General features: G+C 36.2%; 4 protein-coding genes across 4 annotated transcripts; 1 reads left to right on the forward strand and 3 right to left on the reverse strand.

Annotated features, from left to right (window-relative positions):
- Nucleotides 1-17,275: 17,275 nt before the first annotated feature.
- Nucleotides 17,276-18,226, forward strand: LOC116900454 (olfactory receptor 4P4-like). Its single transcript, XM_032902194.1, has one exon. It carries the CDS (start codon nucleotides 17,276-17,278, stop codon nucleotides 18,224-18,226), a length of 951 nt encoding a protein of 316 aa, XP_032758085.1.
- A 16,160-nt stretch (nucleotides 18,227-34,386) lies between these two features.
- Nucleotides 34,387-35,304, reverse strand: LOC116900455 (olfactory receptor 4C6-like). Its single transcript, XM_032902195.1, has one exon. The coding sequence runs from the start codon at nucleotides 35,302-35,304 to the stop codon at nucleotides 34,387-34,389; it is 918 nt and encodes a 305-aa protein (XP_032758086.1).
- A 5,568-nt stretch (nucleotides 35,305-40,872) lies between these two features.
- Nucleotides 40,873-41,799, reverse strand: LOC116900456 (olfactory receptor 140-like). The gene has a single exon (XM_032902197.1). The coding sequence runs from the start codon at nucleotides 41,797-41,799 to the stop codon at nucleotides 40,873-40,875; it is 927 nt and encodes a 308-aa protein (XP_032758088.1).
- A 20,980-nt stretch (nucleotides 41,800-62,779) lies between these two features.
- Nucleotides 62,780-63,745, reverse strand: LOC116900457 (olfactory receptor 4C15-like). Its single transcript, XM_032902198.1, has one exon. The coding sequence runs from the start codon at nucleotides 63,713-63,715 to the stop codon at nucleotides 62,780-62,782; it is 936 nt and encodes a 311-aa protein (XP_032758089.1). The 5' UTR covers nucleotides 63,716-63,745.
- Nucleotides 63,746-72,089: the final 8,344 nt, after the last annotated feature.

Consider the following 72,089-nt stretch of genomic DNA (forward strand, 5'->3'; position numbering starts at 1 on the left):
AAAAGTATAATTGAACTGATAGATATAAAAACATTTATTCAGAAGCATCATCCCTTCAATAATCTATAGAATTAAACTGTATTATTTCTTATTCCTCTGTTGGTTAACAGTTAACATTTGTGTTCTTACAAAACAGAGTACTTGGCATGATAACACTGCAAATACAATTTGTATCTCTGTTACAAAGCTTGAAACTCTGCACAAAGAACTGCAGAAAACTAAGGAGTGCTGTGAGTGGAAATAAATAGACTTCCCTGAGAAGAAAATTCTAACCTTTTATTTCATTTATTTAATACAAAATTGCTGTTAAAACATTCACAAGTAATATCTAATTAACAGGGTATATTTAGTAACATATATATACATATATATGTGTGTGTGTATGTATATAAATATACACATGGCTGTATATATCTATGGATATATGTGTGTTTAGGAATATACAATACAAAATACATATACATATATGAACATAACAACAATTAATGATTAAAACATGAATTAGAACAAAAATATGGAGGAGTATATGGGAGAGTTTGGAGCAAGTAAAATCATGGAGGAATAGTGGTAATTATATTATAGTTTCAACAACAAAAAATAGTATAAATAAATAAAAGAAATACTATTTTGTCGAGGTATAGAAAAAAAGACAAATTTTATAGTTGAAATCAGAATAGATAAACTCAGAGAAAGATGGAGCCATATGTAAGGTATAAGAAACTACAGGCGAGGAGAGAGTCGTTTATTATTCTAAACTTTATCCAATACCCACACTTTCCCACTAACTGAACATCTCTCACCATCAATTATGTCATGATAAAATATATAGTAAGTTTCCACAGAGATGTTCTCATTCCTTTGTAATTTATTTTGTTCTGTAGAATTCTTATTACTTAGCCAATGATAAAATTTTGCAAATAAGAGTTTTAAGTTGTGTTTTGCTGTCTAACAGATCTAGTCTTCCATTATTATCTTTACATGTTTTTATTAGTATGGCATTTATGTATATATAGACAGCTATACAAAATTTTAGGACTGGCTTACCAGTTTGTATATGCAAACACTTAGTCATTGTAAAGGCAAAAGAGAGGAGTAAAAAAATTATCTAAACTTTTGTATATAAATCAAGACTTAAGTACTTATGAAGTATTCCTTTGGCAAATGCAAAGTGTCCTCATATTTTTCTTTATACACACACACACACACACACACACACACACACACACACACACACCATTTCTAGGATCCTTTTCTTATTTTCCCCCACAGAACTTATTCCTGTTGCAATGGAACATCTTCTGGTGCTTACATTTATATCATCACTATTGACGATGCTGTATTACAGATGAGGTGTCCCATCTTCATCAGCTTTCAATGACTCCCCCAATATGATTTCTATTCTTTTATATTAAAGTATTTATTTTACAAACAGTAGGAAGAATACAAGCAATATGAACAATATTTCTTCAGTCTTGTCAATTTTATCACTTAGAATTTGATAGTACACTATAGATTACCTATCTTCAGACCACGTCTTCCTTTGAACTTAAACCATAAACACAGCACTCATACATTGAGACATACTCTGACATAGAATAAAATCCTGGCTTCTCCTACCTTGTAACCTACATAGAAGACAGAATGAAAACCTGGTCATTTTAGTCAAACAAATGTGACCTCATCACAGAAACTTAGATCAATGAAGGTGATCACATCATTGCATCCAATGGAAACAAGAAAATATATCTATTCAGCTGGTGGGAAATGGATAAGTCAAAATGTCACAACAATAGACTTGAAAGAACTTAAAGGTGATAACTCCAGACACCATTCAGAACCACCTCATACTTAGTACAGACTACTATCAGATTGTGATAAGCTTTGTAGGCATCATATGGAAGAACACATGATAAAGGAAGCATGACACTACTTACAGCAGGTGTGGTGCTGTAATTTCTGGCACTGCAGTCAAAGAAATAAAAAGTGTAATTTCAGTAGGTCCAACATACATAGTCACTGCCAAAAGCCAGAAGAAAACTTTAAAGATATACTTAAATCAGGAAATTACCACGCTGATGCCTACTGGTCTAGTACAACTTTATAAAGTATCTAATTAAATAAGCAAAATGGAGGCCATTATGTCAAGCTACAGTCCTTAAATATGATTCTGTCTTTAAGAAGTAATATAATTTCCTGTAGGCAGCAACCAAAGGGTGGGGGTACAACCAGTAGACTCTAGGAGTAGATTCATAGATTCATCTATTAGAAGAGATTTATTACATGGACCTCATCCTAATTTTGTTCTCATTGAAAGACTGGAAGCACCTAAAGAAATATTCAACATCCTTAGTCATCAGGGGAATGCAAATCAAAACAACCCTGAGATTCTACCTCATACCAGTCAGAATGGCTCAGGTGAGAGCAGATGCTGGCGAGGATGTGGAGAAAGAGAAACACATCTGCATTGTTGGTGGGATTACAAGCTGGTACAACTGCTCTGAAAATCAGTCTGGCAGTTCCTCAGAAAATTGGACATAATGCTTTCTGAGGACCCAGCTATACCACTCCTGGGCATATACCCAAATGATGCACCAACATGTAACAAGAACACATGTTCCACTATGTTGATAGCAGCCTTATTTATAATAGCCAGAACCCAATCACAAAAGAACATGTATGGTATGCACTCACTGATAGTGGATATTAGCCCAACAGTTTGAATACCCAAGATACAACTTACAGACAACATGAAGCTCAAGAAGGAAGACTAAAGTGTGGCTGCTTAAGTCATTCTTAGAAGGGGGAACAAAATACAGGAGGAAATATGAAAACCAAGTATGGAGCAGAGTCTGAAGGAAAGGTTATCCAGAGACTGTCCCACATGGGTTTCCATTCCATATACTGTCACCTAAACACAGGCATTATTGTGGATGCCAACAAGTACATGCTGACAGGAGCCTGATATAGCTGTCTGCTTAGAGGTTCTGCCAGAGCCTGACAAATACAGAGGTGGATGGTGGCAGCTAACCATCGGACTGAGCATGCAGTACTCAATGGAGGAGCAAGAGAAAGGACTGAAAGAGCAGAAGAGGTTTGCAACCCTATAGGAAGAACAACAATATCAGCCAACGAGACCCTTCAGAATGCCCAGGGACTAAACCAGCAACCAAAGAGTATACATGGAGTAGCCCATGACTCCAGAAGAATCAGAGGATGGCCTGGTCTGACATCTATGGGAGGAGATTCCCTTGTTCCTGTGAAGGCACAATGCCCCAATGTAGAGGAATGTCAGGGATGGGAGGCAGGAAAGAGTGCGTGAGTGAGCTCCCTCAGAGAAGCAGGGGGAGGGAGAATGGATAGACAGTTTCTGGAGAGAAAACCAGGAAAACGGATAACATTTGAAATGTAAATAAGAAAACTATCTAATAAATGAAAGAGAAGAAAGAAAAAAATACCTAGGAGTGATAACTCCAGATACCTATCAATGGGAAAAATTTTGGTGAAATCTTAGTTAGGATTTTTCTGCTGTGAACAGACACTATGGCCAAGTCAACACTTATAAGAACAAACTTTGATTGGGGCCAGTTTACAGGTTCTTAGGCTCATTCTATTATAATCACAGCAGCAGCATGGCAGAGTCCAGGCAGGAATGGCATAGAAGCTGTTGAGAGTTCTATGTCTTCATCTGAATGCCACTAGGAGAAGACTGGCTACCATGTGGTTAGGAGGAAGGTCTCATTGACTACTCTGACAGTGACATACTTCTTCCAAAACAGCCACACTTATTCCAACAAGGCCACAACTACAAATAGTGCCATTCCCTGAGCCAAGCATATTCACACCACAAGATCCTTATAGTAGAACTCAGGAATAATGCTCCAGAAGATACTACCCAGTTCCTCACACTAAAGAACCACTTATAAAATGTCAAGAAGAGTACAACAAGTAGTATAGAGAAACAAGGAAAACAGTTCCTCATACTCGGGTATGAGGACAAACTCTCTGACTTATTGAGTCTTCCTGTCAGTTAAAACACAACAAGTTAACTACAAAGACAGTTTGGAGAATGCCCCAGTATGAAAGTACTATAAGAAGAACACGATTGACCATTAAGAGGACATAAAAGTTACCACATGTATTGAGAAAGACACGGTGGTAATAAAGATTTTTGAGAAAGATTGCCAAATACCCATATGTCACTGTTTGATTAAATGTTAAGATTTTAGCTTTGTACACTGCATGTCAAAGATGTGTGTTGAAATCTGACTTAAAATATTTAAAGAGATATCTGAGTGACCTGCTGAGGTTCAAATGTTAGCTCAGACATCTCAGTAAAACAGAAAGCAAATTTACATAGTCGTGCTATTTAGTTTAATCTTTTCAGGCTACTATTACATAAACAGTCTACTTCCTCTTAAGGTGAAATTCTTAATATACTATCATATAAAGGGCTTTTCTCCTCCTACTCTCACTTTGAGATAATAACATGGAGGTCTGACATTTTTATTAAAAGGCTTCAAGCACCATAGCTGTGCAGATATTCATCCATTCTAACCTTAATCTAACCTAATTATGCTGCCCACAACCAAGTCATTGCCCTGTTACTTGCCATCTTCATCTTGCCCTGACTGTTTCTACTCCACTGGTGTTCTCCTCAACTCTCTCATGGCCACCTGCTCATGGCCAATCCCCATGGTGAATTGCTCATGGTGAATTGCCTTGGCCATTTTAAACCTGAGATCCCCTCACTGAGATCAGATGTTTTCCCTCCTCTCCTGCCCAGGAATTGGCTTATCAGATCTCAGAAACAATATGTTTTATTAAATCTATGGATTAATAGACATTTGAGAACATAAATACAAGTAGCCAATAATATTCAGAGATTTCTAATGTAGTATTAGAATTTAAACAAGTGTTGAAAATGAAATACCAGTTAAAATGACAATATAATATGTATGAGTTAAAATTTTAAGTACAATTAATAAATACATAAAATATAAATCAATAAACAAAATGCATACTGTCTGGAATTAAAAGCATTAACATTCTTAACATTGGGGAATGAAGTAAAACTGCTTGTGCAGTTATGAGTCATATGAAAAATAATCATGAGCATGTTCAATCATAACTTTCAAATGATTATAGTTTATAATTAAAAGATAGCATTTTCAGCAAATGGTGCTGGTTCAACTGGAGGTCAACATGTAGAAGAATGCAGATCGATCCATGCTTATCACCCTGTACAAAGCTTAAGTCCAAGTGGATCAAGGACCTCCACATCAAACCAGACACACTCAAACTAATAGAAGAAAAACTAGGGAAGCATCTGGAACACATGGGCACTGGAAAAATTTCCTGAACAAAACACCAATGGCTTATGCTCTAAGATCAAGAATCGACAAATGGGATCTCATAAAACTGCAAAGCTTCTGTAAGGCAAAGGACACTGTGGTTAGGACAAAACGGCAACCAACAGATTGGGAAAAGATCTTTACCAATCCTACAACAGATAGAGGCCTTATATCCAAAATATACAAAGAACTCAGGAAGTTAGACCGCAGGGAAACAAATAACCCTATTAAAAATGGGGTTCAGAGCTAAACAAAGAATTCACAGCTGAGGAATGCCGAATGGCTGAGAAACACCTAAAGAAATGTTCAACATCTTTAGTCATAAGGGAAATGCAAATCAAAACAACCCTGAGATTTCACCTCACACCAGTGAGAATGGCTAAGATCAAAAACTCAGGTGACAGCAAATGCTGGCGAGGATGCGGAGAAAGAGGAACACTCCTCCATTGTTGGTGGGGTTGCAGACTGGTACAACCATTCTGGAAATCAGTCTGGAGGTTCCTCAGAAAATTGGACATTGAACTGCCTGAGGATCCAGCTATACCTCTCTTGGGCATATACCCAAAAGATGCCCCAACATATAAAAAAAGACATGTGCTCCACTATGTTCATCGCAGCCTTATTTATAATAGCCAGAAGCTGGAAAGAACCCAGATGCCCTTCAGCCGAGGAATGGATACAGAAAATGTGGTACATCTACACAATGGAATATTACTCAGCTATCAAAAACAACGACTTTATGAAATTCGTAGGCAAATGGTTGGAACTGGAAAATATCATCTTGAGTGAGCTAACCCAATCACAGAAAGACATACATGGTATGCACTCATTGATAAGTGGCTATTAGCCCAAATGCTTGAATTACCCTAGATGCCTAGAACAAATGAAACTCAAGACAGATGATCAAAATGTGAATGCTTCACTCCTTCTTTAAAAGGGGAACAAGAATACCCTTGGCAGGGAAGAGAGAGGCAAAGATTAAAACAGAGACTGAAGGGACACCCATTCAGAGCCTGCCCCACATGTGGCCCATATATATACAGCCACCCAATTAGACAAGATGGATGAAGCAAAGAAGTGCAGAAGTGTAGATCGCTCCTGAGAGACACAGCCAGAATACAGCAAATACAGAGGCGAATGCCAGCAGCAAACCACTGAACTGAGAATAGGACCCCTGTTGAAGGAATCAGAGAAAGAACTGGAAGAGCTTGAAGGGGCTCGAGACCCCATATGTACAACAATTCCAAGCAACCAGAGCTTCCAGGGACTAAGCCACTACCTAAAGACTATACATGGACTGACCCTGGACTCTGACCTCATAGGTAGCAATGAATATCCTAGTAAGAGCACCAGTGGAAGGGGAAGCCCTGGGTCCTGCTAAGACTGAACCCCCAGTGAACTAGCCTGTTGGGGGAGGGCGGCAATGGGGGGAGGGTGGGGAGGGGAACACCCATAAGGAAGGGGAGGGGGGAGGGGGATGTTTGCCCGGAAACCGGAAAAGGGAATAACACTCGAAATGTATATAAGAAATATTCAAGTTAATAAAAAAAAAAAAAAGAATATCATGTATACTCACAAATAAATATTGTGATTCAAAAGCTGTGTATTTTTGGAAGACATTACAGGAAACTTGGTAAAATGAAGGCATATTTATTGTACAGAAGACATTCTCTCCAACTGAGATATTGATTCAATACCAACTACAATCAAATTTCCCAGGCATATTATGCAATACAAAAAATATCAGATTGTGTTGAAAACATGATTATCTTAAACAAATAAATATTTTTTGAGAATTCCATACATGAATATTTTTTATAATTTCCTGTCTTCCTTTCTCACCCTTTCAACCTTCATTGCCTCTCCTTGACTCACTGTCAAGCTCATGGCCTCTTCTATAATTAGTATTGTTGCACCATTTAATATTCCTCATATGTTCATGTGCTTATGACTGATCATTTGAAATTGGATCCCTTTCAGGTTGCTTGTTGATATAATGTTGATATAACCCTCTTTCAGCAGCCACTGATTGTTTATAAGGCTTTATTTAGAGGTGAGTTGTAAAAAATTCCTCTGTACAAATGAATTTGCAAATTGCTCATTCTATCTCTATGAAGAACAAAGTTGGAATTTTGATGGGGATTGCATTGAAGGACAGCACAAACTATACTCGATAGTAAAAGAACTTCTGGGAGAATCACTGTCCCTGATTTCAAGCAGTATTACAGAGTAATAGTGATGAAAAGCTGCATGGTATTGGTACAGAGACAGGCGGGTAGATCAGTGGAATAGAATTGAAAATCCAGAAAGAAATCCACACACGTATGGTCAATTGATCTTTGACAAAGGAGCTAAAATCATCCAATGGAAAAATGATAGCATTTTCGACCAATGGTGCTGGTTCAACTGGAGGTCAGCATGTAGAAGAATGCAAATTGATCCATTCTTATCACCCTGTACAAAGTTTATGTCCAAGTGGATCAAGGATCACCACATCAAACCAGATACACTTAAATTAATAGGAGAAAAAATGGAGTAGAGTCTTGAACACATGGGCACTGGGGAAAATTTCCTGAACGAAACACCAATGGCTTGATCTAAGATCAAGAATCGACAAATGGGACCTCATAAAACTGCAAAGCTTCTGCAAGGTAAATGACACTGTAATTAGGACAAAATGCCAACCAACAGATTGGGAAAATATCTTTACCAATCCTACATCTGATAGAAGGTTAATATCCAAAATATACAAAGATCTCAAGAAGTTAGACTCCAGAGAGCCAAATAACCCTATTAAAATGGGGTACAGAACTAAACAAAGGATTCTCACCTGAGGAATATCAAATGGCTGAGAAGCACCTAAAGAAATATTCAACATCCTTAGTCATCAGAGAAATGCAAATCAAAACAATCCTGAGATTCCAACTCACACCAGTTAGAATGGCTAAGATCAAAAACTTGGGCGACAGCAGATGCTGTCGAGGATCTGGAGAAAGAAGAATACTTCTCAATTGTTGCTGGGGTTGCAAACTGGTACAACCACTCTGGAAATCAGTCTGAAGGTTCCTCAGAAAATTGGACATTTTACTACCTGAGGGCCCAGCTATAACTCTCCTGGGTATATACCCAAAAGATTCTCCAACATACAACAAGGACACGTGCTCCACTATGTTCATAGCAGCCTCATTTATAATAGCTCTGCCCTTCAACAGAGGAATGGATACAGAAAATGTAGTACATCAACACAATGGAGTACTACTCAGTTATCAAAAACAATGACTTCATGAAATTCATAGGCAAATGGATTGAATTAGAAAATATCATCCTGAGTGAGGTAACCCAATCACAAAACACACATGGTATGCACTCACTGATAAGTGGATATTAGCCCAAAAGCTCAAATTGTCCAACATGCAATTCATGGACTACATGAAGCTCAAGAAGAAGGATGACCAAATGTGGATGCTTCACTCCTTCTTAATAGGGAAAAAATATCCATAGAAGGAGATATGGAGGCAAAGTTTAGATCAGAGACTGAAGGAACAACCATTCAGAACCTGCCCCACATGTGGCGCGTGCACGTGTGTGCACGCACGCGCACACACACACACACACACACACACACACACACATATACATACATACATACATACACATACAGCCACCAAAACTAGATAATATTGATGAAGCTAAGAAGTGCATGCTGACACAAACCAGATATAGATCTTTCCTGAGATATACAGCCAGAACGTGTCAAATACAGAAGCGAATGCTATGAGTCAACCACTGAACTGAGAGCAGGACCCCTGTTGGAGGAATTAGGGAAAGGATTGAAAGAGCTGAAGGAGCTTGCAATCTCATAAGAACAACAATGCCAACCAATCAGAGCTTACAGGGACTAAATCACTACCCAAAGACTATACAGGGACTTACCCAGGGCTCCAACTGCATATGTAGTAGAGGATGGCCTTATTGGGCACCAATGGAAGGATAAGCCCTTGGCCCTGCCAAGGTTGGACCCCTAGTGTAAGGGAATGGGGGCAGGGGGGTCGTTAAGGGGAGTTTGATGTGGAGGGGAACACCCTTATAGAAGAACGGGAGGGGTAGGGGATAGGGAGTGTATGGACAGGAAACTGGGAAAGGGAATAACATTTGAAATATTAATAAAGAAATATCCAATGGAAAAAAAAGAAAAAGAAATAGGTGGTATGAAAATAGCAAAAAATAAAATAAATAAAAATCCTCTATCCAAATTGTATGTTCACTTGTGGTGAGTATAATAATTCAGCCTTTTCAATAACTGATATTGTTGAGATTTCATAGCATCTCCATCATATATAAAAATCATTGTCTATCCCCAGGAATCCTCATCTTCGAGCTCTTACATTCTTTCCATCTCACTTCTGTTTGTTTTCTGACATTAGCTATCACAGTCCCAAAATACACCATTTGAGCCTCTACCTATGTACCAAAATGTAAAATTAGAGAAGAAACTAAAGATTTTGAATGCAGCAGAAAAAGAATGTAAAGCTCAAAACAGCAGGAGGAGGGAATTTTCATGTACCTCCATTCCCACTCACACCAGGCAGCAAAGCAGGGAAGAAATTATGTAGAAGGAGAAAAGTATATACTAGACCTCAACTGACTCACTAATTCTGTGATTAACACAAGGAAACCCATTATTTGGCATGGTCAAGGCTCCAGAACCCATGCTGCAGAATGACTCTCTCCTGATGCCTTGTGCATACTAGACCAGGTTAAACACTTAACACTTATCCAGTAGATTTGAATTCTAGGCAAGATGAAACTCATTCTCAAACCCATAAATTCTATGTTAAGTTTTTTGCCAGAGCCTGCAAAAGGTTTCAGAGTATGTGACCATGTAGCTATCCTCAGTCTTCAGGCCAACAGCATTCCTACCTGAGAATACCACCATCAATATTGAACAGATTCACTAATTATCTGATGTTTTAAGCTAGCATCTGCAACATGGCAGAGGCTCCTTCAGACCAAGGGTTCAGGTTCTCCCCGTTAAGCCTAGTTTGGAACTTGTTCACAGATCATCTGGCTCCTGAATCTCTTCTAGAAAAAAAAAAAAACAGGCCTGATTGCTAAGTCAGAAAACATGTTAGATTTGAAGAAATGCAATACAAACATTCCTCCTACCCTTTAAAAAATGTTTTTGGTTTTTAACAAATCAAACTCACAGAAATTGCTCTTATTTCCTCATATCAAAATTTTTTAGGTCATGTCATTAGACACTCAGAAGGCTTTAGCATCTCTTTGGAGTTTAGTCAACATAGAGCACAGAATTTGAAGTTTACTAGTTTGAAGGGTAGGTCTGAGAGGAGTTAAGTCATTAGAGTCGCACATGTGCCCACTGTTCTTTGGGGAGATGCCTCATGCCTCAGAAAAAAGGAAGAGGACACCTTGAGATCTAATCTCCCAGGCAATGCACTTTACATATCTTGGAATTTAACCAGAGAATTTATAACTATATTTACCTCCTCGAAAACCACAATGGATATATTTCTTAAAGACAGAAACATGAAAATTATTTCCACAAAACTCAGTGATGGTTTTGTTGTGGGAGAATATGTTTTCTTTCAGAAAGGACCAGGGAAGTCCTAGAGTCAGAGCACATCTAGACTGATGGATTACATGGTATGTAACATAGTCATCCAGATGGAAGTGATAGCTACAAAAAATGAGAGATTGAATTGCCTGCATTGTATAGTATAAATCATGTGTGTGCCTCCCATTTTATAATTCCTATTTTTCACTATTTTGAAAACATTTTAGATATTGCTTCAAATAAGGGTATAAATAAAGGGTATTGAGGGACTTCTGAACTATTAATTTATACAGTATAATGAAGAGATATAAGATAAAGTGAATAAAAATAATGGAATCTGTTAGAACACAAATTCAGTTTTTTTCTTTTCTGTCTTCCTTGTGAGAAAAATACAAAGTGAATGGTGAAAAAACTGAAAAATGTCAAGATTTGAATCAGAGTGAAAGTATTATGAACATCATAAGGATCACACTTGATGGATAAATATCAGAGCAAAAAGGAAGTTAAAAACTAAATGATATTTAAATTAATAGAGACTCAGAATTTTCTGTGGGACAATGATCTAACTTTGGAGTCAACTTATTATTTACCTTTACTCTAAAAATTATTTTTATTAATTCTTTCATATTGTCATACATTGTTTCTTGGACATATTTGCCCCTCAACTCATTTACACACCACTTCTCAACCCTCTCATTTTGTTCCACCCAACTTTGAGATCACTGCTTCTTTGACTGTTTTCCTCTTTCCCCTTCAAGTTCTGTATGTGTTGCTCAACTAGTCTTGGGATTGAAGTCTGCTCTGGTATATGATCAGAATACACGGGGTAAGTAACATTATTAAAACAAATCGTCTGATTCTCCCCCTATTAGAAGACATCAAATGTAAATAGCTTGTCATCTAATGGTTGGATTTTATAACCACTGTGCACTCTCCATGCTGGGATTTTGTATAGTTAGAGCTTGCACATGTCTTGGGCATGTTGCTCCAATCAGTGTGACTTCCTGTGTGCAACTATCAGGTGGTATCTGGAAAACACTGTTTCTTTGACATTATCTACCACCTCTTACAAATTTTCCTGTTTCTTACTGGCAAAGTTCTCTGACTGTAAGAGTGAAGGATGGATGTCTATTGTAAGGCTAAGCACTCTCCTGCACTCAAAAATTACCAGTTGTGGGTCTCTATGCTAATCCCCATCCTCTGTGAGGAAAAGCTTCTCTATTGATGGTTGTGAGATCCTCTGATATAAAACAGGATTAATGACTTTGACTTAATGAGTTTTGATAAACAATTACAAATATATAGGCCAATATAAAATTCAAAATTATGTCATATAAAGCAGATATTTAGGATTCAAAAAGCAAGAACAATTTTAAGGAAGATTATATAAATAGTCGTCTGCCTAGGGCCAGCTCCAACATTAGTCTTCTTTCTTGTTGGTTCTTCTTGAGGCAGCAGAGGAGGGAGAGCATTGGTGGATGGTGAGATTTTTGTCTTACGAGATATTTAGGGTTGCTGTATAGTAATAAGTTTACTTATCTAAGCCTAAGTCACTATGCCACTGTAGCTGATTTACTTATCTATGTCTAAGCTCTACTTAGAAAGCTTTACTACCTTCTGCTACTGTAACTGACCTGCCATCTGTGTTCCTCTGAGTCCAGAAACTGCAGTCTCTGGCATTTAGCACCTCATTCTAAAGCAGCAGGAGATAAAGTAGAGGATTAATTGCTAGAAACTTTTCCCTTTTGTCCCTATGCCTCTTGCTTGTCAGGCTAGAGGGAAGTTTGGAGCAAAAAACTTGTATTAAACCAAGAGAAGTGAATAGCACTTGCAGAAGAAAAAAACTTTTACATACGTAAACATGCATAAACTTAAACTGATTCATGATTGCATATTTATACATTTCCACTCAGACTAGTTGGGCCAAACTTACATGCATTCTCACAATTACATTCTTACACATACACATGCATACATTCTCACAGTTACATACTTACACACACATCCATGCTTACATATGCATATGAAGCAAAAGACCAAGCACTGGTGTTGAACGAACTCACTCATTCTGGATAAAAGATGAGTTCCAATCTTTATTGCATAGACAAAGAAAAAGCTTGTACCCTTTTAATGCTAAATGAATTAAATGCAAGTTTGTAAGAAAAAAAGGCTTGTTCCTTTTAATAAGACTAAGTCTGCCTTGTTATTAGGAAAAGACCTGTTCTGTCGCATGGTAAGGAAAAACCTGCCTGCTCCTTCTGTGCTCCTCAGCTTCTTCATTTTTCCTCTTCCCCTCTGCATTCTGCACATTGCTATCTTAGTATTTAAAGTTACCTATAGTCTCTAAGTTATTCCACTCTGCATTTTCCTTCTGATCTTGCTCTCTCTTCCTGCCCTATATCCCAGTAATGAATGCTCTTAATCTCAATACCTTTTTCTCCCAATGCTATGCCTGTACTTGTAAGTTCCTTTTGAGTTCAGTTCTGTCTAAAAGGTGTTCTATCTAAAAACCTCTCCTCAGCTCAGTTCTTCTCAGCCCAGACCTCCTTCACTCAGTTCCCTTAGCTCAATTCTTCTTAGCCACTTCAACTCAATTCTTCTCAGCACAGTTCTCCTTAGCTCAGTCCTTTTCAGCTCAGTCCTCTCCAGCTCAGCCCTGACTTTTCTCTTTGTCTTCAGCACTTAAACATCTTTCAGAGTACAAGATCACATGTTACAAAGTTCATCACAAGTTCATACAAAAAATCAAATCATAAATTGAAATAAAAGTATACATCAGAGAATGTTTACATGCATATCCATTAGGCATAATTATGTGGCTAAAGATCCATCACCTGTCTCAGCTCTACAGTTTCACTGAAGGTTTAAAACCATAACTAAGTTATTAGTGAAGTTCTTTATAGATAAACCCAGTCAATATTTTATCATCTGTCCTAGTACCTATAATAAATCATTAGTTCCCTTTTTATGGCCTTTGGTTAATTGTTTTACAACCTTTTGGAATGCCCCCTGAGTAGGAGAAAGTCTGGTTACCATATAAGAACAATTAACTGGTGACACTTGAGAGACTGGCAGAGTTCTCACTGCAGTTTTGGCTATGAGAAAAAGAATTAATAACAGTCCCACTATAAAAGAGCTTAATAATCACTGTTATAATTTTAGAAAATCTTATAGGATCATATTAAGACTTAAGAAGTCTTCTTTTTTTCTTTTTCTTTTTCTTTCTTTTTATTAGATTTATTTCTTTACTTACATTTCAAATGTTATTCCCTTTCCCAGTTTCCTATCCATAAGCCCCCATCGCCTCCCTTTCCCCCATACGGGTGTTCCTCCCATCCATCCCCCTAACTGCCCCCCTGACAGTTCCCTGCACTGGGGGTCCAGCCTTGTCAGGACCAAGGGCTTCCCCTTCCACTGGTGCCCAAACAAGTCTATTCTCTGCTACATATGCAGTCGGAGCCCTGGGTTAGTCCATGTATAGTCTTTGGGTAGTGGTTTAGTGCCTGGAAGCTCTGGTTGGTTGGCATTGTTGATCTTATGGGGTTGCAAGCTCCTTCAGCTCTTTCTATCCTTCCTCTAATTCCCCCGAAGAGGGTCTTGTTCTCAGTTCAGTGGTTTTCTACTAGCATTGACCTCTGTATTGGACATGCTTTGTATGTGTCTCTCAGGAAAGATCTATATCTGGTCCCTTTCAGCAGCACTTTTTAGCTTAATCAATCTTATCTAGTTTTGGTTGACTATATATATATATATTATATATTATATATATATATATTATATATATATAATATTATATATAAATGGTACACATGTGGGGCAAGTTCTGAACTTATGGGACACAATGAAAGTGGTACTAAGAGGAAAACTCATAACTCTGAGTGCCTGCAAAAAGAAACAGGAGAGAGCATATGTCATCAGCTTGACAGCACACCTAAAAGCTCTACAAAATATGCCTAAGAGGAGTAGAAGGCAGGAAATAGTCAAACTCAGGGCTGAAACCAACCAAGTAGAAATGAAAAGTACTATACAAAAGATAAACAAAACCAGGAACTGGTTCTTTGAGAAAATCAACAAGATAAATAAATCCTTAGCCAGACTAACCAGAGGTCATAGAGAGTGTATCCAAATTAACGAAAGTAGAAATGAAAAGGGAGACATAAAACAGAATCTGAGGACATTTAAAAAAAATCATCAGATCCTACTACAAAAGCCTATATTCAACAAAACTGGAAAATCTAGAGGAAATGGACAATTTTCTAGACAGATACCAGGTACCAAAGTTAAATCAGGAACAAATAAACCACTTAAGTCTTCTATTTGTCTATATAGCATCACTATGAGACAGTACATCTTTGTAGATCCAATACAAAGGGGTGTTCTATTACTTAATTATTGTTGTATATAATTAATAATAACAATAGGAATCACATTTTAATAGAAGGAATCTTTCCTAAAGTGAATCCCTTACAACCTTGCTTAATAAAGGCTAACCACTTGCAGATTATAATATAGTCCAAGTCTGGCCATCTCAGAATGATCACCTGCTAGTTATTAGCATGTCCTGTTATGGCTCCTGACAGTCTTCAGTATGTGTGTATCTACATTATAAAGAATAACTGTTTCTAGTTTGAAAAGTAGAGAGAAGAATCTTCGGCTCTTCTAATACCAACAATATATTTGATATAGAACACTTGGAGGTTGTATTCTGGATAAAAGGTAAAAAGTAATCACATACTAGTTATTATTGTCGTTCCTCTTGTTGCCATGAGAGATACGTAAATAATATTTTTATCAAACAGGTGATCTTTAGATTAAAATATTTATATACCATTGGTAATCTTTTTTTAAATATCTAGTGTGTAATCACTATATATTTGTATCTGGAAAGACAAAATCATCTACTAGCGCTTGTTACCAATTGAAGTCTAGCCAATTTCACTTTGTGGTCATGGAAGATTGAAAGTGGGCATACTTGTACTAAAAAACAGTGGGTAAGCATGACAGGGGTTAATTTCATTGTCTATTAAACTATGGCAAGAACTTCTGTCTCAGTATTTAAGTCATGCACTGAAATAAATTTACCAAGGTAGCAAAACATGATAGGAAGAATAAAAGACACAGCAGTTGCTTGTCTGAATAACTGCCTTGAAGATACACAGAAGAGCTAATGACAGTACTTGTGGAATCATGCAGGAATCAGAGGAGATGCAGACTTGGACAATAATACAAAGGTTAGGGAAGTTTCCTAGGGGTGGAAGAATACTGAGCAGGCCTGGGTTAATTGACTCAGGTCTAGAGATGAAGCCACATGGAGATAAATTGTTCATCATGCAGGAGAGTCTGAGTTCAGTACATAGTATGTTTGAGTCAATGAAAAGAACTAGGTTTTTAATGTTTAAAAAAAATAGACATAGAGACTAAAAACTTTTTACATGATGTATAAAAATTCAGGCTGATGCTTATTTTATGTAGTTATTTCTACAAAATCAGAACTTTCTTAATTCTAAATATGCACATAAACATGACTAAACTTTTGGCTTTTGTTTGTACTATTCATGGCTTTGAACACTGTTTACCAGTGTTCAAAAATAATGTGACAACATTTCTTTCTCTCTTCAGTGTCTAAGGATTACTATTTTTAATCTATGAAATTAAAATAGTACAACTACTTAACCTTCACATAATATGATGTTCTTGGTCCTGCTTCATATGACACTCACAAGTATATGATATTATTCAAGCCATGATCTGGATTGTATTTGGCACCTGTAAGCCTTTCCATGACCACACACACTTTAATAACCAAATGTTTCACTATCAAAAGTAAAAATTTCACACCAGATATCAATTCTACAACAATATTATCTTATATTTTTATATTATATTATTTGTGCTTCGTCATTCACTTTAAGTCTCACAATTCTAAGCTACCAAAAGGGCAAATCACACAGTGATAAGGAGATCATGCCCCCAAAAAATCACTTGTATAAAGTATTGGAACATCTCTGATTATGCTTTCTTCTAGTATGATTTTTAATTTTATGCACTTTTACTAAAACATGATTGAAATCATGATGAAATATGATTGAAATATGATGAAAATTTTGTGTAGAATATAATTAGAAATAGACACACAAATGCACATATACTCTCTCTCACTCTCTCTACACACACACACACACACACACACACACACACACACACGATGTGAACATGCTTTGGTAAATGAGTATATTATACTAGTTATTATATTTACTATGATTCACACCATGATTAATAAATAATCCTAATCCTTCTCTGTCATTTCCTTTCAGCTAATGATGCCCTTGACTGGTAATTTCTTTGGAATATGGAAAGTACCAATAACATCACTGAATTTATACTGTTAGGACTTTCCCAGAACAAGAAAATTAAAACTCTATGTTTTCTGTTGTTCTTGTTTTGTTATATAGCTATTTTGGGAGGAAACATGATCATTTTGATTTCTATCACATATAGCCAGCTAGTTCAGCAACCGATGTATTTTTTTCTTAATTACCTTGCTTTGTCAGACCTGTGCTATACATCCACAGTGACACCCAAGTTTCTCAGTGATCTCATCATAGAAAGGAACATAATTTCTTATCCCAGTTGCATGCTTCAGCTTTTTACCATGCACTTTTTTGGAGGGATTGAGATCCTCATACTCACGGTGATGGCCTATGACCGCTATGTGGCCATCTGCAAGCCACTGCACTACACCATCATCATGAGCAGAGGGAGGTGTCATGCCATGGTCACTGCTTGCTGTGCTGGTGCTTTTGTACATTCCTTCTTCCAGAACCTCCTTGCTATCAACCTCCCCTTTTGTGGCCACAATGAGATGGATCACTATTTCTGTGATATTTACCCTTTGCTGACTCTTGCCTACACCAATACAAGCAGAGTTGGACTTCTGGTAGTTGCCAATACAGGCATGATGGTACTGGTCACATTTTTAGTCTTGATGTGGTCTTACTCTTTCATATTATACACTATTAGGGCTTACCCTGCAGAGAGCCGCAGAAAAGCTCTTTCCACATGCAGTTCTCATGTCACTGTTGTAATCTTATTCTTTGTGCCTGTACTATTTATTTACATCCGACCAGCAACCACTTATCCAGAAGATAAAGTGTTTGCTCTTTTCTACACCATCTTAGCTCCCATGTTCAACCCTCTGATCTACACACTGAGAAACACAGAGATGAAGAATGCCTTGAGAAAAGTTTGGTGCCACAAGCTATTTTTATTTAAAAGAGAATCTTATGATATCCACTGCTAAAGAAGCATGAGAAAGCTGAAATGGGATGTTTGTCTTCCTAAATCTCAAAGCATTTGATGATATAAAATTTCATGTTTAATCAATAATAATAAAAAATAGTTAATCTCCTAGACTAATAGTAAATATTATCTCTTTGATTAAAGATTACTATCACATTTAATATTAATATTCATTACTTGTGACTACTACTAATAAATTTTAATAAGATTCAACAGTACATGTTATAGTGTTACTTGCGTGTTATATTTTGAGCTTTCATATATATAAATATACATATATATATATATATTTGTGTATGTAGGTATGTATGTAGTTATGTATGTATGCATGCAACATGTGGACATTATGAAAAGAATACTACATCAGGGCTTTCCATTACCTGTGCTCCCAAAATACTATATTGATCATTAACCACTTACACACATGCGAGGGTCTGGCAACTTAGTCTAACACAGAAAGAAGCAGCTCAATGAAGGAGGTGAGGTATTGGGTTGGCATATTCACATCCCTGTATTAGGTTTTCCCCAAAGTAGGTAGAAGAAAATCTCTGTGTGGGATGGCAAGGAAGTGTGAACTTAACCTTGTCTGAGCCTCTAACTTTGCAAATGCCATAATAAACCCCTTTATTTTGCAAGTACCAAGACTCAGACTCCACCACATTAAAAAGTATCCAGAAGGAGCTACTTCTGGCCTGCCATATGCTATGTCAGTTCCTGTTTACACAAGTCAAACCTTACGCAGTAGAATTGAGCTGCAGTCCATACACAGTGACAGGACAGCCCTATATGCATAGATTTTAGCAGAAATCCACATGTCAAGTACCATGACAAGCTTTATGGGTTGTATGATCCTCTCAAGGGGCAATCTAGCTCCCAAAGCAATGGTTCCATGTTGTGTTCTTCTTATTATTTTTGTTTTTATTCTTTAATCATTTTTTACAGTCTGGACTTCATCCCCCTCCCGGTGTATCCCCCGACTGCTCCCCTTCCCATATGTCACTCTGTCTCTAACAGGACGTTCCTACCACCCAACCCCACCCCATCCCTTGGGCCTCAATTCTCTAGAGGGTTAGGGGCAACATCTATGGCTGAGGCCACACCAGGCAGTTCTCTGCTGTATATGTGTCAGGGCCTCATATCAGCTGGTGTATACCGCCTGGTTCAGTGTCTGAGAGATCTCAGGAATCCAGGTCAGTTGAGATTGCTGATCTTTCCCCAGTCATTGCTTTATTTAAAAAAAATGATTATTTTATTTACTTATGTTCCAAATGTTGTCCTGCATCCTGGTTCACCCAGACAGAATTCTCCAAACCATCTTCCCTCCTGTTTGCCTGTGAAAGGGTGCACGGACCCACCTCCATACCACCTTGGCCTTCCCCCTTTACTTGGGGCATCAAGTCTCTACAGGGTTAGGTGCATCCTGATCCCCTGAGGCTAGACAAGGCACTACTCTGCTACAAATGTGCCAGGGACCATGGACCAGCCCATGTATACACTTTGGTTGGTGGCTTCAATTCTGGGAGTTCCCAAGGGTCTGGGGTAGTGGACATATTTTGGTCATCCCGTGGTGTTGCCATCCCCTTCACCTCCTTCATTTCTGTCCCTGCCCCCAGTCCAAATGTTGGTTATAAGTATGTGTATCTGTCTCAGTCAGGTGCATGGAGACACTATCAGAGGACTTTCATGCTAGACTTCAATCTGGCATCAGTAATAGTGTGAGGATTTGGTGCCTGATTATAAGAAGGATCCCCAGTTGGACCTGTCACTGGATGACCTTTTCTTCAGCTTCTACTCCATTTTTGTACTTGTATTTCTTTTAGACAGGAATAATTCTGGGTCAAAAATTTTGAACATGGATTGGTGACCCCATCTCTGCACTGGGAGTCCTCTCTATCTTCTAGAGTGGCCTCTTCAAGTTCCATCTCCTCACTGTTGGGCGTTTTGGTTAAGCTCACCCAGAGCTTCTTAAATCCCAAGTTGTAAGATTTTTCTGGGAATTTTCTACAGACTGTCTCTGCCCACCACACCCAGCAGCTACATATTTCCTTCCTTTTTTCTTTTCTTTTCTTTTCTTTTTTTGGCACTTTCAGCTTGTTTCCTGGCTCACATCATCCTGATCCTGACCCCCTCTTCTCTCCACATCCACTCTCCCATCCAGGTCCCACTCTCCCTCTGCTTCCAGCGATTATTTTGTTCCCCCTTCTAAGAGGGATTGAAGCATCCTCACTTGGGCCTTGCTTCTTCTAAAACTTCTTATTGACTGTGGGTTATATCATGGATGTTCTATACTTTTCAGCTAATATCCACTTATCAGTGAGTATATACTATGCATGTACTTTTGAGTCTGGATAATCTACTCAGGATGACATTTTCTAGTTCCACATATTTTCCTCCAAAATTTTTGATGTCCTTGTTTTTAGTAGCTGAATAGTATTTTATTGTGTAAATGAACCACATTGTCTGTATCCTTTCTTCAGTTGAGGGACATCTGGTTTGTTTTCAAATTCTGGTGATTAGGAATATGTCTTCCACAAACATAGTAGAGTATATGTTCTTTTGGAGAATCTTTAGAGTATATGCCCACAAGTGATATAGCTGAATCCTCAGGTAGAACTATTTCTAATTTTCTGAGGAACCACCGATTGATTTCCTTATTTCCATATTGAGTGTCATATTTTCAAGTTTCCTACCCCAAGTCATCCTCTCTCCACCTTCTCTCCTACACTCCTGTGGTCCTCTTCTTCTGACCACAAACCTGGGAATCTAAAACATCACCTCATAGTGGTAAATAAAAATGTGATGCGGACACCATGTCATTCTGCCTCCTGCTACTCTCTGGCCCTGTCTGTCTGTCCACCTCCATGGCTAACTGCATCAACAGCTGTCTACCTCATGGCTCTCTGCTGTGGACTCTGCTATCATTCCCAGTATCTGCCCCCAGTGGTTATAGTCACAACTCCCAGTAACCCATTAAAATTGGGGAGGGGGAGGGGAGGGAATGGGGGCTTATGAACAGGAAACTGGGAAAGGAAATAACGTTTGAAATGTAAGTAAAGAAATATATCTAATAAAAAATTAAAAAAAATCAAAACTCTAGAAGCTTTTAACTTATCAATCAGCTTTACATCAGTAAATTCTCACTCCACAAAGCATCCACACAATAACCCAGAACCAATTAATATTGATAGAAACCACTCACCTAGATAAGACAAATTATCTTATAATAATCCATCCCTTATACAATATTCATAGCTACCTGTGGCTAGTTAAAGCCACACAGGGGTGGGTCATCCTTCTCCCCCTCCATCTCTTTGTCCCCTCTTCTTTATCTCTCTCCTTTCAAAAACTCTGTCCCCACCTTTCTTTTTCACTGCCCAATCACAGGCCTTGCCTTATCTTGTGCCTGCCCTTACCTGCCTCTAGACCTCAATCCACATAACCTACTTCTCTTCTGCTCAGTTATAGGCTGTAGGCACCTTTATTCACCAATTAGGGATAACTTGTGGGTGGGCAAGGCTACATAGCTACATTAGTGTATACATGGGGATTCTCTTATACCTAGGAGCAAGCAGGCCTTCAGGAGCAGTATTTAACATTACAATGCATAGCAAAAGACCAAATCTCAACAAAAACCACATGTCCAATTATGTTTATAGCATTATTCTCTCAGTGTGCAAAATACAAATTTGAAAGATATGGGAACTAAACATTTATGATTATCAATACAAAGGGCAGATGCCTAATTTAAAACATTTTAACTTAAGAAATATTTATTTTATTAAATCTGAAGAAACATTGTTTAAAATAGAATGTTTAAAATCCTCATATATTTCTTTATAACAACATGTTTATAAAAGATACAACTCATGGATATTCAGAACATCCAATGTGTGGTCTACTGTTACTTTTCATGTTATTTTTCACACAGATGAGGATTCAAAATACTTTATACTGCTCAAAATTCATTACTCCTATGCTAGGTTCAGAATCATTGATACAAACCTAAAAAGGGAGAGCACCAAATTCTATAGCATTTAGTAGCCACAGATTATAATTTTTGAACCTGAGAAATAGGATAAGGTTTTTTTTTCTATTTGCATTCCTGAAAAAACATGGCTCCAGCTCTCCAGAGTTATATTCATGTAATGTCCTCACTATCTTCTTGTAAGTTATTATACATAAGACATTTCTCATAAAGAAGCAGAAAGTCGTTTCCAAAAAAGGAAGCAGCTTTAGTTTTATTAAGACAAGAACAAACTTGATCAATGAAACAGAAACTTATTAACCTCTAGTTTTGACACTGTTAGCTTTCTGAACTCCATAAACAGTGGCTTCTTTTGCTTTTAAATGGCAACAACAATATAAATACCTATGAAGTTAGTTACAGAAATATAGATGTCATGGCAGAGACACAGTGTTGCTTTTTGTTTGATAAATTTGCATTTGAATGATAAATTTAAATAAACTTGATTTCTCACTTTTGGACATTTTTTTTAGTTCCATAAAAACTTAGTCTTCATGATCTAAATAATGTGAGTGGTACAGGCTTTGAAGCTTTTATTGGTTTTGTTATGACTTTATATTTTTGATATTTCCATAACAAGTATCAAGTACATTTTGATAAGATAATTTTTATCATGTAAAATTGAATGACTATGAATGTACTTATTTTTAAAATCTTTATTTTGTACTTTAATTTTTATTTTGAATATTTCTTGGTTTATTGACATTTTTTAATGTTGCTTCATGATAATGACTCAACATGAGAATGGTGATCACTTTTCACATGTTAAATAGCTGTGTTGATGATTTAAATAAATATATATCTTGAGTAAACATATAATTTAGGACATTTCCTCCAATCATACCAAAAAGAAGAAAAGTTAAAGCAATGGATAAAACACATATATAAATAATCTTTTTAAATATTTTATATTACCTAAATTGAACTTTTTATGAAACATTTGTATTTATTATTAATGTGTTAAAACAATTAATATTACCTAAATTAAACTTATTATTGAACATTGTTAATAGCTATATTTATTCGTTGTGAACAGAGTCACCTTTAAAATATGGTAAATTATTTTTTATGTTTGAGAATGTTGAGAACAATATAGGTTTTTCACTGCAGAATCATCATTCAGTAGACTTCTATACAAGAGATACAGTGATTAACGTATTAGAGTTACTGTACAGCAGAGATGATTAACGTTAATTTTGTATTGCATCAATTCATTTTTCTTATGTTTGTCATTCAGTTTACATAGTTGTTTACTTGCTCAATTTATGGAGATTTTGTTTCTTTAATTTTCAGATGTTTAAATTTTTGCTTCTAAATATAATATGAGATATGGAAATAGATGGAGAAACACAAGAATGTCTCAGAATTCATTCTGCTTGGACTTTTTAATGACCATGGCATACAGGTATTTTGTTTTATTCTTTTCTTCATCTGTTCTATGCCTCTTTAGGTAGAAAAATTGCATTCTTATCTGTATTTGATGCAGCCTCTTTTTTATCTGCCAATGTACTCTTTACTCAATGAATTAACTTTTATAGAAGTATATTTTGTCTCTTGCGTGACTCCAAAATTCACTGGGAACCTGCTGGTAGCGAAAAAAAGTCATCTCCCATCCTAACTGTATGCTATAGGTCTTTGCCATGCATTTCTTTGAATAATTGAAATCTTAATCTTGACAGGCATCTTCTGTGACTGCTGTGTGTTCTTCTGCACAGCTCTCCACAGCATGGTCGACATTAACAGGACAAAATGCCACTTGTAATATTAGCAACTTGCTGGTGGAGCAGCCCACTTCTTTCCTCAGTTTTCTATTGTAGTCCTGTTGCCCTTTTGTCACCCCAAATTGAGCACTACTTCTGTGAAATCTGTTCAAAGTTTTCTGTACTTACACCTACAGGAATGGTCTCCTTGTTCTGGTCAATTCAGGTATAATCACGTTAGCGGCTCTTATGGTTTTGTTTGCTTCTTATGTCATTATTTTATTCATGTTAAGAACACACTTAGCAGAAGGAAGAAGAAAAGCCCAGGCTATATGTGGCATTCAAATAGCCCTAATAGTTTTAGTCTTTGGACTTCTATCTTTCCCTAAGTTAGACCTGCTACCGTTTTCCCTGAAAATATTATACTCGAAATGTTTTATTCCATAACTAAACCTATGCCAATCTACCAATTTACAAGCTGAGAAATGCAGAGATGAAAAGTGCAGTAAACATTTTATTTACCTATACAAATTAGGGTGTGTGGCTTTAATATAGAAATTTGTACATGTATTTAAATAGCTAGAAACTATGCTATCAATCTTCTGTCTTTAGTGGAATGAATGTGGACAATAAAATTTATTTAAATTTATAACTACCCAAACACTATTAAAATATCAATTTTTCCGACTACTTAACTGAGGAGAGCAGTGGGTGGGTGGATGGAAGATCACCCTCTTAGAGGCAATGGGGAGGGAGAATTGGTGGGGTCTTCATGGAGAGAAAACAGAGGGGGATAAGATTTGAAATGTAGACAGATAAAAAAATTAATAAATAAAAATTCATTCCTAGGAAATAGCATTTCATTTAGAAATACTATTTTGTTATTTTTTCTTAAAAATTAAGTATTTCTAACATATAATTAACTAATAAAACAAATTTCCTTTATGAAAAATCACTGAAAGTTATTTGCTAACCCAAAAGGTGGAAGGTAACATTTTAAAATCAATCCAACACCATATATTTCATTATTTAAGAGGTAAGATCACATTATAGAATCTAAGGGATAGCCCTCCAATTCGGTTTAAAGGGTCCCACAAGTGAAAGGAAATGAAAAAATAAGTTCCTCCAACGTTTATCTTGTTTACCTTCATGTAAATTTTACATTTATGCTGAAACCCCTAAGCAGTTAAACACATACAGAAATGGTTTATACAATTGGCAGAGTTTCCACATAAAAAACAGTAAATTCTTGAATTGTTTTGTGTGTGTGTGTGTGTGTGTGTGTGTGTGCACATTTGCGCATGTGCACATGTGTGTACATGCTTCAGAAAAAAATATAAATGGAAATAAAATCTTAGACGATAATTAAATATTATTTTAAAGTAGAATATATCTAACCAAATGCATGAGGTACAGATTTAAACAGGGATTTTTTTTCTTGCTTTTCTTTCTTTTATTTTTAATCTTATTGGATGTTTTATATATTTACATTTCAAATGTTATCCCCTTTCACCCCTCTCCCATGTCCCCTTCCCCTCCTCCTGCTTCTATGAAGATACTCCCACTCCCACCCCAGGATTTTCAAAAGAAGAAACTCAAATGGTAAAGGAGAAGCACTTAGAGAATGTTCAACATCCTTAGTTATCAGGGAAATGCGAATAAAGCTATTTTGTGAGTTCATTTTATACCACTTAGCATGGAACAGTCCTTTTCATATGTATTATGTTTCTGTCTGTGTATTTTTATGGTGTGTGAGTGTCTGTGTTTGTGTGTGTGTGTGTGTGTGTGTGTGTGTGTGTGTGTGTGTATCTGAGTATTTAGGTGTTTCTTGTATTTTTTTCTTTGACTCTTTTTCTTCTATTTGTTGGTCCTATTCTGATTTAAAATTTTTTAAGTTATTTTTAGTTCTTTAAGTCCAGCCATTAGCCCCCTCCCAGTCTTCCCTCCCACAATCCCTTATCCCATTTCTCCTCTCCTCTGTCTCCAAGAGAATGTCTGCATCTCACCCCCACCCCCACCAGGCCTCGTCTTTTATTTTTACCTTTTAGATGTCTCCATTTTCTAAAAAGAGAAGAATGTAGATTTGGATGGAAGAGGAGGTGAAGTGGATCAGAGAGAAACTGGGTTATGGGAAACCATAATCAGAATACATTGCATCAAAGATCTATTTTCAATTAAATAAAAGTTGAATAATTTAAGTATGTAATAATAAATAAGTGAGCACTGTGACACATTGCTGTGAAACCATAAAATATGAAGAGAAAATTTTTTTAGAATTAAGCATACTTTTTACTTTTTAACAAACATTCACTCCTTTTTGTTTTCTACCTCCATTCTTTTATTCCAGTGTCTTTGACCTGAGGGAATTTTTTTTCCTGAGAGCTTACCTGTAGATCCTAGGGCCTAACAAGTTTATAAGCCATATTATCTCACAGTACTATGGCTCTTCAATCATATTTGATTTCTAGGCACTGTCCAGCTTTCTCCTGGTTTGTTAATTTTGAAGCCCTCTTGAGAATATTTCAGGTCATACCCATTGCTTTTGGAGGACAGTTAAAACCATGTTCATAGAACAAATATGCCAGCCCAAGCTACTGTATCCTGAAAAACTCTCAATTAACATAGATGGAGAAACCAAGATATTCTATGACAAAACCATATTTACACAATATCTTTCTACAAATCCAAACCTACAAAGGATAATAGATGGAAAACTCTAACACAAGGAGAGAAACTACACCATATAGAAAGCAAGAATATAATCTCCTTGCAAAGAAACCAAAAGATAAACATAATTCTATCTCTAACAACGGAAATAACAGGAAGAGACAATTGCTATTCCTTAATATCTCTCAACATCAACAGGCTCAATTCTCCAGTAAAAACGCATAGATTAACAGACTGGATACGTAAAAAGGACTCAGAATTTTGCTGCATACAGGAAACACACCTCAGAGACAAAGACAGACACTAGAGTAAACGGCTGGAAAAAAGTTTCCAAGCAAATGGCCTGAAGAAACAAGCTGGAGTGGCAATTCTAATAATGAAAAAAAAATTAACTTTCAACCAAAAGTCATCAAAAATATGTGGAAGGATATTCCATATTCATCAAAGGAAAAATCCACCAAGATGAACTCTGAATCTTAAATATCTATGCTCCAAATGCAAGGGCACCTACATTCATAAAAGAAACCTTATTAAAGCTAAATCAAGCATTGCACCTCACACAATAATAGTAGGAAATTTCAACACCCCATTCTCATCAATGAACAGATCATGGCAACAGAAATGAAACAGAGATATACAAAAAACTAACAGAAGTTATGAACCAAATTAATTTAACAGATATTTATAGAACATTTCATGGAAAACAAAAGGATATACCTTCTTCTCAGCACCCCCATGGTACCTTCTCCAAAATTTACCATATAATCGGTCACAAAACAGGCCTCAACAGATACAGGAAGATAGAAATAATCCTATGCATCGTATCAGATCACCATGGACTAAGGCTGGTCTTCAATAACAACAATAACTAGAGAAAGTCCGCATATACATGGAAGTTGAACAACGCTCTACTCAATGACAACTTGGTCTAGGAAGAAATAAAGATAGAAATTAAAGACTTCTTAGAATTTAATGAAAATTAAGATACAACATACCCAAATTATGGGCCACAATAAAAGCAGTACTAATAGGAAAACTCATAGCACTAAGTGCCTGCAAAAAGAAAGAGTAGAGAGCATATGCAGCAGCTTGACAGCACACTTAAAACTCTAGAACAAAGAGAAGCCAATACGCCCAAGAGGAGTAGAAGGCAGGAAATAATCAAACCCAGGGCTGAAATCAACCAAGTAGAAAAAAAAAAAGGAATATATAAAGAATCAACAGAAACAACTGCTGGTTCTTTAAGAAAATCAAAATCAAAAAAATAGATAAACCCTTAGTCAGACTAAACAGAGGGCACAAAGAGTGTGTTCAAATTAGTAAAATAAGAAATGAAAAGGAAGGGGCTAGGATTTAGCTCAGTGGTAGAGCACTTGCCTAGCAAGCGCAAGGCCCTGGGTTCGGGTCCCCAGCTCTGAAAAAAAAAAAAAAAAAAAAAGAAGTAAAAAAATGAAAAGGGAGACATAACAACAGAATCTGCGGAAATTCAAAATATCATCAGATCATACTACAGAAGCCTATCTTTTACAAAACTTGAAAATATGGAGGAAATGGACAATTTTCTAGGCAAATACTGGGTACCAAAATTAAATCAGAAACAGATAAACCATCTAAACAACCCCATATCTCCTAAAGATATAGAAATGGTCATTAAAAGTCTCTCAACCAAAAAGATACCAGAATCAGATGGGTTTAGTGCAGAATTTAATCAAACCTTCATAGAAGACTTCAAACCAATTCTGTCCAAACTATTCCACAAATAGAAACAGACAGAGCACTACCAAATTCCTTCTATGAAGCCGCAATTATTCTTTTTTTCTTAATGTATACTTTATTAAAAACTGAAAAATTAAAATAACCAATTAACAGTTAGATGATAATTGGGTAACATCAGTTAGAAATTTAAAGTTTGACATATTAACAAGCTCACAGATCCTTGTTCAGCACCAAACACTTTAGTCTACGTAGCCAAAGTCTTCTGGAATTCAAACTTTTTATCAATTTTAGTTTCTTCCAACCCATATTATCTTTTGGCCCAGGATTTTATTGCAAATATGTTATCTGTCCATCAATTGGCGGCTTCTTTAGCTACTTTATTTGCTTGGTGTATTCTTCCACATCCTGTGGGTCACATTCTCTGTACTTTTCCCCTTCTTCCTTAAGTTTTTTTTTTTCCTTTGGTCTTGAAATGAAGAAAGTTCCTTTGCAAGCATGGCCCGTTCTTCCATCTCTTGCTGGCCAATTCTAGCTTTTTTATACTTAAACCACACAGACCCAACAAAGAGAGAAAACTTTAGACCAATATCCCTTATGAAGAGCTACTCTAAAATACTCAATAAAATTCTTGAGGATCATCCATAATGATCAAGTAGGCTTCATCCCAGGAATGCAGGGATGGTTTAATATATGGAAATCCATCAACGCAATCCACTATACAAAAAACTCAAAGATAAAAACCACATGATCATTTCATTAGATGCTGAGAAAGCATTTGACAAAATTCAACACCCCTTCATGATAAAAGTCCTGGAAAGATCAGGAATTTAAGGCCCATATTTAAACATAGAAAAAGCAATAGGCAGCAAATCAGTAGCTAATATCAAACTAAAAGGAGAGAAACTTGAAGCAATCCCACTAAAATCATGGACTATACAAGGCTGCCCACTCTCTCTCTATTTACATAGTACTCAAAGTCCTAGCCAAAGCAATCAAACAACAAAAGGAGGTCAAAGAGATACAATTGGAAGGGAAGAAGTCAAATATCACTGTATTCAGATGATATGATAGTATACTTAAGTGACCCCAAAAGTTCTACCACAGAACTACTAAACATGATAAACACCTTCAGCAAAGTGGCTGTGTATAAAATTAACTTAAATCTGTAGCTTTCCTCTACTCTAAGGATAAGCAGGTTGAGAAAGAAATTAGGGAAATGACACTCTTCACAATAGTCCCAAATAATATAAAATATCTTGGTGTGACTTTAACCAAGCAAGTGAAAGATCTGTATGAAAGGAACTTCAAGTCTGTGAAGAAAGAATGTTGAAGGAGGTCTCAGAAGATCTATAGCTCTCCCATGCTCATGGATTGGCAAGATTAATATATTAAAATTAGCCATTTTGCCAAAAGCAATCTACAGGTTCAATGCAATCCCCATGAAAATTCCTACTCAATTCTTTATAGAGATAGAAAGAACAATTTTCAAATTCATTTGGAATAATAAAAAATCCAGGATAGTGAAATTTGTACTCAATAATAAAAGAACATATAGGAGAATCATCATCTCTGACCTCAAGCAGTATTACAGAGCTATAGTCATAAAATCTGTATAGTATTGGTACAGAGATAGGCAGATAGGTCAGTGGGACAGAATTGAAGACCCAGAAATGAACTCACACACCTATGGTCACTTGATCGTTCACAAAGGAGCTAAAACCATTCAATGGAAGAAAGATTGCATTTTCAACAAATGGGGCTGGTTCAACTAGAGGTCAGCATGTAGAAGAATGCAAATCGATCCATTCTTTTCACCCTCTACAAGCTTAAGTCCAAATAAAACAAGGACAAGGACCACCACATCAAACCAGATACACTCAAACTAATAGAAAAAAATTGTGGAAGTGTCTCAAACCCATGGCACTGGGGAAAATTTCCTGAACAAAACACCAATGGTTTATCCTCTAAGATGAAGAATCTACAAAAAAAACTTCAAAACTTTTATAAGGCAAAGGACATTGTCATTAGGACAAAATGGCAACCAACAGATTGGGAAAAGATCTTTACCAATCTGATAGAGGGCTAATATCCAAAATATACAAAGAACTCAAAAAGTTAGATTCCAGAGTGCCGAATAACCCTATTAAAAAATGGGGTACAGAGCTGAACAAAACATTCTCAGCTGAAGAATATCGAGTTGCCAAAAAGCACCTAAAGAAATGTTCAACATCCTTAGTCATCAGGAAAGTGCAAATCAAAACAACCCTGAGATTCCACCTCACAACAATCAGAATGGCTAAGATAGAAAACTCAGGTGTCAGCAGATGCTGGCGAGAATGTAAAGAAAGAGGAACATTCCTCCATTGTTGGTGGGGTTGCAAACTGGTACAACCACTCTAGCAATCAGTCTGGAGGTTCCTCAAAAAACTGGACATTCCATTACCTGATAACCCAGCTATACTTCTCTTGAGCATATACCCAAAAGATTCTCCAATATACAACAAAGACTCATACACCACTATCTTCATGGTAACCTTATTTTTAATAAACAGATACTGGAATGAATCCATATGTCCTTCAACAGAAGAATGGATTCAAACAATGTGGTACATCTACACAATGAAGTACTACTCAGTTATCAAAAACAATGTCTTCACGAAATTCATAGGCAAATGGAATGAACTGGAAAATATCATCATGAGTGAGGTAACCCAAACACAGAAAAACACACTTGGTATGCACCCACTGATAAGTGGATATTAGCCCAAAAGCTCAAATTACCCTAGAGGCGATCCACAGACCACAGGAAGCTCAGGAAGAAGGATGTCCAAAATGCGGATACTCCCACTCCTTAAAATTTGGAACAAAAATATCCATTGGAGGAGATATGGAGGCAAAGTTTCTAGCAGCGACTGAAGGAATGGACATTCAGTGCCTGCCCCACATGTGGTCCATATATGTACAACCACTAAAACTAGATAAGTTTGATGAAGCTAAATAGTGCATGCTGAAAGGGACTGGATATATATCTCTTGAGAGACACATCCAGAGCATGTTAAATACAGAGCTCAATGCTAGCAGCAAACCCCTCTTTGGCGGAATTTGAGGAAGGATTGAAAGAGCTGAAGGGGCTTCGACCCCATAAGAACAACAAGGCCAACCAAACAGAGCTTCCAGGGAATAACCACTACCCAAAGACTATATATATAGACTGATCCAGTGTTCCAACTGCATGTGTAGCAGAGAATAGGCTTTTGGGGCACCAGTGGAAGGGGAAGCCCTTGTTCCCGCCAAGGTTGGGCCCCCAGTTCAGGGGAATTGGGGGTGGTCAGGGGAGTGGATGTGGGGCTGACCACCATATGGGGGGATGGGGAGAGGATGGTAGCTTATGGACCAGAAACGGGGAAAGGGAATAATAACATTTGAATTGTAAATTAGGAAATATATCTAATAAAAAAATAGAAAGAAAAATGGAAAAAGTTATAGAGAGCAGAATAAACTGATAGCCATCCACCCTTCCTTATTTGACTATGACAAATACATTTATCAATAAAGTAAGTAAAATAAATTTCCGTCTTCAATATAAGAAAAATCACTCTCTTTGAGATGAAGTAAGATGATGAAATTTAAAGATATTTATGTTATGCTAAGTTATTGATAATAGACATAAAATACCATTCTCAATTGTTAATACATAAAAAGCAAACAATGTGCAAAAATTTTCATCCTCAACTTTTAAAATCATTCAAGTCCATGTTGGGTTTGGATTTCAGTTGTATGCAGAGAAGGTGTCATTGATAACTCTGATCTTTACTAAACTTGAGGATAAAAAAAATTTATTCATCAGGGCCTCACCCTTTCCATGATGCCTCTCCTTAGCAATCAGCACTGATCCCAACTTCACTTCTGCCTCGATTATAAACAACTTTTTCTCTTTGTCTGTTTCGTTCAGAGTGGACACTGGCCTGCTTAGACTGGTGTCTTCATTTGGTTCTCCGCTTAAAAGTCCCTAAGGAAAGACTAGCTGATTCCTAGAATTAAATATTTACTTCTTCAATGAAGGTATCTGAAAACTATTTATTTCTCTAAGACATCTTTTTTATTTGTTTTTTACAAATAGTTTGCTTCATAACTATAAGGCTCCAAATGGAAGGAAAATACCACCACATCCACTAATTTAACAGAGCTGCTCAAAAGAGTTTCCAAAAGTTCAAACCCAATTATTTGTAACAAAATAAAAGAATAAGACTTTTAGTTGTTTTCTAGAGTTGATGATTTCTTTTTGTACCTGGATAATGTTTCACTGCAAATACTGTTAGTTAAAAATGAAAAACATGATTTAAATGATTTATTTGAATATTATAGTTAATCCTGTACTTAATGTTATTACATATATTATACACATTTGTTTTAGGGTAACATAAAATTAATTCAGGTCAGAACCCTTAGGCTTCCTATCCACTTTTTTTTTTATTTAACTTTTTTTATTAACTTTTTAAGAGAGAAAATTTAAAATATATTTCTGGGATTTTCATAGTAAAAAATATTTAAGAAAACAAATGTGCATTGGTTTAGGAATCCAAAATTCTGAATGCAATAGCAAAATTACATCCAACATAGCGATTCAAATAAACTATAGAGGTTTTATATACAGGTCTATAGAGTTGTTCTTGTTTTGTAGAGAATACAATATTTCAAGACTGAAAAAAACACTTTTAAAATATATGTCATAAACTTGAAGTGACCTAGGTTATTTCTCTAAACAATGGTAAGAGAATCTCGGGAAATTATTCAGAGGGTCAAGTTCTTGCTGTGCAACAAGAAGGACCATAGTTCAGGTCTCCGGGATCTACATAAAAGCAGAGTGGGGTTGCCATTGATTCCCAAGTAGAAGTTGGCTGGCCACAGTCACCAAAACCATGACTTTTGGATTCAGTGAAAGGTCCTCCCTCAATGAAGGTGGAGATCCATATGGGAAGGCACCTCATAACTGGACATTCAAGCACACATGTTTATGTGCATATTTACCTGGATACACACATACATGTGACTGCACATGTACATATAAACATGCATATGAAAATATATGCATGTATGCATACCACAGACATGTATGCACATATATACATATATATATATTGTATACATACATATATAAGCAAAAAAAAAACACAGTTAGACAGGAAGTTCAGTGAGTGGTGGCCACTGCATTAAAATAGTACTCTAACAAACAGAAACTGTCTCAAAACACAACATGTAAAAGCATGCAATCCTAGGAAATTCTAAGTCCTAAAATATGTTTATCCTGATCACTTCTTTCTTCCTTATCTTCAAAAATTTATTAACTTAATTTTCTTTGAGACTTACATTCACCCAGCAATATTTATGAAGCATATATTAGGTGGCTAGGGGTGGGTGTTAACTTGGGATACAACATGAAGGGAGAAACATAATCCTTGCTGTGACAAGGATACAAATCAGGTCAGGGAGACAGAAAATGAAATCCACATTCCATGTTATATTCTAATATTCTAAGTAACATTTCTAAAGTAAATTTTTGATTATGACTCTTAAATGTATAAACTTAATGTGGACATATAGAATAAAGAAGTAAATGACTAAGGAATATCAGGAAATACCTACCTCTCTTTTAAAGTGAGTTTATATGGAAATGAAAAAATTTTAATTGATAACAAACCAATCAAGCAAATCCTTTTTTGAAAAAGTACTTCAGCCATGCAAAGATATAAAGAAGAAAAATCCATACACTGGGAACATTCACATTATGGGTTGTTTTGTTTTTGTTTTACTTTTTGTTTTAATAATTGTGCCCAGAGTCTTGTGATGAAGAAATGTAATACAAAATATCATGGTGTGGTGAGCTGGAAACACATAGAGAAATAAATGAAGCAGGATGCTCAGACAAATCAAACCTGCTTTTGAAACTTCGAAGCTGACTCTTTTGCTGTGTATTTAATGGTCTGGAATTAATACAGAAGGTGTATCTCCAAGAGATTTTTAAGAAGTGTTAGTTCCTTGGCATATCAGTAACATTCAAGGTCCTCTTTTCATCCACAGTTTCCTCAGAGCCTGTTTTACTTCTGCATTCCTCAAACTGTAGATCAAAGGATTTAACATTGGTTCAACAATGGTAGCACACAGAGCCATTGCGTTGTCTACGGGGTAAGTGACCACAGGCCTCATGTACAAGAAAATACAAGGTACAAAGAACAGCACAACCACTGTGAAGTGAGAACTACATGTGGAGAGAGCTTTGCGCCTTCCTTCAGAGCTGCGAGACTTCAAGGAGCACAGGATAACTACATAGGAAGTGATGAGAATAAGGAAAATAGTCACACACATCACCCCACTGTTGAGAATGACTAAGAGATCCAGGATATGGGTGTCCGTGCAGGCTAGTTGCAACAATGGGAACAAGTCACAGATCACATGATCAATGATATTGGGACCACAGAAAGGTATTTGATACATAAAGAGAAGCTGAATGGTTGCATGAGCAAATCCTCCCACCCAAGCCCCTCCCACCATCAGCCAGCACATTCGAGGACTAACAATTGTCGTGTAGTGCAGAGGTTTACAGATAGCCACATAGCGGTCATAGGCCATCACAATGAGTAGGATGATCTCTACCCCACCAAAGAAGTGTTCAGCAAAGAGCTGGGTCATACAGCCTTCTAGGGAGATCGTAGTGTTTTCAGAAAGAGAATCTACAATCAACTTGGGAGCAGTGATTGAAGAGTAGATGACATCCAAAAAGGACAAGGAAATGAGGAAAAAATACATGGGCGACCTCAGATTCGAACTCTTCATTACAGTTACAACAATCAATAAGTTTCCCAAGAGTGTGACCACATACATGATAAGAAACAAAGCAGAGAATATTGTTCTTAGCTCTGGAATCTTTGAGAGGCTCAAAAGAATGAAGTCAGTGACATTCTTTGCATTCTCCATTTGATGTGAGCTGGTAAAGACATGGAGTTCTAAACTGGAGAATCTGGAACTTTTTTGTAGAAAAGAGAGTTATTTCTAACTAGTAACTATTGGATGAACTAGACATTGTTGCCCACCATTTCCCACTCTCCAAAGCTTGCTTTTTCGTCAACTGTCTATGCATACTACCATGTGCGATTTTTATCACAAAGCCCAAATTCAGCTGCTAACAATAAAGTCTGAAGGCAGCTTCTGCCCTAATCCCACAACACTACATCCTCTGCTGGGTTTAACTCTTGATTTCTTTGTTATGGTGCTTAATTCTGTGACAAGGATTCTTGCTTCAACATTCATCAGCATACATAGATCTAAAAAATGTATTATTAACACCTTTGTGGAAGTCTGACAGTAGTGGATACGATCCTATTGATGAATAGTAACCTGTTTAAAACAATCCAAGGCTTACATTTTTCTTTCCGTCTCACTCTCCTCAACTGCTTTATTCTCTGCTTTCCAAAATTAACTATCTCCATCTAGCCCTTCACTAGGTGTCTGCATTTGGAAAACTTTCAGATAAGCTGTTGACCTTCATTTATCATTAAATACACTCAAGAATTTGGAAAGTATACAAAGCTTATATATTTATATGTACTAATATGTACTATATAATAAACTATATTATATATACAAATTTATTAGAGTGTATTCTAATGTCATGTCTGAAGAATTACTATTATTATTAAGGACCATAAATATAAAGTCCAACTAAGAAGCTGCCTTCTAAACTGTCATTATATATTTGTTTGTTTAAGTATTCCAAACATAAATATAGTGTCTTTTTAAAGTTGTTTATAAACAATGGATTTCATTGTAGTAGTTTCATGTAGTATTTGTTTTGTTGAATCTTCTTGACCTCTCTCTGCCATACCCCTACCTCTCACTTTCTCTCACTAGTTTTCTTTTTACTTTAATGTTATACATAATCCCATACTATCTCTTTTCTCCTCACATCCTTAAAAACTTTTTCATTCTCCTTAGTTCCTTTTCTACTTTTTAATGTCCCCATACATAAGATACATACACATACACACATATACATTTATGCACACATACATAGTGCAGCACCATATAGCTTTCTGCCATGCAGTGAGAAACACCTTGACTTCAGGTTAGTAAATTTAGCTCTCTTAGGCTGAGAAGCTCTTTACTGACTGTTCAATGTTCATTACTTCAGAAAGAGCCAGTAATAGCCATCAAAGTCAATGTGAGTCAGGGGCTGATTATAAATGCAGTACTAAGACTTATATAATTTTCTTTTTAATTTCTATAAAACTAAGGGACAGCTGTGCATGATGGCATACACATGTAACCTCAACCTTGTTGCATCTGAGCCTGGAGGATTATGAGTTGAAGGCAAGTCTGGGATGTATAGTGAGTACCTGACTCAAAAAAAGGAGAAAATTATTTGAGATAAAGTTATTATCATATCATTTTAAGAAATAATAAATAAGATTTTGAGTACTCATGAAACTCAACTAAATGCCTTTACTGGATAAATCTTTGGTACAACTCACTTTGTGTTCCTCTAAGTATCCTGTCTGTCTTTATAGTTCTTTCATCAATATAGAAGAAATAATGGGCACATGAATGTTTCAAGAGCAGTATTCCATTATTCATAATGAAGTTTTTCATTGTAAGTTTCACGATTTTATGTTGCCTCTGATCATATAGTCATCTGGTAACAAATCCATTACGTTTCTTTCTCCAAGACTACCTCTCCTCTTTCCCAAGACTCCCTACATCATGGTCGTCCTGGGCCTTTATTACATACACCTTCACAGATTTCATATTTAGTTAATTTTATAAATGCTATCACCTTGTTGCAGTGTTTAAAGATGATTAATTTTTTACTTTCCGTTAATTGTCTAATGCTGTAGTTATACATTGTAATTGTTTAAATGTAATCCAGATATGTGTAACAACTACGACAGAAAGAGTGGTTGTGAATTCAAAAGAGGGCAATGGAGACAGAGTACATGAGAAAGGTTGAGGGGGGAGAAGAGAAAATTATGTAACTATATTTTAATTTTAAAAAATAGAATTCATTCAAAGAAGGCTGAATTGAATTACAGGTCTACAGAAAGGAAAATGTCACATCAGAATTTGCCTGTTTGCCTCCTGGTAGCCTGTTTCAGAGATCTCAATTAACACCTCTCACCTTTAACGCTCCAGTTCATAGACACAATGTGGCCAAATTCATGAGCTAAACCCCACCTTGGCATTAGTTCAGTGTTAAACCACTGCTACCATCACAATCTTTTTAAATCAGCTTAAAAGAACCTTGCTGCTCAGACTTCTCCATTCTGAGACCGCAAATATGCAAAGAAGCAAAACAGGTAAGTTCTTCACACATACCAAATAAAATTTTACTTTGCAATTTAATTGTTGCAATAATTTCAAGTGCCATATCTTAAAACTAATTGTCATGATGTCTGTCAAGTCATTTTAAAACACCTCCAGCTTCAGTTTGTCACCAATTCTGTGACCTCAGGAACCACTCACTTGATCCAATCATGTAAAATGCAAAGACTGAGGAGTTAGGTGGTCTAAGGCCACATGGGCCAAAAGTCCAGCATCAGCAGAGATGTTCACACGCCAACTTTTCTAGGGAAGAGCATGCAGGTAGTGATATTCCCAGCAGTAGAATTTCTAATGGTTTCAAGGGAAGATTGACAGATACATTAAATATCCCAGAAGCTGTGTAGGAAACAGCTCTGTGGGTTGGAAAGGACCAAAAACATTCCATGTAGGTTTTCTCAAAAGGCAGCTAGCAAAATATCTCTTAAAAGTCACCCATGGCACTGTGGCTATCATTTGGTTCTATTTTGATCATTCCTAGTAAACTGTCTCCAAACCACAATTAAGAAGGAATGTTATTAGCATACTGTCTCTTAGGACTTGTGAGAACAAAGGTCAGAATGTCATTTGCTAGAGGCACAGATTTAGAGGATGTGCATATTTGCCTCATTTCAATCACATTCCTATGTGGCCATGTCTCCACTGACCTAATCACCTTACAGGTAATTTCCCATCTACTTCTGCACTGATGAGGACTTTCCCAGAGGCAGAAATAAACTGGAACAAGGCCAAGTTGACACTCCACAAACCAATCAAAATTCATATATCATATTAAAATGCATTTAATTATTTATTCCAAAACTGTTATGCTCCTCATGAGCAGAATGTCTTCATATCAGTCTGTCCAAATGAAAATGGATAAAGTAAAAGGAGTATTTTTTACCTTAGTTATCTAGCAGGTATCCAGTATTAACATGTTCACTTATATATTTACTACTTAATATTGTTATTGAAATATATATCAAATGCCAATATTATTTCTTTTATAAAGATTTAGGAAAATGCCACATTTATTCTAAATTATTTTTATAGATACATATATATGCAAAATGCATTGTGATCATATTTACACAATTACTTTCATATTTACACAATTACTTTTGGTTATTTTCTTCTACCCCTGCCAACTCTGTTCTTAATCAGCCCCTCTATCCAAATAATGTCATTCCTTAACCTATCCCAAATCTTACAATCTTTCTGCCCCATACCATTGTTCCCTGGACCTAGCTATCTTATTTTTTTTCACTAAATATAATCATATGGCAGCAGTCTTCGAATTATACTTGAGGTACTAAGAAACACCTTAATATTTCTTAAAACTATTTGCAATCCAGCAAAGTCCATTCTCTGAGAATGTCTAGCTTGCTAGCGTCTCTTCAGGTTTTTTTTTTTGTTTGTTTTTTGTTTCTTTTTTTTTTCTTTTTGCGCTTTCTAACTGTGATTGTAATCTGTGTAATTCATCCCCTCACTTATCTGGAAAGAAGTCGGTATATTGCCTAGGACACTGTCATTGACCTTGGTTTTCTACTGGAAATCATTCTTCTGTCTTAGAATTCAAGGTATTTTCTCAATACTGTTCTTTATCCCTGAGATTTTATAATTCTTATTTTGTCAGACTAAGCAAACCACAGGTAATTTACTTAAGAGTCTGCTAACACATTTAATTCTCACCAGAAGATTATATTTTAGTACATGAAGTGCCTACTGTGTCATTTTCTAGGCCTGCTCAATTTTTTGTGGGAAAATGTCATTTTCCTAATGAATTTGATATATTCAAACACTAAGGTAGACCAGATACTCCAAAACCAAGTGTTCCAAGATCCAGTATTACTTCATGCTCAAATTATGTAAAAGTATCTCACCACATAGTAAGTTTGAGAAGTGGGATATTTGTGGGGAGCATGGATAAGGATTCAAAAATGAATGAATCTTGGATTCACAAATGTGTTTTTGTAGCAATATGGAACAGCCTGGTGAATCTGTGGGCATCAAGTAGCTGCGCTGCTAAACTACATTGCAACAAGTGAGCAGAGACAAAACAACAATGACGACAAACAACAACAGCAAATGCAAAACAAAAACCATCTTCTTCTTAGGACAAAGGAAATCACTAAGAAACTGTAACAATTCCTTATCTTTAGGTATAAATTAACAAAAAATTACTGTGCTTTGACCTTCATGGAAGACTGAGAGTTCAGAACTAGATTTGAATTCTGCAGCAGATTTGATGTGGGAATTAAGGAAAACTATTTAATAGCCTTCTCAGACTCCATTTTCTTCTTTATAAGATGGATAAAATATCTTTAAGATGATCAGTTCAGAACCTGGCTTACCCAATCTGCCTAAGTGGATGGGTCTGATGGATGATAACATATTTAATAAAAACATATGGATCATACACGAAGAGTAATATTATGAGATTATTGGCCATAATCTAGTATGATTAAATGGATGAATATTTGCTCAGGTTGCTACAATGCTTACTCCAGTGCTGATAATGGAGAGAAATACATATCCCTCATATTAAAAAAAAACTTTCAGACATGAGAATATTTCAAAAAATAAGAGGAAATTAATAATAATTTCAAATTTCTACTATACATTTGGTCTTAGAGGAAAAAAGGGACAGGTTAAAAATCATTTATTTCTCTTAAATATTTCCTTCTATTATTTTTCACCATTTTCATATAAATAGTACCAGATACAAGTGAAGTAAAAAAGAGAAAAAATTCAAGGTTACTTTTGTTCCTCAAATGTCTAGTTTCCATTTATCTAGTTTTTGTATTACCAGGCTTCGCAAACTTTACTTAAAGTACAGAAAAGCCAGCATCACCCAATTAACATATATATATGAAGTAATTAAGTATGTAATTGTGTGTCTCTAGAAAAAAAACATACTCCCAAATCATTAAAACTGTATATTCAGTATTTTCTTTAAGAAATCTGGAATCTATGGACATTAATTTTGAGCCTTGAAAACACACATTTAAACCTATTGAAGACACAAAGAAGACCTAGTCATTATTAATTGCTCAAAAACCTTAATTGTGGGAATCTTTGTCTTTGCTATATGTTAATGATTTATGAAATTTGCTAAGTCTCTTCCACAGTTTACCACAAAAATAATTCTACTTTTTTAGGCAGGTCATCACCTTGTCATTTTGAAACAGGCTAAGTGACTCGCTTCTTCAATAGATTCTTCATAGCATTCTTCACTTCCATGTTTCTTGCTGTGTAAATGATGGGATTTAACATGGGAGTAAGGATTGCAAAGAACACAGTCACCAGCTTGTCCACAGGGTAGGTGGTCACAGGACGCATGTAAGTGAATATGCAAGGTACAAAGAAGAGAACAACCACAGTAAAGTGAGAGCCACACGTGGAGAGAGCTTTGCGTCTCCCTTCAGAGCTATGAGACTTCAGGGATTGCAGGATAACTATGTATGAGATGAGAAGCATGGTAAATATGAGCAAGCACATGGCCCCACTGTTGGCAGCCACGATGATGCCCAGCCTGTGCGTGTCTCTGCAGGCAAGTTTCAACAATGGGAAGAGATCACACATGAAGTGGTCAATGATATTGGGGCCACAGAATGGCAAATTAATCATAAAAAATATTTGCATGGTAGCATGCAAGATCCCTCCAATCCAGGCTACCACCACCAGGATTCTACAGAGGCCTTGACTCATAATGGTCATGTAATGCAAAGGTTTGCATATGGCTACATAACGGTCATAGGCCATAACAATGAGAAGGATAATCTCTGATCCTCCAAGGAAGTGCTCCACAAAAAGCTGAGTCAGACAGCCAGCCAAGGATATTGTTCTCCTCTGGTAGAGGAGGTCAATTATCATTTTGGGGGTGGTGACAGAGGTGTAGAAAGCATCAATGAAGGACAAGTAAGTGAGAAAGAAGTACATGGGAGCTGAAAGGGTGTCGCTGAAGGAGATGGTGAGGACAATGAGCAAATTAGCCAACACAGTAAACAGGAAAACAAACAAAAAGACAATGAACAGTATTTTCTGCAAGCTTGGATTCTGTGTGAGACCGAGGAGAACAAATTCAGTCACATTACTGGTAGGACTGTGGAGCTCCATTCAGGTTATGAAGTCAAAATACTGAACTCCTAAAAAACATAAAGGTAGGTTATTAATCCTAAATGCATGTAGTCTGGCGTTCACACTACAGCAACAGTGCAACCATGTTTTCAGTAACTGTGGAGCACACTTTGTAAACTTTTAACCCAGTAGTTGCTCCCATTCTTTTTTATCTCCTTATAATGGTTTCTTCATATCCTAATACTATCAGATGCAGTACATTTATAGGGCAATAATTACTATTTAATTTATAGAAAAAAATGATGATCTGTACATAGACTTTTTCATTCCAAAGTCTAAGTGATGTTTCTGGGTGGCTGTCATGCTCAGTGTGTCTAAACTATCCCTTGAGTCTCTGTACTTTCTTAGGATGAGACATATTCATAAGCTAAAAAGTGCTCATCCATGTAAAGACTATTCCTGCTTTCTGAATTTACATCGGATCACAGTTATGCTGCTGTGAAATAAAGACATGGCTTAATGGCTATCACACTCACTACCTCACTGCAGCTATGTTTAACTGCATAAATCTGCAAAAGTGCAACAAGGCACATGTCCACCCCACAGGAAGGAAGTTCCCATCTCTGCCAGGGAATTATTGGCAATTGTAACTAGAGGAAAGAGAATTGTTATTACACATTTAAATGAAGATTTCCCTTGTTACAGTGGATGGTCCTACAATCATACACAATTGGTCACACTAATTGGACTTAGTAGGTTATCATGTTTCATTGTGTATATATAAAAAATTCTAAAGAATAAAGAAATATTAATATTTTTATAAACATAACCATAACATATCTCTGTTAAGCAGGAATTTTATCAAGATATACAAATTAAAAGCAATATTTAGTCCATGATTTGTACCATGCATACATGTTATATACACCTATTTCCTTGGTATATTAGTAAAGCATCTAGCATAACACCTATAAAGCCTACTACCTATTGCCTGATGAGGAAACACATGATGAATATCCATATTCAACAGATTTTTGTTTGGAAGTCTACAGATGCTTCCCAGTCCATGGGTCAAAGAACCCAATCACCTTCAGCCACCCATTCATTTATCCATGCTACAAACTCTATGATACAAATAATGAATCTTTTGCAATTAAAGTGCATTCAATATTTTTAATATATTTTAAAGGTTACAACAGTGCTAATTCTTTTAAGAAATTAGGAAATAATGTGTTATTCACTTTTTGGATAATTAAATAATAGCTACAAATATTTTTACTCTTCAGCATTTATTTTCTTCATAATGTTTTATCATGGACTGTTTGCTTTAGCTATTGTTTTTCAAACACACATATGCAGAATGTTATATGCAAATACATGAAATATATAAATATGTATTTGTAAGCATGTAAACAAAATATGTTTTGTCTAAACAAGTATATGCCACTATATATACAGTATATATTATATATACATATCATATATTATATATATCATATCTCATATATAATCATATATCATATATCATATATTATTATATAATATAATATATAAGATTTTGTATTAGACAACTAATTTAGCACAATCATCTTCAAATAAACATACAGTTTCAATACATGGAAAAACAACTATTTAGGTTTTTAAATTCATAAAGACTTTACTTCATTAAAAGCTTTTAAAACAGAACTTTAAAACAGAGACAGAAAGAAATAAACTACTGGGTAAGATAACACACTTATGTGATCATTACTGTAAGCAAATATCAATTAGGTAGTTACTCAGTAAATATTTGTTAAACATTGTGTGTGTGTGTGTGTGTGTGTGAATACACGTTTGTCTACATGAAGACTACAAAAATGTTTCTGTTGACAGCCTGCACTAGTCCCTTTCCTGGCATTTTATCTATATTCACAGATTTGTCACCCTATTTTTATGTATCTTTAATTTACATATTCTCAGTTCTTCAACAACCACCAATATCATATGCAATATATATCATTTCTGGATTAACAATATCAAATTAACCATTTAACATGGGAAATACTTTCTAACTTGCAGAAGTAAATGTCTACAGAAGTGAAGAGAAAGCATATCAATGACAAATGCATTTCATACTTTCTATGTTGAATGGATAAAGGACTTAGTTTTTATTATTCAAAGTGAAATTTTCATATATATGTAAGGACATGGTGGAGCATCACTGGATTTCTTTTTTTGAGTCTTGCACAGGTCCAGAGAGGACAGGGCACATATCAAAGGGGATACAGTGATCTTTGCAGCAGTTTAAAACAGTAGTTCCTCACCCTGTGGTCATGACCTCTGCTTGTGAGATCATAAGTCAGATATTCTGCACAGATATTTTCATTATGATTCATAACAGTACAAAATTACAATTATAAGGTAACAACAAATTTTCTGGCTATAGGTCTCCATAAAATGCAGAACTATACTAAAGGGTCACAGCATTAGGAAAGTTGAAAACTACTTACTTGGAGAAAAAGAAACTGTTTCACCTTTATTCTACAACTTTCAAATATTAATCTTAAAAATATAGGGTAAATATTTTTAAAGATGAATAATTTATAGAAATATTTGATGTGCAATTATCAAAGACTGGAGGTAATTAAAATCATATGAACTATCAGACATTGCATAAATGTGTATAAAACATTGCATATCACCTGGAAATACTGTATAACTCTCAGTGATGTGCTTTATCCTGCCAGGATATTGTACACCTGCAATCTGAGCACTTGGGGTATGGAAGCAGGAATATCAGAAGCTTAGAGTCAACTTCTGCCATGTACCAAGTTCTAGACCAGACTTTGTTATGTGATACCCTGTTCATAAAAAGAAACAATAAAAAGATGTTCTTAGTTTTTAAAATATCACAGGAATTAATCACAGTATCAACAGTGGTATTGAGTCCTCTATAAAGTGTTTTCCAAAATGTATTTGCACTAACTCATTAATATATTTTGGGCATCTTCTCCTATCATCATATTTGTAAAAATTCCTCATTAAAACTAATATTTTATACAGTATAGGTCTAAAGATTTTTTAATGTCAAATTTTTATTTTGACCCAACTCGATATTGAACATCTTTACAAACTCCATTGATGCAATGTTCTCAGACCTCAAAATATAATTTATACAATAAAACATGAAAGCAAAAAAAAAATAGAAAAACTCTTGTATTATAATATCAATTGGCAATCTTTAGTTGGAAAAGTTAATGTATAGTGTGACATTTACTAATTTAAATATATTTAAATATATAGGAAACATTCCAGAATACTTTTCTTCTGCAAGTGTGAAACAATCATAGTGTTTGCCTTGTTGAGAACAAACAAGCCTTGAGTGGCTGAGATGGTGGGTGGTTTTATGAATTTTAAGTTCCATGTACTCCTTGTGGTATATAATTATATGTTTCCTTTACAAAGCACAATTCTCACCTATAAACTCGTCTGACACAGCTCAAGGTCTTGGTTTCCAGGTAGCTGTTAGTTCCCTAAAACATAAAGTTATAAGCTTAAAGAAACCAACTAGCTCAGCCATGCTAAGTCATTGTTGATTTTAAATGGCTTGTGGATAATGTCCTTCTCTGGAGCTTACCAAGTGTAGCCAATGTGTCCCATGAGCAATCACACTCTGAACTTTCTTAGATCTGACTAATTAGATCTCAGGAGCTTTCCACTGCTATTAGTAAATTTTGCTAAAAACAATTATTTCACTGAATATTAAGAGAACTTCTACTGCATTTGAATTTAATTAACTTTGCCTTGAGTTGGATCACTATGCAAAAAATCAAAACAATTACTAATGAACTTTAATGTTTGATGACAAATGAAGTAAGAATATTTATATGGAGTCTGGAAAATAAGTATTTACATTAATATTTAGGTGGGTAACTGTGATTTTGAAATTTGCATTATAATATTTTATTCACCAATTCCTACTTCATTGTTATATTGTAGTATTTTTCAGACATAATAAGTTTTGGTTATGATCTGTGTTGTTATAACAGCACATCATATCAGACATAATTTACAGTATGTCGAATGAGTCTTTGTCATCTAACTATTTAATTATATTATTACCATGATGATGAAAAAAGTTGTCTTAGTCAGGGTTTTATTGCTGAGAAGAAGCACCATGAATATGGCAACTCTTCTGAAAGCAAGCATTTGATTGAGGCTGACTTATAGTTTCAGAGGTTCAATCTATCATCAGGGTGGGAAGTATGGCACCATTCATGCAGATGTGGTACAAGAGAAGGAGCTGAGAGTTGTATATTTTGATCAAAAGGCAGCAGCAGGAGGCTGTCTTCTGCAGGTAGCAAGAAGGAGTTTCTCTCTTCTGCACTGGGAAGAATTTTCACATTAGGAGCCCCCAAAGCTCACCTATACACTGAAGGACTTCCTGCAACAAGGTCATACCTCCTAGTAGTGACATTTCCCATGGGACAAGCATATTCAAACCATCACATTGGTCAAATCCTTCAATTATATTAAGAGTTTTAAAATTCATTTTAGCTGTTTATATTAAATCTACAGAACAAAATACTGATATATTATAATATAGAAAAGTGAATCAGGTTATCAGAACATTATCTGCCCAAACAAGATAAAAGCCAAATTTCCTGAATCCAGGCCCAATGACATTACACCCAGATTGTTGTCATTTGTAGTGATTATGTCATATTTATGTTGACATCCATTGTTAGGTGCATTGGACTTATCTACTAAAAGAAACATATACAAATATTTGAAAAAGAAAAAGTGTGTTACTTTCTTGAGAAAATATGATTTATGCCAAGATAAAGAAAAAAAAACAAACCTGAGATCACATGACTAAATCAAGTTTGACAAGATGTAAATATTTTAGTCTCATCAGAGTATTTAGAGAGTTGAAATAAGTTTGAATGAAGTTTTGAAAGTACCTAAAGAACTATAATGAATAGGTTCCTTTCTGAGTATCTTCTGTAAAAGTGTCTTAAATTTAACTTTCAGTCCAGAGGAGAAAGGAAAAAGTCATCCTGAAGAATCATTGGATACTTTATAGATTGTTATGGGCAGTCAGAGGAAATATTGAAAAACATTGATAATGGCTCATTCATTAGTCATCAAATCTATATTGAAATATGGGCAGGTCTGGATAGAAAGAGATGACAAAAACAGCTACTGATTTCTATATAAAGTAAAAAGAATTAGAGAAGACACAGACTGTAGAGTAATCAGTCATACTTATCCATGAAGAAAACTTTAAATTTTTATAGTTTGTTTTGTGTTGTTGTTCATTTTTCTCATATATAACATTCCAATCACCATTTCCCTTCCCTCCTCTCTTCCTAATCCCCTGACTCACCAATTCCTGCATTGTTTCCCTTCAGAAAAGGGCAGGCCACACAGGGATATCAACCAAACACATCATTTCAAGTTACAATAAGCCCTGATACTTCCCTTCATATTAAAATTGAAAAGGCGATCAGTGAAAGGAAAGGCTCCCAAAAGCAGGCAAAAGAGCAAGAAAAAGCACCTGCTTCCACTCTTATGAATCTCACAATACCAAGATACACAAACACACAACATATGTGCAGAGAGCTGTGTCAAAACCATGCAGGCTCCCTTGTTGTTGGTTCAGTCTCCATGACCCCCTATAAGATAAGTCCAGGTTAGTTGATGCTGTGGTGTGTGTGTGTGTGTGTGTGTGTGTGTGTGTGTGTGTGTGTGTGTGTGTGTGTGTGTGTGCTGTTCTATACTCTATACTCCTCTGGCTCTTTATTTATTTTGGATATTAGTTCTCTGTTATATGTGGAGTAGGTGAAATCTTTTCCCATTCTGTAGGCTGGCATTTTGGCTTATTAAGGGTGTTCTTTGCCTTACAAAAGCTTTTAAGTTTCAGTTCCAGGATCATGAGACACCATTTATTAGTTCATGGTTAGATTTTCCCCTCATGATATTTTATATTATTTGTAGCTATTGTAAAGGGTGTTGTTTCCATTTATTGTTTGTAGATAGAAGAACTATTTAATTTTTAAAACCTTGTATCTGGTCACTTCACTGAAGGTGTTTATGACCTATAAGCATTCCCTAGTAGAATATTAGGGGTTGCTTAAGTTATTATCATATCATCTGTAAATAGCAATACTTTGATTTCTTCCTTCCAATTTTGTATCCTCTTTACCTCATTTATTTGTTTTATTGCTCTAGCTATAGCTTCAGGCACTGTACTGGATAGATATGGAGAGAGTGGTCACCCTTGTATTGTTCCAGATTTTAGTGGAATTGCTTTAAATTTCACTCCACTTAGTTTTATTTTTGCTATCAACTTACTGTAAATTGCCATGCCTTTACTATGTTTAGGTATGTCCCTTGTATTCCTGATCTCTCCAAGGCATTCTCCATAAAGCAGTGTTAGATTTTGTCAAAGAGTTTTTCAGCATCTAATGAGATAATTATATTTTCTTCATTTCAGTTGGTATATATGATGGACTGCATTGATAGATTATTGCATGTTGATCTATCCCTGCATCTCTACAGTGAGGTCTTCTTGATCATGGTGCATGATCTTTTTGAAGTGTTCTTGGATTCAGTTTGTATTTTTTTCATCAATGTTCATGAGGGTAATTGGTCTGTAATTTTCTTTCTTTTTGAATCTGTGTTATTTGGGTATAAGGTGACTGTGGCCTCTTAAATTGAAGTTGGCCTTATTCCTTTGTCTATTTTGAGAAATAATTTGAGGTACATTTTTACATTTCAGTTTGGTATAGTTCTTCTTTGAAATCTGGTAGAATTCTGTGATGGGCTTTTGTTCATCTTTGGTGATGCAGATAGTTCTTGGATGAGTTTACCAACCTCAGAGGTAAAAGTCAATGAAGTCACAAGCCCAGGCTAAAGCAAAATGGTTTTATAGAACTTATGCAAGAAATGGTGACATATTAGCTAGGAGCTGGGATTGTGCCTATACATGGTCAAAACTGAGCCCCTAGGCAGGCACTCTTTGGTGGGTTGCTAAAACTAGGTGACTAGGGTGATGTACTCTGAGTGGGCAGGGTTGGGAGCAGGAGGGTAGATGAGGTTCCCTTGCTTGTTCAGGGGATGAATATACAACATAACATCTGCCCTCTTTGGGTATACCATCAAATCTGGGCTACTTCCTGCTGGCATGGGATAACAAGGAGAGGAGTCAGGAATCAGTGTGCTGGTATTCAAGGGGAAGTATGGGTGTAGGAGCATGTGGCTGACTGATATTTGGGAGACTTCATGAGTCTATTTCTGGAAGAAGAGTAGCAGACATGTTGCTAAAAGAAAAGCTAGATTAGATCAGTCCTATGAACATGGCCATCCATTTGAAGAGTGAGGACTCTCAGGAAGAGCAGGATGGAGATGTGTCCTAGTTATAGTGGCAGAATTCTTGAGACAGTCTCAAACCTATCAGAGACCCAAGAAGGATAAATTTTACCTGAGTTAGCAGTAAGTGTGGAGTAAGCAACTTCCAATTCTTTTTAAAATGACACAGCTACCTGGTTAGTCAATCATCTAGCATTCCTCTGTGGTAGTGGGGCATCTAATTTTGGCTCTGGGGTCCAGAAAAACCAATAGACTCTTCAATGAAGCAGGACTGTGAAGAAGGAGTGTCCTACCTTATCTAGGCAAAGCAAGTCAGTCAACTTCCCAATGTCTTTCTTGTCTCCAAAATGGACAGTGTGCTGTCAGCAGTCAAATCAAGCACAGAATTTTGTTCAATAGCCACCTTTCCCACATTTGAAGCAAACTTTAGGAAGAGGCTCTTCTGTTCCCATCTTCTTTGTAGTGACTGGGTTTGCTGATTGTATATGCCTAGGTGGGGTGGCTCTGGATGGTCTTTCCTTCAGTCCCTGCTCCACATTTTATTTCCATATTTCCTCCTGTATTTTATTCCCCCTTCTAAGAAGGACTGAAGTATCCACACGTTTGTCTTCCTTCTTCTTGAGCTTCATGTGGTCTTTAAATTTTATATTAGGTATTCAGAGCTTTTGGGCTGTTATTGGTGAATACATATCATGTGTGTTCTTTCATGAATGGGTTACCTCACTCAGGATACTTTCTAAGTCCATCCATTTGCCTAAGAATTTCATGAAGTCATTGTTTATGATAGCTGAGTGGTATTCCATTGTGTAGATGTACCACATTTTCTGTATCCATTCCTCTGTTAAGGGACATCTTGATTCTTTCCAGTTTCTGGCTATTATAAATAATGCTGCCATGAACATAGTGGATCATGTGTCCTTGTTCTATAATGGAACATCTTTTGTGTAGCCCAGGAGTGGTATAGCTGGGTCCTCAGGTAGTACCAATTTTCTAAGGAAATGCCAGACTGATTAAAACAAAGGATTTCTGTACCTTTTCCTACTGCCTATAGGCCACCTGCTGATGAACTGGCTCAACAAGTTCAAGGCCAGATCAGGACATGTCTACCTGTTGTGGGTCAATTAGGCATAATTATCCTGTCTTTCTTCAAACTGATGCACATTAAATTAGGGAGGGTAGAACCTTCAAGAGACTTGACAGTCTCCCAGTCCCCAAGAAAAAGCTGGGCTTCAGCTTCCTGCATTTTACACCACTACTGTGGAAAGTTTTTTCTCTTCTGTATTTTCTCACTACCACTGAAAGCATTTCTTCAGCTGCTGATTATGCCTGATTCCGTTTACTATATGTGAGATTTTTTTTTGTTTCTACCTGTAGAGATTGTCAGGTGCAGGTGCTACATGGTTGAGAACACAGCTTTATGAAACAGTTTTGGCTGCATGACCACTGTGAACTTGCATAATACATCTCTGTCTTTCTAGTATCCAGATGGCATTATTCTTTCTTGTGTGCTTATTTGTTTTGCCTTCTTCTGCCATATTTGTCCTGAAATACAACTTTGGTAAAGTTTCCTGGGAAAGGGAGGACATTACTAGAAAAGAAGTGGCTTTGATATCTACAAGAAATGCTCTGGCCATTGCTACTTGAGCAACCAACCCAGGCATAACAGGGTAAGTGGTTCTGGATGGGGAGGCTTATTTCTTTAATTGTTCTTTGGGAAATTTTGGCCAAATCAGTATGATTAAGTTGTACCAGGAAACAATTAAAGCAGGAAATGTTTTTGAGAAACCTGAAATTTTAGTAGTAAAGAGATTATACAACCCCAAGGAAAAAGGAATAATTAGACTGGGTCACTAAGACACAGATGTCAATAGCGAGTACAAGGGAGAAAGTAGAGGAAGAAATAGCTGGGTCTACTTGCTTAGTGAGCAATGTTGAGAATGCTCATGAGAGGAGATCTCTAATAATAGAAGGTTTGATCCACAAATAGTATTATAAAAAAAAAGAATATATGTATATAAGACAAAAAGATAAAAGAGTAGAAGAATTTGGACTCTGCAAGGGGGTTATTAGATTAGTGAATTACCCTTCCTACAAAGTTTGGGACATACTGATTTGACTCCCTGCCATTGCCTGACTAAGGAAATTAGGGTACAAGTTTTAAGAGGTAGAAATCAAGCTAGTGAAGGAGCCCGGAAGGAAGGTGTGAGAAGAATTAATATTGCATATGAAAAAGAGTTTGAAAAGCATTATACAAATAGATATTCAAGTGAAATTAATAAAGAGATTTTCCAAATTTAAGACAAGTTAAAAATATTAACACTACCCTGACCTGTTTAGCACCTTTCTGTTCTCCAGCTAATGCTGCTTATGTGCAGATGACCTGTGATTTCAAGGTTTTTCTAAGAGTTAAAAGTTAATAGAGCTCCCAGGAACTAAATCACCATCCCAAGAGTACACAGGGATGGACCTATGGCTCCAGTCACATATGTGGCAGAGGATGACTTTTTCAGGCATCAATGAGAGGAGAAGCCCTTGGTACTGTTAAAGCTCAATGCCCCAGTGTAGGAAAATTTCAGGTTGGGGAGGTGGGGGGAAGTGGATTGGTGGGGGTTGGGGAGCACCTTCACAGAAACAGGTAGGAGGGAGATGGGATAGCAGGTTTCTGGAGGGGAAACCAAAACAGGGATACCATTTAAAATGTAAATAAAAAATACAATAAAAGAAAAAAATTAAAAAGTTCATGTAGGGAACTGAGAGCTGTCTCTGAGCTCTGATTTTGTGCCATCCAATCCTCCCATTCTCAAGAAACCCAAAATGATTGAGGCTGGTTCTCAGCAAGAGATGAAGATTTTATTTAATTCTCTAACTAGAAGAAAAGGGAAACTCATCAACTATCTTAGATGGTAACAATATTGTTGAGAATAAATGATTCTAAGTGCTCAGCAATACTTTAGCCATTCATGTCAGCATTCTCTTAGCCAAGACTCATAAAACATAATGATAAAGAGGCCAGGAAGAATGTAGAAGGCAGAGGGTAGGGAGAAGAACTAAAAATGATGTCTTCTGAAGAAAATATTGATGGTACACAACATAAACATGTAGCAAGTGTGAATACCTGCACAAGACATGTAAAAATGTCATCAAGTATTATGGAGGGACTCTCAAGGCTTCACTTCTATCTGAAAAAGACTGTTAGTTGACAGATGATAAAGGCAGGCCAATTTTCTTTAGAGATGTGACTGCTATTAGATTTCCCAAAACCTAATGGCTGGTCCCGCACTCATTTGTACATGATCAGGACTAATTGAAATCACTAGAATAATCATAATGATTATTGTGATAATGATGATATAATTAATAAATTTCAATGATGAAAATCAGGAGTGAGACAAGGTGGTAGGTCCTAAGGAAGTTAGAAAAATATAATAGGGACTCAATAAGATTGATGAGTTAGATTTCAGTGATTGAATAAAAATATAATTTTAAAAAACCTTAGTAAAACTTACATAAATATTCAATACAGCTCTTTCTGTTCTTAACAGACCCTGGCTTTCAATGCATATAGGTATATTGAAAGACTTTTACTCTAAATAAAAATTCTATATATGATTTCTAGGAAAAGAAAATTTTATTTCAGTGGTACTGTGAAAATCATTTTGGTTGAATAAGATAAATTTTATAGAATTTATAGAGATCTCATAGAAACAATAGTATTTATATCACATTAAAAATTGGACAGCTGGAGAGAAAATTGGTCTCCAGGAGTTCTGACACACTTGACAGCACAGGTAGGATGACCACTTCTGGTCCAAGGGACCTGCCTGCAGCCCTAGGGACACAGAAGCCTAGGATCAGAATGAGACAGGATCTTTCTGGTTTCCCTGTGCTCCTGCAGTCAACCTTGTACCTGAGATCTCTGTACTCAGATCTCCCCTGGAGAGAGGTGGTCTCCCAGGAGTGCTGACACACCTAGGAGCATAGGTGGGAACACCCCATCTGCTCTGAGGGACCCACCCAGAGCCTTCAGAACTCAGGAGTTGAAAAGCAGCCTGGGACAGGATACTTTTGGATTCCCTGTGCTCCCAGAGCTGATCCTGTGCCACAGCTCTTGGTGTGCAAATCCCTCCTAGAGAAAGATGGACTCCTAGGAGTACAGACACATAGACCTAAAGGAGGGTCAAGCCACTCTCAGAAACAAGACCAGCCAACACCACAAATAACCAGATGGCAAGAGGCAAGAAACTAACTAACAGAAACCAAGGCAACTTGGCATCTTCAGAACTCAATTTGCTCAACACAGCAGGTTCTAAATACCCCAATACAATGTAGTGGAATGTCAGGGTGGAGAGGTAGAAAGGGGTGAGTTGCTGGGCAGGGGGTACACCCTCATAAAGAAGGGGGATGGGGGAATGGATAGGGCACTTATGGCTAGAAAAACAGGAACGGGAATAACATTTGAAACATAAATAAAAAATATCCAATAAAAAAAAGACCTAATGCCAATGCTGTACAAAACATTCCACAAAATAGAAACAGATGGAGAACTACCCAATTCCTTCTATGAAGCCACAATTATGCTTATACTTAAACCACACAAAGACCTAACAAAGAAATAGAACTTCAGACCCATTTCCTTTATGAGTATTGAAATAAAAATAGTCAAAAACATTCTCAGAAACTGAATCCAATTACACATCAAAACTATTATCCATCATGATCTAGTAGGCTTCATCCCAGTTGTGCAAAGATGGTTCAATATACATAAATCCTTCCATGTAATCCACTATCTAAACAAACTCAAAGGAAAAAAAAAACCACAATTATCTCATTAGATGCTAAGAAAGCATTTCACAAAATTCAACAAGCCTTCATGATAAAAGTCCTAGAAAGATGAGGATTTCAAAGCCCATACCAAAACATAGTAAAAGCCATATACAACAAATAAGTAGCCAATATCAAACTAAATAAATAGAGAGATCCTTGAAGCAATCCCACTAAAATCAGGGACTAGACAAGTCTACTCTCTTCCTACTTATTCAATATAGTACTCAAAGTCCTAGCCAAAACAATCAGACAACAAAAGGAGGTCAAAGGGATACAAACTGAAAAGAAAGAAGTCAAAATATCACTATTTGCAGTTAAGTGAACACAAAACTTCCACCAGAGAACTACTAAGAGTGCCTGGACATAAAATACTAAAACAAATTTAGCCTTCCTCTACTGTGGATACGGCTCCTGAGAAACACAAAATGCCTGGATATGAAAATTAACGTTCAAACAAATCAAGCCTTATCTACAATCAAAGAATAAACAGACTAAAAAAGAACCTTAGGAAATGACATCCTTCACCAATAGTCAATAACCCCAGTGAACAGTGTGACTCTAACCAATGTTTGCCGGAAACAGGCAAGTGAAGATCTATATGACTTCAAATCTCTGAAGAAAGTAATTGACGAAAACCTCAGAAGATGGAAAGATCTCCCATGCTCATGGATTGGCAGGATTAATATAGTAAAAATGGTCATCTAGTCAAAAGCAATCTATAGACTCAATGCAATCCCCATCAAAATTCCAGCTCAATTCTTCATAGAGTTAAAAAGAGCAATTTGCAAATTCATCTGGAATAACAAAGAAACCAGGATATCAGAAACTATCCTCGACAATAAAAAAACTTCTGGGGGAATCACCATCCCTGATCTCAACATGTATTACAGCCCAACAGTGGAAAAAGAAAAACCTGTATAGTATTGGTACAGAGACAGGCAGGTAGATCAATGGAATAGAATTGAAGATCCAGAAATAAACCCATACACCTCTGGTCATTTGATCTTTGACAAAGGAGCTAAAACCATCTAGTAGAAAGAAGATAACATTTTCAACAAATGGTGCTTGTTCAACTGGTGGTCAGCATGCAGAAGAATGCAAATTTGTCCATTTTTATTGCCTTGTACAATGTTCAAGACCAAATGGATGAAGGACGCCCACATAAAACCAGAAACACTCAAACTAATAGAAGAATAAGCAGAGAAGAGCCTCAAAGACATGGGCACTTGGGAAAATTTCCTGACAAAACACCAATGACTTATGCTCTAATATCAAGAATCGACAAATGGGACCTCATAAAACTGCAAAGCTTCTGTAAGGCAAAGGACATTGTCATTAGGAAAAACAACAACCAACAGATTGGGAAAAGATCTTTACCAATCCTACATCTGACAGAGGTCTAATATCCAATATATACAAAGAAATCAACACGTTAGACTCCAGAGGCTCAAATAACCCTATGAAAAATGAGGTACAGAGCTAAACAAAGAATTCTTGGTTGAGGAATATTGAAAGAATGAGAACTACCTAAAAATGTTTAACATCCTTATTCATCAGGGAAATGCAAATCAAACAACCTTTGGATTCCACCTCACACAAGTCAGAATGACCAATATCAGAAACTCAAGTGACAACAGATGCTGAAGAGGATGTAGAGAAAGAGGAACATTTCTCCACTGTTTATGGGATTGCAAGTTGGTACAACCACTCTGGAAATCTGTTTGACAGTTCCTCAGAAACTTGGATATAGTACTATGTGAAGACCCAGCTATACCACTCCTGGGCTTATACCCAAAATGATGCTCCTACATATAACAAGGACACATGCCCCAATACGCTCATAGAACCCTTATATGTACTAGCCAGAACCTGGAAAGAACCCAAATGTCCTTCAACAGAGGAATGAATACAGAGAATGTGGTACATCTATACAATGGAGTACAATGCAGCTATTAAAAAATGACTTCACGAAATTCATAGGCAAAGGGATAGAACTAGAAAATATCACGCTAAGTAAGGTAACCCACTCTCTCTCTCTCTCTCTCTCTCTCTCTCTCTCTCTCTCTCTCTCTCTCTCTCTCTCTCTCTCTCACACACACACACACCACATGGTATGTATTCACTGATAAGTGGATATTAGCCCAAAACCTCATATTACCCAAGATACAATCCACAGACCACATGAAGCTCAAGAAGGACAACCAAAGTGCAGATGCTTCAGTCCTTCCTTAAACGGAGAACAAAAATATTCATAGGAGGAGATACGAAGATAAAGTTTGGAGCAGAGACTGAAGGATGGCCATTCACAGCTTGCCTCACCTGGGGATCCAGCCCATATACAAACGACACCAAACCCAGACCATATTACTGATGCCAAGAAGTACATGCTAACAAGAATCTGATATAGCTGTCTCCTGAGGGGATCAAACAGAGCATGACAAATACAGAGGTGAATGCTAGCATCCAACCATTGAACTGAGAATGGGTTACCATCAGAGAGTTAGGGAAAGGATTGAAGGAGTTGAAGGGTTTTGCAACTGCATAAGAACAACAATACCAATCAACCAAGCAGAGCCCCCAGGGACTAAACCACTATCCAAAGTGTACACATAGACTTACCCATGGCTCCAGGTGCATTTGTAGCAGAGAATGGCTTTGTGGGCACAAATGGGAGGAGAAGCCCTTGGTTGTTCCATTACTCAACTTCCCAGTGTAGGGAAATGTCAGGAAGGGGAGGTGGGAAGGGGTGGGTGGTTGGGAAGGGGAACACCCTCATAGAAGAAGGGTGTGTGGGTATGGGATAGGAGATTTATTGACAGGAAGCCAGGAAAATAGATAACATTTGAAATGTAAATAAAAAACATCCGATAAAAATACAAATTGATCCATTCTTATTGCTTTGTTCAAAATATCAAGTCCAAGTAGAACTTGGACCTCCATAAAAACCATATACACTGAAACTAATAGAAGAGAAAGTGGGGAAGAGCCTCGAACACATGGGCACAGCAGAAAATTTTCTGAACAGAACTCCAATGACTTATGCTCTAAGAACCAACAAATGGGAGCTCATAAATGAAAAGATTCCGTAAAGCAAAGGACACTGTCACTAGGACAAAACAGCAACCAACAAATTGGGAAAAGATCTTTATCAATCCTCCATCTAATAGAGGTCTAATATCTAATATATACAAAGAACTCAAGATGTTAGACTCCAAAAAATCAAATAACCCTTTTAAAAACTGGGCTACAGAGTTAAACAAAGAATTCTCAACTGAGGAATAGAGAATGGCTGAGAAGCTCCTAAAGAAATGTTCAGGATCCTTAGTCATCAGGGGAATACAAATCAAAACAACCCTGATATTCCACTGCACACCAGTCAGAATGGCTAAGATCAAAAACTCAAATGACAACAGATTCTGGAGAGGATGTGGTAAAAGAGGAATACTCCTCTATTGTTGGTGGGATTGCAAGCTGGTACAACTACTCTGGAAATTAGTCTGGTGGTTCCTCAGAAAATTGGATATAGTATTACCTGAAGACCTGGCTCTACCATTTCTGGGCACATTCCTGAAAGATGCTGAAACATATAACAAGGACATATGCTCTACTATGTTCATAACAGCATTATTTATAATAGCCAGAAACTGGAAATAACCAAAATAACTTTCAACAGAGGAGTGGTTACAGAAAATATGGTATACTCCTTAGCTATTAAAAAACAATGATTGCATGAAATTCTTGGGCAAATGGATGGAACTTGAAAATATCATCCTGAGTGAGGTAACTGAATCACAAAAGAACATACATCCTATGCTCTCACTGGAAGGTAGATAATAGTCCAAAAACTCTGAATACCCAAGATACAATTCACAAACCACATGTAGCTCAAGAAGAAGGAAGACAAAAGTGTGGATTCTCAGTCCTTCATAGAAAGGGGAACAAAAATAGTCATAGGAGGAAATATGAAGACAACATGTAGAGCAGAGAATGAAGAAAAGGCTATCCAGCGACTGCCCCATATGAGGGATCCATCCCATATCGAGGACACCAATCCCAGGAAATATTGTGGATGCCAAGAAGTGCATGCTGACAGGAGCCTGATACAGTTGTCTACTAAGAGGTTCTGCCAGAACTTGACAAATACAGAGTCAGATGTTGGCAGCCAACCATTGAACTGAGAACGGGGTCCCCAATGGAGGAGTTAGAGAAAGGATAGAGTGAGCTGAAGGGATTTGCAAACACAAAAGAAGGACAACAATATTAATCCATCAGACCCCCCAGAGCTCCCAGAAACTAAACCACCATCTCAAGTGTACACAGGGATGGAGCGATGTATGGCTTTAGCTTCATATGTAGCAGAGTATGGGCTTGCTGGACATCAATGGGAGGAGAGGCCCTTGGTCCTGTCAAGGCTGGATTACCCAGTGTAGGGGAATGTCAGGATGGGAGCAGGGGGGAATGTGTGGGTGAGTGAGCACTCTCATAGAATTGGGGGTGAGGAGATATTGGGTTTCTGGAGGGGAAACCAGGAAAGGTTATAATGAGGGTTTGGGAGAAGATATGGGATGTGGAGCAGTCAGAAGGTGGACCAAGAAGGGGATAAAGTCTGGATTGTTTAAAAAAAGAGATTAAAGAATAATAAATTTTAAAAAAACTCTTAACAGAAGTATTTTCAGTGAAGATAGGTTAGGTTTTATTCATTTTAAGTGTATTGTCCAGAACTATATGGCTCACTATGGATTTATGGAATACAGAATATTGTAGTATGATTTTATTCTAGGAACATGGGTGCTCTGGCAAGGGATCATATTCAAAAGTGAAATGGCTGGAATACTGACACTTTTACTACACACTTTTAATCCCAAGTGGTTAAAGTAAAGTCACTTTGTAGAAAAAAGTGGTCATGATTGAAAGTGATGCTTAATTGATGGAAAGACAAAGTGACAAATCAGAAAAAGAATGAAAGACAGAATGAGTCAGTGATAAGCTATGCCCAATTCTCGTGAAAACTGACAGGAAAGATTGGCAACATAAAAAAGAAGAGTGGGATTGTGGAGGAATAACTGGGAAGAAATGTTAATTTGAAATGTTAATGAATAAAATGTTTAATTAAAAACAACAGACCTAAAGTCACAAAAGGAACAAAGGTCTGAGGAAAAAAACTTGATTGAAAATGAACATTTTTATTGAATTTTGTATTTTGTATGAATATGATATAATTAAATAGTGTTCACATCAAGGGGAAAAAAAGCAAGAAGAGGGGGATTGGGATGAGGAACTTGAGTAGACAAGTAGGGGGCAACCTCTTGAATGTATATAAATAAAATATTTAATTAAAAGCATTCTAGAAAATGCAGACCAATCTACAGTGTCACAAAGAACAATGCACTCTAGTGATAGTGATTATGGGAGTGTGATGACAATCTAGAAAGAAGTTCCCAAAAAGATTTAAGAAATTGACTGTTCAAGGCAGTTATTTTTATTTTGATTGCTTGATAGTTTAATGGGTGTGTGTGTGTGTGTGTGTGAGTGTAAATTGTTATCACCTTATATGATTTAAGTACACATGTATTTTAGCATATGTGTTGTACACAATATGAAATTTTGGTAATTAAATGTTTTCACAAATACCAGTCTTCTCAAAAGAGTTTAAAATGTATTCAGTAAAATGCAATGGTTTAATAAGTATTATTTTGGTTTTTAGAAGGGGAAAAATATCCTTCATTTCCAACCACATGACCAAATGTAAAAAATCGAATGTCACAATTAGTCCTGAGAAATGTTCTAATACGAGTAAATTAAATTCTTGTAAAGTTTCTTTAAGTTTTTAAGTAATGAAATAGAAACACAATTGCCATTGTAACAAAATTTCAAAGCAACTCTATCAAACAAGTTTGATGGTACATGTCTGTGATTTCAGCATTCAAGAGGCTGAGGCCAGAGGGTCATCAAATTCAAGTTAGAACTACTGGTGAGACTGTCTCAAAAAAGCAAAGTACACCATCAAAATCCCATAAACACTACCCCCAAACACACACACACAAAGGGTTTATTTGTCAAGTTGATAAAAATTACTTTAAATTTGGAGGAACATATATCTGCTTTGCATGGGAAAAAGTGTCTATGTGAGAGATTTGCCAACTACTAAAGACAGCATGCAACACAGACACATTTATAATCATTAGGGTGAGGTTTTCATATGTTTGCCAATGTGCCTATCCTCATATGTCTATAATAAATTAATTTTGTTTTGCAAAAAAAGTGTTCTTGAATTTCTCTTTGAAAATATGTTTTAGCATCATATTTAAGAGAGAACACTATTGTATAATAAATGGATTACAGCTTTTCTGCTGATTTTAAGGAAAAATGCTGTGTACCCAACAAAAATAAAAGCTGAGCTGTGTTATAATAAATTCTTCCATAAATCTTCAGGGTAAATCATTTTGAAACTACTGTATCAAAAACTGTTCATTAAAATATTTTTGAGAAATATAGAGCAATATAGTAATACATACCTATAAAATGTGTATAACATGAATGATCTTTATTGATATTTAAATAGTTATTTTTACTTAGCTATACAGATTCAAGTTTGTGATACCTTTATATATCTCTGACTTTTAACTCATTAGTAAGGGGTGAAGAAATTAGCTTATTTGGTCTGGAATAAACAGCAAGGAAGAATCTAAAGAAAAACCTTTGGTTATATTGTGATAAAAGATGCAACATGTTGTATACAACTTCATTTTCTCTTCTGTAACTATTAGTATACAGCAATCACTTGACCCTAGAAAAATTATCCCTAGGTAAAACTGGGCCAATCATGTTTTATCTGTCAATAAATTCAAAGAGTAGCTTAGATTCTATACTGGGTAGTAACCAGCCTACTTTAAAATAAAAATTAGTATGAGAACACAAAGGGCTGTAAATTTGAAGGACAGCAGGAAGAGGTATTTGGGAGACTGTGGAGAAAGGAAAAGGGAAGGAGAAATTTTATAAAATTATAAATTATAAATTATAAATTCAAAAGTTTAAACAACATCTATTTTAGAAGAGCCTACAATGTGGATGAACTGATACATAAAAGTAGAAAATGTAAACAAAAATGGTAAACAAACACCAACAAAAGCTCATGCCACACAACACAGAGACACCAGTCATGAGGACCTCGAAGTGCACTTCTGCTACATCTCCTGGGTTTGATGAGGTTTTCCAGTCATTGGGATCAACATGACATAAAAACATCTCTTGGAATTAAGTTTTCCCAGTTTTACCATTTTATTACATTTTTATGTAATATATTTTGATCATATTTTTTGTATATCTCCAACTCCTCCTAGGTCCTCCCCACCTCCCTGTCAAACCAATATTCTATCACCCTTTATCATTCTCTTAGGAAAAAATACAAAACATCAAAAGATAAAATTACCTTAAATAACTGAGTATTACACAACACATACACATACACACACACACACACATGCACACAAACTACCAAGCGTGAACTTTCCTTGATATGTAATTGATATGTTTAGTATTGCTACATTGAAGAAAACTCACATACTCTCCCAGAAGCTCGGTTGCAAATAGCTTCCTGTATAGAGACAGGATTTTGTGCCCAATTCTCAGTCTCTGCACTAGGATTTAGTCTGGTTGGGCTTGTGATTGTTCTGTGCATGCTAACTTCTGAGTTCATATGTGTGTCTTCCCTGTTCTATCTAGAAGTTTTATTTCCATAAATCCATCCACCATTTCTGGTTCTTAAGATATGCCTCTATTTCACATAGATACTTGAACCTTGAAGGGAGAGAGATTTGCTACAAAGCTTGTTACTTTTTCTACTTTGTCTATCTGTGAGTCTTTTTGTTAATTACAATATACAGCAAAAAATTCTTATGAGGGTTGATTTATTCACTGATCTTTGTGTTATTAGAGATCACATTAACATACATTTGGCCAGACACTAGTATTTTATTTCCTGTAGGTCCCTTTACCAATCTGTCTTTAGGTTTTTGGACCCATTAACATTATCATGTACTGATACCATCTCATGAAGTGAGCATCAGTGGGGAGGTTTAATAATTCCATGTAATCTCTAGAATTCTTTTGTGTTATTTTTCCTAGAAGATTCTCATTGACAAACACTTATGATCCCCTTCCATCTCATTCTCTACTCTGCCTAGCATAAAGTGGCACTTAACCCAAGAAGAAAATGTGTAGGTTGGACTGAGCCAACCAGGGGATGGGATAAGGGGCTTATGTCCAGGAATCTGGGAAAGGGAATAACATTTGAAATATAAATAAAAATGTATTAAAATGATATAAAGAAGTGATTCAGTTTCTATAGCAAACTACAAAGAACTCCAGTGAAATAATGGAATAACACTAGACAGGAACCAAAACTAGTTCTGGGAGATTTTCCTTCTGTTAATCCTAAACTCTGGCAGTTACTAAAGTCAATATCAAAATCTATATTTCTTTCTCTTTACATAGGTTAAACAAATTTTCATATAAATATCTTTGATATGATGAATTGCAAAATTTTTGAAATCATGAAATTAATAGCCAATATTACGATTGGAAATTGGATTGCATTCTTTTTATTAATAAATTGTAATGAAATATAGAACTTAATTCTTTTAATTTATACATATAATTGTTTCCAACTTAGAGGACATGTCCACTATAAAAGGAAAAGTAAAATTTTCTAACTTCCAAAATAATGCCAATTCTTGAGAATTTCATCAACTCATTAAAGGTAATAATACATTATAGATTTTGTCTGCAATAATTTTGATTCTTTTTACTCTTTATTTTAATTTTAATAAAATGTAACTTCTTTTTACCTTTCATCTGGAACCAGTACCAATTTCTTCCATAATTTCCTTATGGCATTTTTCATATCCTTATTCCTAAAAGTGTAAATGATAGGATTAAGCAATGGAGAAAGCATAGTGTAAAATAATGCTACCATTTTGTCAAAGGAGAAAGCACTGTGAGGTCTTGCATATATAAATATACATGGGACAAAGAACGAGACTACAACAGCAACATGGGACCCACAAGTAGACAGAGCTTTCCATCGTCCTTCAGAACTCCGGGATCTCAGAGACATCAAGATAAAACCATAGGAGATAAGCAACAAAAGAAAGACTATGATACAGATCAACCCACTGTTGGCCACCATGAAAAGACCAAAGATGTGAGTGTCAATGCAGGCAAGTTCCAGTAATGGAAATAAATCACACATGAAGTGATTAATGACATTGGGTCCACAAAATGGTAACCGCAAAATGAACATAATTTGTACAGTAGAATGTAAGAATCCTCCTGCCCAGGCCATCCCTACCAGAGTACCACAGAGCTTCCTGGTCATGATGGAAGAGTAGTGTAAGGGCTTACAAATGGCCACATAACGGTCATAGGCCATGGCTGTCAGAAGAATCATCTCGGCCCCACCAAAGAAGTGTTCAACAAAAAGTTGTATCATGCATCCTTCAAAGGAGATGGTTTTTCTCTTGTAGAGAGAATCTACAATCATCTTGGGTGTCATGACAGAAGAGAAACTTGCATCCAGTAAAGACAAGAAAGGTAGGAAGAAATACATGGGATATCCCAGCAGTGTAGGGCTATACACAATGGTCACCACAATCATCATATTGCTCCCAATAGTTGCAATGTAGACAACTAGACATAAAATAAATATTAGTTTTTGAAGATTTGGATTCTGAGAAAGTCCCAGAAAGACAAATTCAGTTACAAAACTCTGGTTTAGCATGATTTTCAAGGAAAAGTTGAATGCCCAATAGAGGAGAACATATAATGTGGCAACGATGATAAACATGTGCTTCAATTCACTTTATGGTTTTGTGGTCATCAATAATTTATTAAGGTCAGTTCCAAGTGCTTTCAGTGCTTTAATTCCATTGGGAATATAAAAAAATAGAAAAATTTCAGATTGATAGTTAAAGATCAGTTATACCGAGGCAGAGAAAATTATGTAAATCTTAAAATTCAAAGCTTTCTGTACATAGCAAAGAAAACAGTTCCATGCTATAAAAAAGAAATGTCCAGGTATAAGGTATCTGCTCAGCTGCTGAGATGTATTACATGTCAGACTTTAAAGTATAACAAGGTTCTCTGTCGTAATTGTGCAATATTCAAATTTAGTTATCTGGGAATCTAGTAACCTTCCCAAGACAGGATGATTATTCAATTTGTCCTTGGCACTTGAAAAGAATAATTTCTCCTTACAAATAAACTGACATGGATCAATCAAAGAAGAAGCTTGAATATAAGACATGCTGTGGATGAACTTGATAAAAAAGGTAAATCGAAAATACTATTTAAAAATTAAAAATAATCCCAGTTGATGAAGGGAATGGGAAAAATTACCTAACTATAATATGACTAATAAATATAAAAATTGTACATTAGTTTCTGTCCTTGAGAACCTGATTTATTTCTTCCAGGTGTCTGTACAATAAATCCCAAAACTTCTTATAAACTATAACCAAGAAACAGGAAGATTAAATAAATTTTAAGCAGTCATAGGATCAGCCAATCGTTATCATAGAGAAAAGCTTGCCAATCAATGATGTATTTAAAGCAGGAAAGAAAAATTTAAAAGATCTTTTCTTGCTTGTACCCAAGACAAGGGTCCTATGGCTTGGAAATTTCTTAAAACCGAAGTTAGATTGATGAAATAAAAATATCAATTTTCATAAAATGGGGAAAAGTTTACCATCAATTTTCAGAATATATAAGTGTTAATTGACATTTCTCCTACAATCAGAAGGATGACATTTTAGTCCTAATTTCAGCTTTACCAATGATGTTTTAAATTTAACCAGTCTTTTTCTATGTTTAAAAGGGTTTAAAAAGAATTTGTCCAGTTCGATTGATAAAATACATATATTTTAAAATATATATTTATTTTTATTATAATATATATTTTCCCTTATATTTGCTATATATCCACTCCATACTATCTTTTTAAACATGGCCAGTATGATATATATAAATACATACATACACTGAGCACACACACACACATACACACACACAACACACACACATACCTTTTTCAATATGGGCAATGCTACTTGTATATTTTTTGTAGGGCTGAGCATTTAGTATTAGAAGCTATTTTGTGTTAGATAAACATTTTGTGTGCTCCTCCCTAGACAAGACTTTTTTCCCATGCTCAATATTCTTTAGCTTTCTGTAGTTCCGGTGTAGGAGTGAGGCCTTGTGGACTTTTCCATGTTCCCTTGCCATACCATCCATTGCCATTCTCGTTCCACTCAGGTTTAGGGAATTACGTTGGAATTCTTTATGGGTGAGAATCAGAAACTACTAAGAGACACAATCTCACAAACGTCTCTCCGATCATCTGGCTCTTTTAATGTTTCCACCCACTCCTCAGAAATATCCCTGGGCCATTAGTATATGAGTGCTTTGTAGATAAATTCATCCAGATTTGGGATCCATAACTCTGCATTTTTATTGACTGTGGCTTTCTGCAGTGGTCTTTGTCCATTACAGAGAGAAGTTTCCATGGTAGTAGGTGAATACCTCTGTATTAAACCAGCATTATCCCCGACAATAATTTAAATATCTGTCCCTTTACCATAAAAAAAATTAATGAAGTGTCCTCAGACAATTCCAGATAGCCTCATTGAATCAAGAAAATCAAATTAAGTGGGAGAAGGAAAAGAAGGAACAACTTACATTCATTAAATAAGTATTATCACCTACTCACTTTTGCAAGTTTGCATAATTTAAACTTATTGAAAATAAAAACTAATTTTAAAAAATGTTTACTTTTCACTATCAAACACCTAGCAATGCCAATGTGCCCATGTGGTAATCAATATCACTTAACAAAGTAAGCATTCTACATCCTCTTCATAAAATGCATAAAATATAGACAGTAACACAGATCAAGTTTAGAGACATTAGAAAGTGTACTAGACAGTTAAGCAATCACATCTTACAAAATGTGTATTAATAATAGAAACTATTATGCTATTATATCAGCACCATTTTAAGTATCTTCATAAAAAGTAAAAATTTATTAACATAATAAAGTATATGCTTTAAAATTATACAAAGTTCAAATTATAACTCTAAAATTGCAACAAAAAGTGGTTTGTTCATGTAGTTATTTTATAAAACATATGGGCTACTATTCTAGATGCATAAACATCTATGCCTTAAAGACTTATAAATGTGAAGTGACATAGGGAGTAAGATAATGGAAGACAGTGTAGTACAAATACTAGCAAAAGTGGGAGCTGCCTAAAATAAGCATGGAAATATGTTCATGTAAGTTAATCGCTTATTCCTTGCCCATCCAGGTAAGGATATTTCTTTCTATGACTATCTGGGAAGCATGGCCTCTTGCTGTTTCAGTTCCTTCTCTCAGCTTTCACTGAATCTCTGATGATTACCCCAAATGCTTCTGTTTTCCTAATCTTATTGTTTCTGGAAAGGATGGCTGTGATAACATTTCTGGGTTTCCACAGGTGTTCATTCCTGACTATGCCTGCTGCCTCTCCTGTAGTCTTGCTGATTCATCTCCTTTAAGGGCGACCCTAAACCATGACTGGCACCAACATAGTGCAGGGCTTCAGATGTTCCATCTTTCTGAGCATTCTAAGGCGGGAACCTAGCATTATTCGAAAACTGTAAACACTCTTAGGGAGACTAAGTAGACACATTTACCTTGGAATACTCCACTCTGGGACGCGTCATTCTTCTTACCTTAGTATCCATTCCTGTGACGTTGTTGGTGTGTGGTTGTGCACATGGAAAATTTCATGTTGTACATTATTATATATAAAGATGAGAGAATTCCATAGTTCTTTATGAGGATTCCATAGACACTCTCTGAAAATTCACTTTTTAATCTTAAAATTGAAGAAGTGATAGAAAATGGAAATATGTTTTTCAATAATTCTGTTGGTGAGGTAAAAGAAAATATGTGATTGTAGCAGTTTAGCTTATTTTTATTTATAGATAAAACTTAAATGTAATATTTTTTAAAAACCTGTAAGAATGCATGCTTCCCTCCCCACTTTAAAATGTTGATTATTTTAAAATGACTGCAGGTTTTCTTGGATATTCATTATGCATCAAGGACTGTTGTGTGGTTTCATGAGTATTGTTTTACTGCTCTCATAGCAGCCATAGTTAATGCACTGCAGTCTAATTAAAAGTCTCCTCTTGAACTGAATAAAAGAATTCTTAACCCCACTGTGTCAATTTCCTAATTGCCCAGTGATGACACTCTCCTGTTTTATATGGGATAGGTCTACTCAGTTTCTGGTCAGACTCTAAGGCTTCCTTTAATTTTTCTGCTTATCTTAGAAAAGAAAGGCATCTTCACCGAAAATAAAAAAATGCCCCTCAAATGCTGTCTGCACTGCAGTATCAAGGAAAAACAAGAGAAGCAAAACTTTCCTTACTGATTCACAACAGGAATTTAAGAGTTTTCCATGGGATCTGAGAACACATAGCCCCACCCAGCCCAGGACTTGGAAACTTTCCATCATCATGATTTCCCATAACATAAATTTGACTGGTGTTTCTTCTTCACTTGTTTATAAATATACATGTCCCCAAAGACTTAGAAGTTTTTTTTTCTTTTCCTTGAACCTCTGCTTTCAATTTTAAGATGCTTCCATATAAAAGAACTGAGTTCTGAGACAAGGTTAAATCTTTCCAAAAAAAAAAAAAAAAAAAAAAACCCAAAGAACAAAACCCAAAAATTTCATGAACAGCTGAATGCATATTAAAAACTAAAATGCACGTTTATACATGGAAATATTTGCCAACTGTTCAAAATATTATGTCTTAATTCCAAAAAGATTTTAGAAGTTTTATTGGCTTTAACACAAATGTAAAATTTGGCAATTAATTTATCTCTATTCATATAGAGTTGATTAGTGTCTTGTTAAAGTTGCATTGCACTAGAACCAAAAGATAAGAAAAACCGCGTGCTTACTGGAATCATTCAGAACAGACTACACAAGGAAAAATATGTGATTTGTTCATGAACAAATATTTTATTTTACTTAATTTTCCTACCTCATATGAAAAGGCAGAATTGAGGTGATTCCCAGAAGCATCCTTACTTTAAAAACCTATTGGATTAAACTGAGCATTGAATTCCTGCTAAAAACAATTTCTGAATATTAGAAAACTTCTACAGCATTTGCATTTAATTATTTTTTTCATTGAGTCTAGTTGAATTATATGAATCATCATGCAAAACCAACCAAACAATGAAACAAAGAAAACAAAACAAAATAAACAGACAAAAAAAAACAAAATACAAAAACAACCAAAGCAGTCAACTACTAATAAACTTTAATATTTGCTAACCCCAGTTCCCCATCCCCCAATACTACATATTTCTGCTCAATTTCCTGACCCTCAGGACTTCTCTCCTGTCTCTTCTCATACTTGATCCTGTCCCTTTCCCCCATTTTCCCTCTCCCCACTCTTGCCCTCTCAGGCCCCTCCTTCCCTCTACCTCCAGTGATTATTTTGTTCCCCTTTCTAAGTAGTATTGAAGTAGCTACACTTTGGTCTTCCTTATTAAGCTTCTTTTGGTCTATGTGATTTATCGTGGGTATTCTGAGCTTTTGGGCTAATATCCACTTATCAGTAAGTGCATAAAATGTGTGTTCTTTTGTGACTGGTTTACAAAAGATGATATTTTCTAGTTCCACCTATTTTCTAATTTCATAAACTCATTGTTTTTTTTTCCATCTTTATTAAATTGGGTATTTCTTACTCACATTTTTTTTTACTCACATTTCTAATGTTATTACCTTTCCGGGTTTCCAGGCCAACATCCCCTTAACCCCTTCCACTCCTCCCCTTCTATATGGGTGTTCTCTCCCAAACCTCCCCCCATTACCGCCCTCCCCCCAAAGAATATGTTCACTGGGGGTCCAGGCTTGGCAGGAGCAATAGCTTCCCCTTCTACTGGTGCTCTTCCTAGGATATTCATTGCTACCTATGCAGTTGGAACCCAGGGAGAGTCCAAGTATACTATTTGGGTAGTAGCATAGCCCCTGGAAGCTCTAGTTGGTTGACATTGTTTTTAATATGGGTCCCAAACCCGTTCAAGCTCTTTCAGTCCTTTCTCTGAATCCTTCAAAGGAGGTCCCGTTCTCAGTTCCATGGTTTCCTGCTGCCATTCGCCTACGTATTTGCCATATTCTGGCTGTATCTCTCAGGAGAGATCTACATCCGGTTTGGTCAGCCTACATTCCTCTGCTTCATCCACCTTATCTAGTTTGGTAGCTGTATATATATATATGGACCACATGTGGGGCAGGCTCTGAATGGACGTTCCTTGAGTCTTGGTTCTAAACTTTGCTTCCCTATCCCCTCCCAAGGGTATTCTTGTTCCCCTTTTAAAGAAGGAGTGAAGCATCTGCATTTTGGTCATCCTTCTTGAGTTTCATATGTTCTGTGCATTTAGGGTAATTCAAGCATTTGGGCTAATATCCATTTATCAATGAGTGCATACCATGTGTGTTTTTCTGTGATTGGGTTACATCACTCAGGATGTTATTTTCCAGTTCCATCCATTTGCCTATGAATTTCATAAAGTCATTGTTTTTGATAGCTGAGTAATATTCCATTGTGTAGAGGTACCACATTTTCTGTATCCATTCCTCTGTTGAAGTACATCTGGGTTCTTTCCAGCTTCTGGCTATGATAAATAAGGCTGCTATGAACATAGTGGAGCACGTGTCTTAGTTATTTGCAGGGACATCTTTTGCGTATATGTCCAAGAGATGTAGGTATAGCTGGGTCCTGAGGTACATCAATGTCCAATTTTCTCAGGAACCTCCAGACTGATTTCCAGAATGGTGGTACCAGTCTTCAATGCCACCAACAATGGAGGAGTATTCCTCTTTCTCCACATCCTAGCCTGCATCTGCTGTGGCCAGAGTTTTTGATCTTAGCCATTCTGACTGGTGTGAGGTAGAATCTCAGGGTTGTTTTGATTTGAATTCCCTTATGATTAAAGATGTTGAATATTTCTTTAGGTGCTTCTCAGACATTCGGCATTCCTCAGTTGTGAATTCTTTATTTAGCTCTGAACCCCATTTTTAATAGGGTTATTTGTCTCCCTGCAGTCTAACTTCGTGATTTCTTTGTGTATTTTGGATATGAGCCCTCTGTCAGTTGTAGGATTGGTAAAGATCTTTTCCCAATCTGTTGGTTGCAGTTTTGTCATAACAACAGTGTCCTTTGCCTTACAGAAGCTTTGCAGTTTTATGAGATCCCATTTGTCGATTCTTGATCTTAGAGCATAAGCCATTGGTGTTTTGTTCAGGAAATTGTCTCCAGTGCCCATGTGTTTGAGATTCTTCCCCACTTTTTCTTCTATTGGTTTGAGTTTATCTCCTTTGATGTGGATGTCTTTGATCCACTTGGACTTAAGCTTTGTACAGGGTGATAAGAATGAATTGATCTGCATTCTTCTACATGCTGACCTCCAGTTGAACCAGCACCATTTGATGAAAATGCTCTTTTCTCCATTGGATGGTTTTGGCTCCTTTGTCAAAAATCAGGTGTGTGGGTTCATTTCTGAATCTTCAATGCGATTTCACTGATCTATCTGCCTCTCTCTGTACCAATATCATACAGTTTTTATCACTATTGCTCTGTAATACTGCTTGAGTTCAGGGATAATGATTTCCCTGGAAGTCCTTTTATTATTGAGGATAGTTTTAGCTATCCTGGGATTTTTGTTATTCCAGATGAATTTGCAAATTGTTCTGTCTAAATCTCTGAAAAACTGGATTGGAATTTTGATGGGGATTGCATTGAATCTGAAGATCGCTTTTGGTAAAATGGCCATTTTTGTTATATTAATTCTCCCAATCAATGAGGATAGGAGATCTTTCCATCTTTTGAGATTTTCTTCAATTTCTTCCTTCAGAGGCTTAAGGTTCTTATCATACAGATCTTTCACTTGCTTGGTTAAAGTCATACCGAGGTATTTTATTTTACTTGGAACTATTATGAAGAGTGTCATTTCCCTAATATCTTTCTCGGGCTTGTTTCTCTTTGGGCAGAGAAAGGCTGCTGATTTATTTGAGTTAATTTTATACCCAGCCACTTTGTAGAAGTTGTTTATCAGCTTTAGTAGTTCTCTGCGGAACCTTTTGAGATCACTTAAATATACTGTCATATCATCTGCAAATAGTGATATTTTGTCATCTTCCTTTCCAATTTGTATCCCTTTGATTTCCTTTTGTTGTCTGATTGCTCTGGCTCGAACTTCGAGAACTATATTGAATAAGTAAAGAGAGAGTGGGCAGCCTTGTCTAGTCCCTGATTTAAGTGGGATTGCTTTAAGTTTCTCTCCATTTAGCTTAATATTAGCTACTGGTTTCCTGCATATGGCTTTTACTATGTTTAGGTATGGGCCTTGATTTCCTGTTCTTTCCAGGACTTTTATCATGAAGGGGTGTTAAAATTTTCAAATACTTTCTCAGCATCTAATGAAATGATCATGTGGTTTTTTTATCTTTCAAATTGTTTATATAGTGGACTACTTTGATGGTTTTCCGTATATTAAAACATCCCTGCATCCCTGTTATGAAGCCTTCTTGATCATGGTGGATGATTGTTTTGATGTGCTCTTGGATTCGGTTTGCAAGAATTTTATTGAGTGTCTTTGCTTCAATATTCAGAAGGGAAATTGGTCTGACATTCTCTTTCTTTGTTGGGTCTTTGTGTGGTTTAGGTATAAGAGTTATTGTGGCTTCATAGAAGGAATTTGGTAGCATCCATCTGTTTCAATTTTGTGGAATAGTTTGGATAGTATTGGTATGAGGTCTTCTATGAAAGTCTGATAGAATTCTGTGCTGGACCCATCTGGACCTGGGCTCTTTTTGGTTGGGAGACTTTTAATGACTGCTTCTATTTTTTTAGGAGTTATGGGGTTGTTTAAATGGTTTATCTGGTACTGATTTTACTTCGGTACCTGGTACCTGTCTAGGAAATTGTCCATTTCCTACAGACTTTCAAGTTTTGTTGAACATAGGCTTTTGTAGGAGAATCTGATGATTTTTTGAATTTCCTCTGATTCTGTTGTTATGTCTCCCTTTTCA

This window comes from Rattus rattus, chromosome 5, assembly GCF_011064425.1.
Source record: "Rattus rattus isolate New Zealand chromosome 5, Rrattus_CSIRO_v1, whole genome shotgun sequence".
Lineage (NCBI taxonomy): Eukaryota > Metazoa > Chordata > Mammalia > Rodentia > Muridae > Rattus > Rattus rattus.

Bases quoted from the DNA above. Each gene is read 5' to 3' on its own strand.
- LOC116900454 (XM_032902194.1), top strand. From the start codon at position 17,276: ATGGAAAGTACCAATAACATCACTGAATTTATACTGTTAGGACTTTCC.
- LOC116900455 (XM_032902195.1), bottom strand. From the start codon at position 35,304: ATGGAGAATGCAAAGAATGTCACTGACTTCATTCTTTTGAGCCTCTCA.
- LOC116900456 (XM_032902197.1), bottom strand. From the start codon at position 41,799: ATGGAGCTCCACAGTCCTACCAGTAATGTGACTGAATTTGTTCTCCTC.
- LOC116900457 (XM_032902198.1), bottom strand. From the start codon at position 63,715: ATGCTAAACCAGAGTTTTGTAACTGAATTTGTCTTTCTGGGACTTTCT.